The sequence below is a fragment of the Gymnoscopelus braueri genome (genome assembly GCF_963280865.1).
Source record: "Gymnoscopelus braueri genome assembly, chromosome: 19".
NCBI lineage: Eukaryota > Metazoa > Chordata > Actinopteri > Myctophiformes > Myctophidae > Gymnoscopelus > Gymnoscopelus braueri.
In genome coordinates this window covers 44,503,051-44,575,139 of record NC_137621.1, presented here as the reverse complement: position 1 = coordinate 44,575,139, position 72,089 = coordinate 44,503,051, and the positions used below count along the sequence as shown (strand labels likewise).

The 72,089-nt window shown below is 42.5% G+C and overlaps 1 protein-coding gene across 1 annotated transcript; it reads right to left on the bottom strand.

The window, feature by feature from the left end:
* Window positions 1-11,537: 11,537 nt before the first annotated feature.
* On the bottom strand, window positions 11,538-69,066 carry LOC308074358 (actin-histidine N-methyltransferase-like). Its single transcript, XM_080413776.1, has 13 exons — window positions 68,981-69,066; window positions 57,563-57,732; window positions 54,103-54,195; window positions 52,996-53,144; window positions 51,355-51,427; window positions 49,337-49,593; window positions 36,602-36,660; window positions 35,102-35,216; window positions 31,887-31,961; window positions 26,557-26,723; window positions 23,039-23,124; window positions 17,801-17,961; window positions 11,538-16,661 (listed from the first exon to the last, which is right to left on the bottom strand). Exons 2-13 carry the CDS (start codon window positions 57,666-57,668, stop codon window positions 16,029-16,031), a joined length of 1,974 nt encoding a protein of 657 aa, XP_080269902.1. The 5' UTR covers window positions 57,669-57,732; window positions 68,981-69,066; the 3' UTR covers window positions 11,538-16,028.
* Window positions 69,067-72,089: the final 3,023 nt, after the last annotated feature.

Sequence of the window (72,089 nt, the reverse complement as noted above, 5' to 3'; positions counted from 1 at the left end):
GCCAACATCAGTGTTTTGTACTCTGTGCGGGCAGCAACCGGTAGCCAATGGACGGAGCAGAGAAGGGGGGAGCCAAACATTTTGGCTGGTTGAAGACCAAGCGTGCTGCGGCATTCTGGATCATTTGCACACGCAGTAGCTTTGCGAGCGTCTTGCACTGAAGCAGCAGATGGACTATAATATGGTGCAGTACCTAGATAAGGTGGAATAGAATAGCCTATTAAAACGGTAAAGCATCTGTGTCATTTAACATGTCTGCGTTGGCTATTCAAAAATAGCAGATATACAAGCTCAAGAGCTTGCACATCTGCTATTTTTGAACATTTTGGAAAAATCTTAAAATATGTGAGAACTACTGATTGAGAAGGCATTTGTAGAATCAGCCTGGATAGAATAGAACAGTGTCAAAGACACACTCTGCCTCCGTCACATTGACTGGTGTAACGGGGCTATCGGACACCAAACATCCTGGCTTGGTCAAAATGCAAAAAAAAGAGGAAAGAAAAAAAGAAAAAAAAATGCAATCTGAAGATGCAACCCAGGCATGCAGGGTTTGCTGCGCTCCTCCCCAGGGCAACGCTGCTGCTCTCTGGCCCCTGCCTGCCTGCCTGCGCGGTATAAGCGCGGCGGCGCCGCATTTGCATGCGCCACAGTGCAGGGCCTGTCTGAAAGCCTTCTCCATCAACACAAAACAAATGAGCCCTGCTTCTCCTCCTGCATGGGCAGGTGTTTTGCACTCGCTCGCCGTCAACCGGTCGGGGTGGGGAAACCCTCGTACTAATGTCCATGAGACCGTTTCCTTTTTGATTACCATAAAAAAAGAAATTGCGGAAAATAGCCGATCTGCACGCTTAGTAGGCCCTATAGATCGGCTATTTTGACGCGCTCGGTCGTGCGAGACGCTCGAAGCAGGGCGTCGAATTAGGAAAAGAATGTAGAAAAGTTGAAATACGGAGATACCAAGGTTTTGGCCCTCGATAGCAACGACCATCTCCCTCCCTCTCAACCCCCCCCCCCCCCTTTTCTCCTTGGAAGAAGAAACGAGGCCGGAAAGAGTTAACAAACCCCAGCCCCCCCCCCCCCCCCTCTCTCTCTCTCTCCTCTCTCCTCTTCTCCCCCGTCTAGCCCCCTGACTTTGCCCCCCCCCACCTACCGTCCATCCAACGCCCCCACCCCCTCTCTCTCCCCCCTCCCTCCCCTCCCTCTCTCTCTCCTCTTCCCCTCCTCCTCCTCCTCCTCCTCCTCCTCCTCTCTTGTCTCGTATAGCTGCATCCATTTGCAAATGATCTCGCTTGTCTGCATATTGTCACTTGCAGCCTGCCCGGCCATTCTATCACATGTCGCACACCGGGCTCTCCCGGCGCCGGAGGCTTCTCCCTGCCGCCCTCCACACTTAATTGTTCCCTCTCTGACCTGGGAGAATAGAGAATGATGTCCCCCCTCCCCCCCTCACCTCCCCCCCCCCCCCCCCCTCTCTCTCAGAGAAAGAGAGAGGAGAGAGGAGAAAAGAGAGAACAAAGAGGCCGCCAGAGAATTAACAGCTCAGCGCGAGAGTGACTCGTGTGCCACAGTGTTGGTCACTCTTCTTGGGTTTTTCTCCCTCTCTCCTAACTCCCTGTTTCTACCGCTCCCCCCCCAACCCCCCCTCCTCCACCTCTGTCCATCTTTTTTTCTTGTGTTTCTAGGGCAATGTTAGTTGAGGAGAGGAGAGGAAGAGGGGAGGGAGGAGAGGAGAGGAGAGGGGGGAAGAAGGAGAGGAGAGGAGAGTTGAGGAGAGGAGAGGAGAGGAGAGGAGAGGAGAGGAAAGGAAAGGAAAGGAAAGGAAAGGAAAGGAAAGGAAAGGAAAGAAAGGAAAGGAAAGGAGGAGAGGAGAGGAGGAGAGGAAGGGAAGGAAGGAGAAGGAGAGGAGAGGAGGGAAGGGAGGAGAGGAAGGTGTTTTGGTGCATAACTTCAAGCCCTCTGTAGAATATTTCCAGCGTAAGGGCCTTTGTGCTCAAGGGGGAGTGTGTGTGTGTGTGTGTGTGTGTGTTTCAGATAGATGACCTGTGTGTGCCGCTGCAAGGTGTGTGTGTGTGGGGGGGGGGTGCTTAGGGGGGTGCCCAGTGAAGAGAGAGGCATCACACACACACACACAGGATTTATGGGCCCTTATCAGCATGCCATTTGCATCTGCGTTCAGCTGGGCTGCACACGCCCATTTTCTCTCTCTCTCTCTCTCTCTCTCTCTCTCTCTCTCTCTCTCTCTCTCTCTCTCTCTCTCTCTCTCTCTCTCTCTCTCTCTCTCTCTCTCTCTCTCTCTCTCTCTCTCTCTCTCTCTCTCTCTCTCTCTCCCTAATCTGCATGCCTGTCTGTCTGTCTGTCTGTCTGACTCCCCCTGCCTGTCTCTCTCCTGCTCGTCTGTCCTTTGTTCCTTCTTCTGCCTATTTCCCTCCATGTCAGAACCTCTTTCCTTCTACTCCTCTCTCTCTCTGTCTCTCTCTGTCTGTCTGTCTGTCTGTCTCACTCTTTCTCTCTCGTCATCTCTCCATTCTGGTCCCCCCCTCCCTCTCGCGTGGGTTTCACTGGGTTTGAGAATATTTTGACTTCGTCTTGACCAGTGGTTCTCAAAGTGCGGTCCGGGAACCCCCAGGGGTCCTTGAGGGTGGTCCAGGGGGTCCCCAGCAAAATGTGTTAAATAGCTTCAACATTGGTTTAACCACTATAACCCTACATCAGCTATTTTCAAGACATTTCTTTCAGATGGGATTACGTGGCAAAATACATTATTACTTTGGGGGTCCTTGACATGAAAAAGGTTGAGAACCACTGGTCTCTTGACACACATTTGACCCAAATTCTGTTTTCAAAATAATCTCGCTCGATAAACAAAACACCTTCAGTCGCATATTATGAATGATGTGAAACAGCCCCAATGCGTGTACCTTGTAAGCCTTAATAAAGGATTTATATGTAAAAATAGAATAAAAACAAGATTATGATTATGTCAATTATGAGGTAAGATTAACATTATAACCCCCACAGGGTTTTTTAAATGTGCAAAAAAAAAACATGACTTCTTGATGATTCCTCTGATTACAATAGAACGTCAGATTGTGAAAAGGTGTTTAGAATAGTGGTCCTCAAACATTTTCATGTCAAGAGCCTCCCAAATTGATAGGTATTTGGTCGCGGAGCCCCCTCCCCCCAACCCATCTGAAAAGACTTTGTGCCAGGCACCCCATCTTTTGAAATAATGCAGGAAATGAAAATATTTAGTCGTGACCCATAATAATGGTTCCATGACCCAAAAATGGGTACCGACCCACTGTTTGGGAACCAATGGGCTATAGGGTTCATATGGTCATGAGTTATCCTGCCTGCTTGCTTTCTGGTTTTAGTTTGAGGCCTTGAGTTCAGTGTGTACACCATAGACTGTAAAAAAGAATGGAAAAAGCCACACTATGGTTTCCACAGATCGTTAATGAAGCCGATTGTTTAGGAATTTCAAAACCGCCATCTTTCTATCGTGTCATATCCTGCACAATGCAACCAGACCAATATTGGTTGAGTAGCTTGTCAATCAAGAGCGGGGGCATGGAATCAATGCTATTGGTTGTGTAGCTTGTCAATCAAATCATCCCGCCCCTTCTAGAGCATACCCTACTTTATAGTATTTTTTAAATAAATGGGACCATCATTTACCAAAACGCATATCATGATGATTGAAAGAATAGAACAGTGTCAAAGACACACTCTGCCTCCGTCACGTTGACTGGTGTAACGGGGCACCAAACATCTGCTTGGTCAAAAAGAAAAAAAAAGGAAGAAAAAAAACTGCAATCTGAAGCTGCAACCCAGGCATGCAGTATTATATAGTATTTATGACAAAGTTTATTAAGGTAAGAAAATAAAGTCTAAAGTTCGACAAAAACTCACCCACTTGCATTGAGAGAGATTATTTCTGACACCAGCAGGGGTACAACAGCGAAACTACAGGCCATTCATATGAACTGTCACTTGAACTCACTTCCTATATAGACTCAATTTACAACTCTCAAGCTGGCCCCTTGGTGTACACACATGCTATAGCATAATGCTTAATTTATAATCAGTTGTATGGGTCGCGTGCCGGAAATAGCCAAACTAAAAGCTCACACCGTGTCACACGGCATCATGCCACATCGCCGTGTGACCAACAGTAAATCAGGATTGAAATGGGAAGCACGTTAACCCCTTAAACCCCCCAGCATCCGTATTCATAGGAAGAATACCTTGGCAGGAAAATAGCAGATCTACAAGCTCTTGAAGATTACCTATTTTCAGCTAAAATATTTAATGTAGCCATATGGGTTTAAGTGGTTAAATGTAAACGGGGGGAGCTGTTTTTTTGTGTGTATAACTGCACCACATTATTGTACCGCACACATGTTTTTTTTTTCATTGTCAGTTTAATGGCTCTGATAGCAAAAACATTATGTTGGCTTCATTACACCAGTGGTTCCCAAACTTTTGAATGTCAGGGACCCCCAACATTTATTTGGCAGCGGAGCCCCCATCTGAACACATTTGTGCCAGAGAGCCCAAGAAGATTTATTTTTTTGTATTCAAAATTCTTCACGTTTTCGAGACAAAATGTTTAAAAAAAATAGCAGATCTCCATCATGGATTACTTAACACAAACAGGGAAAGCATCTGTGTCGTTTTAGACTTGATCTAAAAAGTAGGGCTGGGACTTGATTAAAAAAATGTATCCAATTAATTAGAGGCTTTGTAATGAATTAATCGAAATTAATCGCATTTTAATCGCATATCAATATTTGACCTGAGAAGCAATTTCTTTTCAGTTAAAACAGATTTTGGTATATGAGTGAATCAATGAGTGATTTTTTTTTTACAGTTTAAGCAACAAAATATAGCTGTTTTTTTTTTATCAAGGTGGTACTAAACAGACCAACAGATCAGTGCAAGTTTTACCATAAAGTGCAGAAATTTTAGGAATATATTCAGAGATTCAGGTCCAAGCTTCCGTCAGAGTTTTTTAAATCTAAATTTCCCATCCACTGGGCCAAGCAAAGCAGTCTGATCGACTTCTTCTCCCATTGCGTGCACTGGGGTTTGTTGTCTGTTGGTTGGTGCACAGGTATGATCGGTATGCCTGAAACTCAGCCAGTGAGAAAGGTTCTGTGGTGCAAAAACTAAGCGCGATTAAAATGCGATACATTTTTTTAATCGCGTTAATTTTCTGTAATTAATTAATAAAAATTAATCAGTTAAAGTCCCAGCCCTACTAAAAAGCAACATACATTTTTCAAAAAACTATTAGGATTTAGTTCTAAAAAATAGCAGATATACAAGCTCACAGTGTGTCACTTCGTGCTGCGCTGCAAGCTTGTACATGTGCTATTTTTGAAAAATCTCAGAAAAAAATCTTCTCTTCTGAGGGACCCTGGCACAAAACAATTACAGATGGGGGGGGGTCCGTGGCCAAATACATATCATTTTGGGGCATGAAAAAGTGTGAGAACTACTGGTTTAGAAGGCATTTGTAGAATCGGCCTCGATGGGTTAAAATGTGTTTTTTGCACAGTAATGTGTCAGCTGGTCACATGTGACATGTTAGGACGCTATATAGCGTGTCAGGTCAATTGACCCCTGCCCCCCCGATGCCATGCCCTCGGGCTTTCCCAGAATGCACCACTCCCCCTCTGCCTCCTCTTCCTTCTGTCACCAAAACATTTCCCAGTGCATTAAGCGACGACGAGCCCAATGCATTATGCATGCAGAGGTTTCACTGTTGCAAAATACTATTTCCAGTTGGCTAAAATAGGATTAAAAATTAAATGTTGCTTGCTAAGGCGGAATAGCAAATGAGCCCTGAACTCGTCCTGCAGGGATGAGTGGTCGCGCTCGGGGCCAGAGTGCAGCGCGAGAGTGTGTCTCGTGTTTGCGTGTGTGTGTGTGTGTGTGTGTGTGTGTGCGTGTGTGCGTGCGTGTATCTGTTTATGTGGTACAGATGATTCTTGACGGCGCATCACGGAAGGAATGCCGTACTACTCGAGTGAACAGTTTCGCCTGCTGGAGAAGGAAATCCCTTCATAAGACTTTCCAGTATCGCGGGGGCTAATGTAATAACATAACGACGCATGGGATGCTTTCCGTCTTTCAGCGCATTTGTGCGGGCGAATCCCGCGGTTCGCTTTTTTAACCCATTAAGACCCGAGGCCGATTCTACAAATGGCGTCTAAATCAGTAGTTCTCTAACTTTTTCATACCAAGGACCCCCCAAAATTATATGTATTTGGCACGAAGTGACGCGCTGTGAGCTTGTATCCTCCTATAATTCGACAAAGCTCTGTGAGGGTGGTGGTGAGGCCAAAATCTCTTCTGCCCGGTTCTCCTCAGTGGCTGGAGCAATTGATATGAATTTGCACAAAGCCAATGACCATTACCATGTTTTCGCTTTCCCCAAATGTCAACTGTTTATTAGCGTTTTTGTGTCCGCTGGCTCCCGGGTTGCCAAATCATGTACGCATATCCCCCCACGGGTATGGTCTAGTATATATCTATGTATATGTATATATGCTATTTTTGAGAACCACTGTTCTAAACTACTGTTCTAAATCCTCAGAGTTTTTTGAAAAAACGTATGTTGCTATAGCTACAATCTAAAATGACACGTATGCTTTCCTGGTTTTAATGGGTTAACCCGCTCTCCTCTTCCTCCCCGCGCTCCCACTCCTCCCCGCGTGGTCCGGGTCGGAACACAGCTCCGTCGAGGTAAACCCACCCGGCCCGATGTTGTACGTATCATTTCCCCCTCTTTAAATCTTAAAGAAGACACCTTGCTTCCTTCGCTCTGCAAAGCCCCCCGCCCACCCTGCTTGAGGAGGTCGGTCGAAGCGGGGAGGAACAAGCTACTTCTTCCTCTCTCTCTCTCTCTCTCTCTCTGGCTCGCGTTTCTCGACCTTCCTCTTCCATTTTTCAGGGCGTTTGCGACGTCCGAGCTGCTGTTGGCTGCTGTCGGCCGTCTCCTCCCATGCGTTATTCAGGCGTTTCCTGACGGCCCACCGCAATCCTGTACTTGCCAATCACTCCCGTTCCGAAACGTCCGTCTCGTCTCCGCGAGGCCTTCCAGACGGAGACCCTGCCTGTAGACAGACAGGACGCTCACGCTGGGGGCCGGAACCTCTCCATCATCACCCCCCCCTACCCCCCACCACCCCAACCCACACACTCACCACCACCGGCCCTGCTCCATCCCTTTACCTCTCCGACCAAACCCTCCCTCCCTCCCACCCACCCAACCCCCCTATTCTTCAATAATAAATGGTTCCTGTTCCATTATGAGCTCCACTGCTGTCCAAGGGGTTGGTTTAATCCATTAAGACCGGGAACGCATCTGTGTAACCACTTTAACCATTATTTTATACCTTGGCTATTCAAAAAATACCAGATCTACAAGCTGCTAGCGCGGCACCGCAAGCTTGTAGATCTGCTATTTTCGACAAATCTGGAAAATTGTTGCAAATATTTGAATCTATAAATTTGTTTAAGCGAACATTTTTAGCTCAAACCTTTGCTTCTGGGGGTCCCTGGAACAACATACATTGAGATGGGGGGTCCGCGGCCAAATATCATTTGACATGAAAAAGTTTGAGAACGACTGATTATAGCAACAAAAGTGTTTTTAAAGAAACTGTTAGGATACATTTGTAGAATCCCCATTTTAGTTACAAATGTTCGCTTTAAAATATATATATATTCAAAGATTTGCACACATTTTTCACGATAAAAAAAAAAAAAGCAGATCTACAAGCTCATAGCGCGGCACTCGGTGCCGCGCTATGAGCTTGTAGATCAGCTATTTTTGAATAGACCAAAGAAATCTAAAAATGACACACAGATGCGGTCTTAATGGGTTAAAGCTCGTTCACGCTACAGGGGAGGACGGAGCGAAAGCCGCGTGACAGACAAATTCGGGGGTGGGCTGTGGGTAGGTGGGGGGGGGGCTGTGGAGGGCCTGTGGCTATAGTGGGAAGCTGTTTAAGCCAGTGGTTCCCCCCCAGGGGTCCTTGAGGGGGTTCCTGGGGGTCCCAGAAAAAAAAATGCAGTTTAACTATACTTTAACCCATTAAGACCCGAGGCCGATTCTAAAAAAAGGTTTTCTGAAAAAAAAACGTATGTTTCTATATCAGTGGTGCTCAAACTTATATGTTTTCAGTCCGCGGCCAAATACCTCCTTACTTCGGGGGTCCTTGACATGAAAAGGTTTGAGAACCACTGGTTTAAGCAATATTACACGAGAGGTTGTGCTTTGCCATCGTTGTTGGCACGACAGTGACGCAGTCGGGAACGAGGCGCATCACCAGTTGAAAAATAGCCGGTCTACAAGCTCACAATGCGTCACATCGCGACGTGTTGTGAGCTTGGAGAGCTGCTATTTACCCCCAAAACAATATTGAAAAAATGTGGAGAAAAAAAAAAAGTTGGACAACACAAAATATTTTCAGATGGGGGTCCGTGGTCAAATACTACTTAATGTGGAGGTCCTTGACATGAACAAGTTTGAGAACCATGGCTGTAGGCTAATGTACTATGTGTGCATTTACAGTTGTCTTGTCATTACATAAGACATGTGATGGACACGAGCTGGCATTGGCTCATAACATAATGACATAAAGCTTAGATACAAAGGGTTCATGTAAGGCCATGGCGATGTTATATAGACCAGTGTGGTTCTCAATTTTTTTTGTGTCAAGGACCCCCAAATTGTTATGTAGTTGGCTGCGGACCACCATCTGAAAAGGTTATGTGCCAGGGACCCCCCCCCCCCTCCAAAAGCACCGGCTTCGAATGCTTTCAATGCATTGAATATCATGTTTTATCAGACCATTGAAGGGGCGAGTAGGCGACATACTGACCTACCCGCGATTTATCAGATCATTCATTGGGCGTAATCAGGAGATACTGACCTACTCGGAGGCAGAGCAGTCCCCACAACATGATTTACGATTCTGTGCCTGTATCGGTACATAACTCGGACGGCGCCGAGTAGGCTCAAGCCAACGTCGCAACGTTCAGCGGCTGCTTTACCACTGCGCCACCAGAGCAGTCAATAGAATAGGCTATATGCACAGCAGCCATATTGGAAGGAAATTGGGCCTTCACAGGTGTTACCAATGATACTAATGAAGGCTCTGTTCCATTTAGTGTAGCACAGACAGTGGTTCTCAAACTTTTTAATTTCAAGGACTCCCATAACTCTGAGTGTACAAATGGAACCAAATGGACCCTTACGGGTCCATTTGGTTCCATTTGTACACTCTCAGAGTTACACAAACGTAAGGGGCCATTTGGAACCCCCTCAAGGAACCATGAGGGTCCCTGGACCACACTTTGAGACCAGAATGGAACAGAGCCTTAATTTGTATTATTGGTAACACCTGTTAAGGAAGTAAGAAGAAGCCGAATTTCTTTCCAATATAGCTGCTGTGCATAGAGCCTATTTGGAGAAAAAAGGAACCCCAAAACAAACCGTGAGAACTACTCAAATGTGTGTCAGTGGTGAGTGTGTGGCGGCGCGCTGACGCGGCTGACAGACGGCGGAGAGCGTGACAGCACTTTGGTATTTTCGAAGCACCTGCCAATTCGAAGCCCATTATGCTAAAAAAGAAAAAACACTAATGGCCTGACTTTATTTTGACCTTTTCCTTCGCTGCCGTCTCCCCAGACACAACAAGCACGCTTCACTTCACTGCAGTGCCCCGCTCTTCACCCTCACCCCCCACATCCATAAACAATAAACACCAGCCTCCCATCCCCTTCAGCGGGCATGACACCGGTCAACATAAGCAGACGACAACCGTCCTCTCCCTTCCCTCGGCTACGGGGCCGTGCGCTGTGTGGAGGAAGCAGCCATTGTGTATTAATAGTGTAGGCGGTGTATAATTCATAACGGTAGGATTACTTTGAGAGTGCAGCTAGGTCCCAGGCCCTGTGTGCTCTCCGTACCGTACCGTCACGCTCGGCGCTCTCTCCCGGCACTGACGCAGCGAGCACTAACAATACCGGACATGTACAGGACTGTGCCTCCCTAGTCGCTGCCCACCCCGACCGGCCCATTATAATAATATATTCAAGGATTAAAGCGGGCTTCTTTTTTTTTTTTATCTCTGAAGTCCCCATGAATTATGAATAGCGAATTTCAAAATTTAATTGCCCCGAATTAAATGATTCAAGATAATGTTTCTTTTATAAATTCGTAATGGGGCCAGAGGGCAGAGAAGGGGGAAAATACATTTTTTTTTCCACTGTCTCTCTCCATATGACAAAAGGAGGAGAGGGAGAAGAATAATAGAGGGGTGGGTGACCTTCTGCCAGTGTTGCCATGTCCGCTTATTTTAAGCCAACTTTGGCTTGTGTCTCTGCAAAGTCACTTGTAAATATTGGTAGCTGCGGGTTGCGTTTTTTTTTTAGCTATAAAAAAAATACATTTGGGCTCGTTTCTAAAGCGTAGTTGCGTATAGGCCTTGCGTTCTCAAACATTTTCATGTCAAGGACCCCACAAATTAATATGCATTTGTCCGCGGACCCCCATCTGAAAAGATTTTGTGCCAGGGACCCCGACACAAGATTTATGTATAGTTAAAATGTTGCAAAATTTAAAAAAAAATGGGGTTCCAGTGGTAAAACCTATTTTGACAAAATGTACTCATTAAGCTGGAGACCCCCTTAGTTTGTGTTCTTTTTGGGCTTGTTTTCGTAGACCTGGCCCTTGTTTCTCTTGCAATATCTGCCTTCTTCCTCTATCCACGAGTTTCCAGTGTGCGCTGCGACACGATGTGAACTTGTAGATCTGCTATTTTCAGAGCACAACACCAGTGCACAACCAAGCATAAAATGACTTGTCTTAGTTCTACTGAACTTCACCACTAGCCCCCCCCAAAACATTTTACTCTAGTTATTATTATTTGTTGACGAAATTATTTAGTCATAGTTTTAGTCATAGCTTAGTTTGTTTCATCTTTTATTTAGCTTTCGTCAGTGAAAAAAGGTAGTCAACGAACATTTTTCGTCATTGTTTTTCAGTGGTGGAAAGTAACTGAGTACATTTACTTAAGTACCGTGTAAGTACGATTTTGAGGTATTTGTACTTTCCAATTTCCAATACTTTTACTTCTGCTCCACTACATCTCGGAGGCAAATGTTGTACTTTTACTCCACTACAATTATTCGAAAGATTTAGTTACTAGTTACTTTTCAGATATAAATGATGACATTATGAAACATACATTAACCACTTCAGCCCTATTTTATAACTAGGCTATTTGAAAATAGCAGATCTACAAACATTTTAGTACTTTTACTTTTGGTACTTTAAGTACATTTTGATGCCAATACTTTTGTACTTGTAATAGAGTATTTCTATATTGCAGTATTGATACTTTTACTTAAGTAAAGAATTTGAGTACTTTTTCCACCACGGTTGTTTTTAGTCAACAAAATGAACCCGGGTGTGAAGCAGGGCAAGAAGACAACAGGACACTGTGAGGTGAGAAATGAGATGGTAAGTTTAATCTCGGGGGGGCTCAGCTGCATTGTTGACAGCTTGGGGGACAAGTCCTCTAGCTTGTTTAGAACTATACTATCTGGTTCCTTTGTATGCAGACGCAAACCCAGGGACTATACTGCATGTAAAGCTGCTGACGGGGTCTGTCGCCCCGCCGGATAACAAAACATAGTCGATGTCAGGCAGAAACCTTGCATCTCCTTAACATTTTTCTGTTCTTTATCGTAAATTAAAGGAATACTTCACCCCCCAAAAAAATCATTTTTTTCTCCTATCAATGACTCACCCCATGAAGCAGAAGAATTCATGGAGCTTATTTTTTTCGTTTTTTGTCGCATTCCAGAGCCAATAATTCAATAAGTGAGGACTTCATTGAGGACTCTGCTGCGGTAGGAGGAATTAAACTAATATATATAACTAATAATATGAACTCCAAAACAACTCTCACAGCGTAATCGCTGAACAATGTTTTGCTCATGAGTTATGTGCTCTGGTTAAGATTGGTCTCCTATTAATTTAACTTAATTAATCAAATATAGGATTATTGGCTCAGGAAAGCGACAAAAGAACTTCAATTCAAGGGTTATGGTGGGGTGAGTAATTGATAGGAGGAAAAAAAAATTGGTTGAAGTATTCCTTTAAGTGACAGTGAAATCGGTTAAGTGTGTACAGTATGTGATATTTATACATATTGAGCAAATGAAAAGTATTAACTGAGCCAATTAAAAGTATTAAGAGCTTGTGACTAAATAACTACACTGGATCTATCAGAACACGGGTTCTTCTTTCCCCAAATTTCCTGAAAAGTGACGGCTTTGGACATGCAAGGTTTCTACCCGACTGCGACCATATCTGGGATTTGTTCCGAGTCTACAGGTTAAAGCTAGGAGCTCGCAGGAAACATAGTACAAATGTCTTTTTAGAAAAGCAGCAAACAGGTTGAAAATATTACCAATAAGGTTTGGTAAAAGTGTATGATTGCATAAAAAATACAGAGGTTTTTGTGATGGGAAAAGTGCTGTAGCCCACAGAACAAAAACGTAAAAAGTGACGTACGGTGATACAAAAACAACAGGCTTAACAAGTCACACAATGTTGTACAAGGTGGTGATACACACATTATCAGGATGTTTGACAGGAAGTTGAAGTCTAGCCCAGCAGGTTTCCAACCGTTTCTGGATCAGGGTCCACTTGAAAATCTTGAAAGTGTTCGCAGCCCACCCATAGGCTGCCGTGTCGAGTGTTCAGATGGGTGGACTGCGTGGTATTTATTATTTATCGGTAGCACAATAAAACGTTTTATTACCATGTCTTTTTTTTAACATGAAAGTTATATTATCAGTAAAATCGTAGTGATTTGCCAATTATTTGGAGGCCCACTTGCACTACCCTCGCGGCCCACCAGTGGGGTTGGGAATCGCCGGTCTAGCCCAATTTGTTTTGTCATCCGAAATGAAGGGTTGATGCTAATATTAAAGAGATCGCTCGCGGAAAATACGACGGGGCTATTAAGACTGCCATTAGTGAACATCAGCCTACCCGATTGGTTAAAACAAACAAAACTAAAACTAAACAAACAAAAAAAGATATTAAACAAAAGTCCAATTCAAAGTATAGCCCAGACTGACGGTGCTTTTTCTGTTTCTCACACACAAAAGGCGCCGTGTTCAAAATGCCTTGTCCTCTACAAGGCTGTCAGTCCAACTTGTAAGACAGATACTGTATGTTTCGTCAGGGTCTGTTTCTTACACCTACATGGCTTTGAGACAAGGGGCCATATTTTCGCCGGTGCCTTACCCATTATCCCTAAACTTCTTTGCCATTTTTTACTATTTTTAAACTAGCCGATCTACATCGACACGTTGTGAGCTTGTAGGCTATTTGAACTATTTGAAAATGTTTTTAAAAATAGTAAAAAAAAAAAAAAAGAAGTTTAGGGATAATGGGTAGCACAGGCGAAAATAGGACCCAAAGTCTACAACCAGTGATCATCACTTCCTTCAGTGAAATCCTCCGATCATTACTTAAACCAGGGGTTCTCAAACTCTATTTCGTCTTTATGCTGTGCCCCCCACCCCTCCATACAAGATTTGTGTTAGGATGTTTAAAAAATATCCAAAAATGTTTTTTTTTTTTTTAAATAGCCAATCTAGATTGGCTATTTTCAAGATCAAGCCCATCTACAAGTTTTGTTTGTAGATATATTACTTAATTTTGCTGGGGACCCCCTGGAACCCCCCCAAGGAACCCCTGGGGATCCCTGGTCCCACTTTGAGAACCAATGACCAATGACTTAAAGTACATTCACGTCATTTTCTAAATTCTAACCCCAAAAAAAAAATCACCTGTGCCATTCTTGTCTCTCCTTATTCACGGCTGCAGTTATACCAACTGAAGAAAAAAATTATGGAGAAGCTATATTTATGACAATAAACTGTAGTGATTCAGCTAACTAACTAAAAATGAAAGATCTGCTATTAGGGCCCTTTTGTTGGACTTCAGCATTTTAAAATCAAATCAAATATATCACTTTAAGCCTTGGCAACTCACAATATTAGAATGTCACAGCGGTGTCGTATCAAACGAACATTTCTGTAGTTTTTTTTTTCTTTTTTAACAATGAAAATAGTCATCAAAGTGCAACCCTAAATCTATAATTACGGCCTTCATAACACATTTTCCATGGAAACGCATTCCCGTTTTGTTTATTTATTTATTTTGTATTTTTCAACCAATCCCTTCATATGAGAAGGAAAAAAAAGGAGTGGGCAGTGATGTATTTTTGACCGGACAGTATAACCGAAACACACGAGGGAAAACGATTGTCAACTCAAAATGCACCCGACATGTTATTGAGACAAACTGCAGTAATAAACTGACCAAATCAAAGGATTAGTGGGATTTTTTGGCTTTCAGGAGATAACATTTCAACTAATTCAATCGTATATTTTCTTCTCCCTCCCCCCGCCAGCTGGACTCAATTTTACAGTGCTTGCCTTCTTGCTTTCTTCCGTTTCCTTTCTCTAAACTAGTGGTTCTCAACCTGTGACATGATTTTTTTTGGGGGGGGGCCTCAGACTTTTAAGACCTTTTTAACACATTCAGTCATTTTCAAATCCAACCGTTGACTGCCATTGACGTAGATCAATGTGATGTCATCCCAAAAAGATTCAGCTCCGTCCACTCCTATGTTATGAGACGTAGAAAAACACCTCTAGCTCGGATTTCTTCTTTTTTTGGTGAAAACGAGCCATATTTTTTAACGGAATGGACGGAATGGACGATCGCGGTAAAAATGCCTTTGTTCCGGTGAATAGACGAGACCCTCCCCCTCCCCGCAGACAGCCTTTGTTTACATACGTGTTCACATCGTGGCTTCCATGGCTCTACGTGGATCGTCAAAATAAGGTAAAAAACGCTGGCAGCAGCGGATGAATTCATTAATTAATTAATACCTGGCAGTGATTGTGTTAATATCTCAAACAAGAAAAAGAAAAGAAAAAAGACCATTAATGCATCAAAAAGTAATCAACTATAAAAACTGGTCAAACATTGGCCAAATTGTCAAATAATGTAAAAGGCAAGAATTGTGAAAATAGCCGATCTACAAGCTCACAACGCCTCGCAACTTGTAGATCTGCTATTTTCAATTTGTTTTGCAAAATAAAATGTAATGCCTCAACTACTACAATTCCAAGTGCTCGTCAGGGTGGGGGGTCCCCAGTATGTTTATTTTGGGGGGTCGCTGCCTGAAAAGGTTGAGAACCACAGCTCTAAACAGTGCACGTAGTGAAATGTGAACCAGTGAATTGCGTTTCGTCGCTGTCGGGCAAAAAACCTTGTATCTCCATAGTTCAACTTTTAATGTCGTCTTCTTAAATGAATGCCTCACGTCGTTGTTCAAGCGCGTCACGCAAAAGAAGCGAAAATAGCCGATGTGAGCTCGTAAGATCGCCCATTTTCGCTCCGTTCGAAATATCTTGAATGTTAAAGTGGTTAAGTGTGTCCAAACCAATGAAAAAGCATTAACAAGAGCTTTGTGACAACATAATAACTACACTGGATCCATTGGAACACGGGTAATTATTTTCTTTTTTTTATCTATTTCTTGAAAGGTAACAGTTTTGGAGATACAAGGGTTTCCACCCGACGGCGATGATTTAAAACTTCCAAAACAAAGCTAGGAAAAAAAAACAACAAGGAGAAAATAAGGAGCTCTACTGCGCAGCCCGGGGCTGAGGGGAACACACCGACAGCGTTGTTAACAAACTGGCATGTTCAGCAGTACGGTGCCACGTCTACTGTATCAAACGCTGGAGGTAAACGCATCAAGTCACACGCTCTTGCAAATTGTTTTAGTTAAAATTTATTTCCGCCTTTTATATCTCCGAGTCACTTTTTAATAAGAAGACAAAAATAAATAAATACGCTTGTGTGTGGGGGGAGGCTGTGTGGCGGTGAAGGGAACACACACACATCTTTATTCACTGTTCTCTTTGGGACCGTCTTCAGTTCGATCGGCACTTAGGGTGGCGACTTCCGTCTGGACGTCGCCGTCGGGACTCGTAATCGCGACGTCCGGCGTCAAGCTAACGTCCTGGCTGACCACCTCCTCCTCCTCGTCCCGGGTGGCCTCGCTATCGGCCAACGGCGTCGGGCAAGTGTCATCGTTAGCATCCGCGCTAGCATCCGTGTTAGCGACCGCGTTAGCATCATTAGCATCTACGGCGGCGGCGGGCCCTGCGCCGGTCCCGTAGACCGCCGGCGCCTTCCCGTCCCCGTTGAGGAGGAGCGGCGTTTTCTCCAGTTCCTCCTCCGCCAGTCGTGCCTCGAGCGCCGCCTCCTCCTCCTCCTCCTCCTCCTCCACCTCCTCCAGCTTGCGCAGGATGATGGGGAGCTTGGCGTCCGCGTCGGCGTTCTCCAGCAGCGCGATGTCACTCTCCTCGTAGCGGGGCAGCGGGGCGCCCTCCTCCAGCCGGCGCTGGAAGTTCAGCCGCCTTCCCCGGCCGCAGGCCGACGCCCGCTCCAGGATCTGCTTCTCGGCCAGGCGGAGCTCGATGGCCACGCGGGAGTGAGGAGAGAGGTCCGGCTTCTCTAATGCCGAGCGGTCTTCCTGAAAGTAGAATAAATAAAAACCCCACTGTGAGCTAAGGAGAAGGATGCATTAATTAGACCACTGTTTCCCAAACAGTGGGTCGGGGACCCATCTTTGTGTCGGACACAGATTTGATGGGATGGAGTAAATATCCGCTTTTTTTGGTTTCCTAATTTTTTTTTTAATATTATTTTAAAAGAAAAAAACCAAATTCACAACTTTTCATCAAATACAAAAATCTGATAATTTCTATAAATAATAATACGTTTAAGAAGTAGTGAAAATAGCAGATCTACAAGCTCGCAGCCGCGTTCTGTTTGGGTCCCAGGCAAACATCAGATTTCTCTTTTGGGTCTTGAGCTAAAAAGTTTGGGAACCACTGGATTAGAGACAATATTTTTTTTTAATAAAATGGTCTTCTACAAGCTCACAACGCAGATGTTCCTAAGTTGAAGATAGACCATGTTCAATTGTTTTTGGACGACACTGTGATGCAACAGAGTATAAAATAGGGCCCCCCCCCCCCCCCACACACACACACACACACACACACACACGATTAATTGAAAAGGTACTCAACAGAATAATCGATAGGAAAATAATCGATTGCAGTCAGTCCTAGGCTGTCTGCAGGGATTCAAGGAAAAACTAATCTCATGACTGAACATGTTTGTTAGGCCCAAGTCCCAATGTGTGATTTGTGAAAGAGTGTGAAAGGAACCCCCCATACACTAGCAATGTGTTACATTAAGTAGAATTATGACGTATTAGTATTATCATTCTAAACCTTTCTACATACAGGCAACCAGTTGAAGAAATTGCAGCTTGATGCTTTACCCATTGCTTTTATGAAATACCCTAACCCCCTTCAGGGTTGGTGTATTTTATTGCTAGTTTAACCACTTGAACCCCTTGCGTCCATATACTGGGGCGGAACATTAGCCTGAAATAGTAGATCTACAAGCTCAGACTGGGTCGCAATTGTGACACATTGTAAGCTTGTAGATCGGCTATTTTTGGTGCAGGTGTAACTCCGGTCCAGTTCTCTAAGACTACAGGGGTTTTAAGTGGTTAAGCAATTCTAATACTCTTAAATCTTATACAAAATGTACTGAAATCAGTCCTAGCGACTGAGCACTTGAATCCACGGGTCTGACCTCTATTGTGGTCTTGTAGGTCTTGAGGAGCAGCGCGGCCCGCGTCTCCAGGAAGGTCCACAGCTTGATCTCGTTGTCCCAGCTGACGGGGAACTCGCTGTTCCCCAGGGTGAAGATCTTATTGATGGCCCGCTCCCCCACCAGGTAGTCCTTCAGCTCCTCTGGAGGAGAGAGAGAGGGGGGTGCAAAACAGAATTTAGGATTTTAAACGATACCGGTTCCTTAGCGATTCCCTCTTAACTCTTTGCCTGCCACTGACGAGAAGATTCTGCTAAGAATGGCAGAGCCCCGAGTTTGACGAGATTTTGTGTTTTCACATATGGCGCTGTCCCCTAACCCCACGGTTCTCAAAGTGGGGTCCGGCACGCATAGCCAAGGGGCTCGCGGAAAAAAATCACAGATTTTGTTTTATTGGGGGGTGCTAGTGAAAGTTACAGGAGTTCTTACTGTATGGAGTGTTAAGTGAAATGTGAGTTTACCATAGTCACAGTAATCCTTAATCATGTTCCATCATATTCAAGGGCTTTCAAATTAGAGCACTGCAGAGGGCAGGTGTGTTTGTCTGTGTCCAGCTGACGCTCGTTGACACTCGTTAATGTTATAGGCATCCAAACAATAAGTGTATTATCTTAAAATTGAAGCACCTACTAAAAGTCACGTTTAGACTGGTCATTTTACATGTCTGTTTTTATTAGGACTAGAAGTGTTCATTTTCTGAAGTCTGAACCATTAAGATCAGTTACTTGAAAAGTGTGCCGTCAGGTTTTGCACACAAGCAATTTGAATAAAATTACTATCAGCACATGATTCATATAGTAGTAGTGGTTTCTGTTTATGACTATGAAATGGGTCTGAATGATTTTGATTGAAACGTTTTTAATACAAATAATTCCAATGGCATCTAAATGTACACATGTGGTTTTAAGTATATGCTTATCGGTGTTGCAAGGATGAGGGGGTACCTGGAAAAATGACTCCCCTCCATGGGGTACCTGGGCCAAAAAAGTTTGAGAACCCCTGATAGCAGACGTGAAGACCAGCTCTAACAGTGTACCGTAGATAAAACCGGTTCCTGAAACGGTTCCAAATGTGATGGAACCGATTCCGGTTCCTCAATCTTGGATCCGGTTCCTCCCGATTCCAGATCCCAACCCTAATACTGCAAGGGTTTAAGTCAGGGGTGTCCAGACTTTTTGACTGCATCTACCGTCATACTGTATCTTTGCATTATAACAAAGTCACATAAATGCATCGCATTATAACCATTTTATATAACTTTTTTTTTAAATTATGTTATTTATTTTAATTCTATTGTGGATGGATGGTAGTCATCACTGCCAGGTCATCGGCTGTTTTTATTCTTCCAAAGAGGATGATACGATCTCCCACCATGCAACAGCACATCCTAAACGTCAGCCCTTTCCCCTTAGGCTCAACCCTCTTCCAGGAGAAGCTCTCTGGACTGAATTTCCACAGATAATTGAGGTCTAGGTCTATGCCTGCACCACCAAATATGTACATCTCTCCTTTGTAGGCAAAGGCAGAATGACCCCAGCGTCTTCCTGGAAGGAGCTCTGCAGAAGGTGTGTTCAGCCAGCTGTTGGTCTCTGTGTCAAACACTCTGATGGTGTTGTCGTGGTCTCCCAAAACAAATTTCTTTTTGATTTTACGAGACCCCCATGCGTGTAATGAGGCGAAAAATATTCCATGCTTTTTCAAAGGTTAGTGGAATTGCTCGGATTCGCTGGTTTTCTGAAAAACTCTGGCAGACACATTGCCTGCCAATATATGCGTCCTTTCAAATCCAACATTTCCCTGCCAAGGACGCATATAGGAGTCCATAAAAAAATTAATCATGTTTTTAGTGATTACGCTGGAGGGCGCTCTTTGCCAACCTATGAATGATGCCTTGACTGCGAGAGAACGATAGAACCGGAAATTACATCATCAAAAAAAAAATTACCCCGTCCACTCCAATGTCGAAAAACAAATCTAGCTTGAATTTCTTCTCCCAGACTGCGTTTTTTGGTGAAAACGAGCCATATTCAACTGCCGATGACAACAGAACGGACGATCGCAGTTACAATGTTTTTTGTTCCGGTGGAAAGGAGAGACTCGTCTCCCCACGGAGACATCGTTTGTTTACATCCGGGTCGAAAAATCATTCCAAAAATAGCAGATATACAAGCTCATAGCGCGGCACCGAGTGCCGCGCTATGAGCTTGTATATCTGCTATTTTTGAACAGCCAAAGTATAACATAATGGTCTAAGTGGTTACACAGATGCGTTCCCGGTTTTAATGGGTTAACTCCTGCACCAGCTCAAGTCATGCCCAGTCCATTTTCATCAAGTCGTTGACATTTCAGACCAATAGGTTTGATAGGATAGTAGGTTGACAGGAAATGGGGAGCGAGATGGGGAGTGACATGCGGCAAAGGCCGTCGGGATCGAGACTCGAACCTGCGACGCGCTGTCAGGCTACTTTGGAGCCTAGGTGCCCGGATCCCTACGCCAGCGGTCCGGGCCAGAGCATGTGCATTTTAATGATCAATTGATCGTGTTGCTGTTTGGATCAACGGAATTAACACAGTATACTTTTAAGTCCCTATTCATCGGTATCACAACAAACTAATTTCTCAAGGTTTTGAAGAAAAAAATACCATGATTATTTTTACATCATTATTTGTTTTATATTAATGTTGATAAAATCCAATTAGACTGAGAATCACTGACTTAAGCCCAGTCCACATATGCAAGTTGCAACTTTCAACCAGTTGCAAGAAATTGCACCAGTCTGAACAATTTGGGGATAATGGTAGGTCTGTACGTGCTACGTTTTATTTTAATCCATTTGCATTAAATTAAACTGCCGTTTGTGTTACTAGTACAGTACATGCACACTGAGCCCGATTACAATGAGGCGATAAAGCAACAGAATATTTTTTTCAAACGTCCACCTGCATGAATGAGGCAGTGGAAATGGATTGGGCATGTAATCTGTAGAGAGCGGGACGACATCACAGACGGACACCAGACGGTAAACGTAAAAGAGGCTGACCACTTGGTGTAGAGGACAGTGGAGGGAGAGCCGAAGACCCTGCATCACACCTGGGGTTCTATGAAGACGCTGGCCCAGAACAGACAGGAGTGGAGATCCTTTGTTGCGGCCCTACATGCCAGCCGGCATAAAGGGCAGTAAGTAAGTAAGTAAGTATGAATAGACTGTTATGGATGTACAGAAGGTTAAGCCTTTTTGGTCGAGATCAAGACATCGATTAATTGTCATTAATGGTCTTTATCGGTGTAAAACACCACGGAAAACCCCCCCCTCCCCATCGGGTCGACGGCTCAAACCCTTTAACCGTTCATCTGCTTGGAACCTTTGTGCCTGCCGGCTTTGATTGCGACGAGTAACGCAAGTCTTGGTTACATGAAACGGGGACCGAGTGAGATAAAAGGGACTTGAGCGACGGTGCCCTGGGTGTGTGTGTGCGTGTGTGCACACTATTCCGTCATGTCACATCTGTTAAGAAATGTAGACAGCCTCGCTCGCTCTTTATGATACCGACCCACCCCCTCCACCCCCCCCCACCGCTCCCTTTCCACCTTCCAGAGGGGTTGAGAGGGGCGGGGGGGGGAGCATTTTAAAAATTAACATGCAGCGGAAAAAAGAAAAAAAAACTTGAATAATATATCACAAGCGCCGGGGTCCTGAGGATGAGTCCTTTCGCCAGGAGGAGGATGTGGCCTTGCTTGCTTGCTCTCGACGCGCAGGCTTGGGGGGATTTTATGACACCGGCGGGCGTTCTGCATACATGCAGATGAATATTGCAGGGCCCCACGGCAGATCGCTTCGCGCACACATCTGGTGGGCTGCCTTGATCAATTAAGCCGTTAAGACCGGGGAACGCATCTGTTCAACGACTCTTAACCATTATTTTATCCTTTGGCTATTCAAAAATAGTTTTGATCTATGAGCTTGTAGATCTGCTATTTTTGAGAAATCGTGAAAATGTGTGCAAGTCTTTGAATATATATATATTTTTAAGTGACATTTTTTTACTCAAATCTTTGCTTCTGGGGGTCCCTGGAACAACAACAATATTTTGAGATGGGGGTCCCTGGCCAAATACATATAATTTTAATTAGGATTTATAGAATCGTTTGTAGAATCCCCAGAAGCAAACATTTGAGTTAAAAATGTTCGCTTTGAAAAATATATTCAAAGATTTGCACAGTTTTTCACACTATGAGCTTGCATATCTGCTATTTTTTGAATAGCCAAAGTATAAGATAATGGTTCAAATCAAAAATGACAGATGCGTTCCCGGTCTTAATGGGTTAAGCGCCTATGGAACGGATAGGCCCTCGCTGTCGCATTCCCTCCCACCCCCGCCCCACGTTGCTTCCCTTCATCCACCTCCACCTCCTTCTCCATCTCATTCACTCCCGTCTCTCCTCTCCTCTCCTGGTGGATGTGGGGAAGGAAGCAGTCACTTGAGGAAGGTCTCTGGAGGTGTGTACTGAGAGGAAGGGGCTGGGAGCATGCCGTGCTTTTGTGCTGGCGTTGAGTGTCTTGCCGGGGTCTGTGGCCGTGATATAGGGGAATGGGAGGGGGGGGGGGGGGATCCTTCGGGAATGTACCCGGTGGCAAGACCTCTGTGTGTGTATTTTCATCTGTCATTTTTAGATTTCTTTGGCTAAACAAAAAATTGCAGATCTACAAGCTCATAGCGCAGCACTGAGTGCCGCACTATGAGCTTGTAGATCTGCTATTTTTTTTTAATCATGAACATTTGTGCAAATCTTTGAAAATATATATATTTTTAAAGCAAGCATTTGTAACTCAAATATTTGCTTCTGGGAATTCTGCAAATGTCTTCTAAATCCTAACGGCTTTTTAAAAAAAAACATAATAACTTTTTCATGTCAAGGGCCCCCAAAATGATATGCATTTGGCTGCACACCCCCATCTCAAAATATGTTGTTCCAGGGACCCCCTGAAGCAAATATTTTAGTAAAAAATATATATATATATTAAAAGATTTTCCCAAATTTTCAAGATTTTTCAAAAATAGCAGATCTACAAGCTCATACAGTAGCTATGAGCTTGTATATCTGCTATTTTTGACAGTATATATACCAACAGCCGACACCATATCACATGTGTGTGTGTGTGTGTGTGTGTGTGTGTGTGTGTGTGTGTGTGTGTGTGTGTGTGTGTGTGTGTGTCTTACCCTCGGTCATGCAGAAAACTCGTAGAAAGGCTAGGAGCTGGGCTGAGATGGGAGGCTCGTTGCAGTGCAGGGCAAATATGCTGGACCTGAGGGGGAGGGTATTGGAAAACAGCACAACTCGGATCAGTCTCAAATCTACCTGAAACTGTTATGTATATGAGCACACATATTACAGGGTCCGATAGGATGCTGTTTTCTTGCCAATTAATAACCTACAACAGTGTTGGGCAAAACTAGATAATCGAGCTGATCAGTTATTTTTTGCTATTTTGGAGAAAATGTTAAAGTGAAAATGTTCAAGTGTGTTTGTTGGTTTTATAAATATTTAACCAATGAATTATTAACAAGAACATGTGACTATTCATGGGAACACAGGTTATTTTTTCCATATCCTGAAAAGTCACAGTTTTGGACATACAAGGTTTCCATTTGACAGCGGCAATACATATATATTTGAAAAACAATAGCCTACAATTGTCAAGGTAACATGTAAGATCAATTGCGAGGCAGCGTTGTGTTGAGCCAACAAAAAGCGTTGTGCCGCGCTAGAGCCTTGTTCATTAACACCATATTGTCCCAGTAAATAGGAATACTATATCAGTCAATTATGTTTTATTTTTTTCCTCCCTTGGTTTATTCCCGCAGCAACAGTGGCCAGTCACTCTGCCCCGTTCCATTTATCGATTTATATATTTATTTGGATTGACGAGGTGAACAGAATGACAGGGAACATGAAGTTGTCGCCCACAGAATGAGCTCAAGACTCAGCAGAATGCGTTCCGGCGTCAAAATGGCATTTCTTCATAACGTTCCGGGCCGAGGTAATTTTTTTTTGGGGGGGGAGGAGGAGGACAATATTTTTCTGTACTTCAGCAAATTGATCGATGTGGCAGTCGCTAGGACAGGGTCGACATTATTACACCACAGAAATGCATTATAGGGGGCCTGTTCCCCCAGTGCTGCTATTGAATTATCCCGCTGTCCATTGCTTCAGTAACAGAGCATCCAGCTGAGCTCAACTTAACTCTTTAAAAGAAAAGGTTGAGCTCAGACAAAATGGCACCGTCTTGTGTATTTACTTCCATTAATCTCAGTATATGGGGTCTGTGAATATGTATCGATATTAATTCACAATACCCGTGTCTGTCTATTTGTTTGTCTGACTGCCCCGGGCATAACTCGGGCGCTGTCCGACCGAACAGCCTCAAACTTGGTGTGTGTGTGTGTGTCACATATAACCTGGAGGTGTGCAGTGCAGAGAGGCAATTTGATCGTTCAAATAGTTTCAGAGAACCGAAAAACCACAAATATCTAGCATTTGTCTGTCCGTGGGTCTGCGGAGGACGCATAGAATCTCTGCGTGTTTGGGAGGGGCTTCCCTGATTGGCCAACCCCGACCCGCCGGCTTAACTGCCTGGCCGAGCTTTGTGCCACGCTTTGCCAATATAAGTGGCGGGCGTGTGAGAAAACGCGAGATAAGGCTGAGTCTCCAACGTGTCAGACAACATGCACATGGGCTACTTCAGGTAAAGGAGTATTGCTTGCCTTGCTTGCCTAGACTACGTGTCTAAGTGCTCCTGAGCATGACACTTAACCACTTCTATATACTTTGTTGACTGGAGTCCGCCAGGGCTCCATACCAGGCCCTCTCATTTTTCCCTCTACACTTTGTGATCTTGTAGATCTGCTATTTTCAGCGAATGTACGCTCCAAAATACGGACACTGGGGCTCATGGGGTACAACCCTAGCAAGCTCCCCCTACATGCGCTGTTTTGCACTTATTTTAAGTACATTTTTAAGTAGGCTACAATACTTTTCATAAAGGGCAGGCCTTTCACTTGTAATAAGAGTATTTATTTATATTGCGGTATCGATACTTTTATTCAAGTAAAAAAAAAGAAAAAGAATCAAGAGTACTTCTTCCCACCACTTGGAGAATGATACATCACCATATATGTCAGGGTATAATGGAGCACCCTGGCAAACAACGCCGATTGTTTTCATTTAATTTCCACTGTTGAGATTTAGACTTGTCATCAATAAGAGATTAAAAGGGCCTTCTGATTAAAAATGCCGGCGAGAGAGAAGAATGCTGCATAATATTAAGGGGGCTAATGATAAAATGATTAAGCTTGCGTGGTGATGAAAGCGTCGGGCGGATGGTAAATTGATACTTGTTGGGGGGAGGGGATGGGGGGGACACACACACAAAAGAGAGAGAGACCTGCTGAAACATTTATATTATGTCTTTCAATTACGCCAAAGGGGGGAGCTAATTGTTTGAAATATTTACTGGGGTAGGGGAAAAACAAGCTGGCGCACATGGACTATAATGAGAAAAAAAGTTTAGAGTACTGATTATCGGCGCACTCGGGTGGCACAGCGGTAAAGTGCCTGGCCTACCGCCGCGAAGGTCGGGGGTTCGAATCCACCACGCTGGGACTATAATGGGGAGAAAAGGGGTTAACCCCGCCCGCCCCCCCCAAAGAACAAGACCGATGGGAGCTTGCACAAAAAAACTAATTTTTCCAAGATTTAGACTCCAATCCACTTCCTGGTTAACTTATGACTTCAAAAACCTGTATCTCGGCTCATGTGTACTTTTTTTTTTTACAATGTATTTTTAACTATTTTCAACTGGCTGCAACTATGGAACGGATTACCGAATGTTTTAAATTTTTTTCCCCCAATTGTACGAGACCTCTATGTGTGTAAAGAGGGGATCACCGTGAGGACGGTGATCACTGAAAATATTTTGTGACTACTTGAAAAAGGTTCAAAAATGGTTAAAAATCCTGGCACTCAACGTATAATATTTTAATAAACCTCTGGCACCCAATGTGTTAAGACCTGATGTGAACAGTAAAAAAAAAAAAAAAAAAAAAAAATCTACAAGCTCACAAGCTCAACAAGCACGAGCTCTACAAGCTCATAGCGCGGCACTCGGTGCCGCGCTATGAGCTTGTATATCTGCTATTTTTTAATAGCCAAAGAAATCTAAAGTGACACAGATGCGTTCCAGGTCTTAATGGGTTAAGGTAGAGCTCCACCGCACCGACGTCGGTAAGCGTTGGAAAGCGTCCGTTGCCGAAAATCTGTTGTTGAACGGCCGGTGGGTACACTGTCACGTTGGGTTGGAAGTTGTAGGGAAGCGTCCAAAGCCGATTGAGCAAGCTCGGTCTTATGCGGTCGGCTTTCTTCGACCACCGGGTAGCAGCGGGCTGGTGGAGAAGAGATTAGAGCTCTCTGGTTGGCTGATATAGGGAACCTGTCTAAAATGCGGTACATTTATTTTGCCTGAATACGGCGCGTATGGTATATAAATATTACTACAGCTCAAAATGTTTGTTATTGAAAAAGACATCAAGCCATAGGCGATTTTTAGTACTTTTTTTCCCCACACCTTCCAACCGACTGATCTCCCAACTTCATCCGACTGCCTGTCTGTAGTAACCTGTAGTCTGTTTGGTGGAGAGCTACCTTTAAAGTCGACGATTCTGATTCTGTGTTAACTTACGCGGCGATGCCGGCGCGCGCCAGCACCTCGGCCTTCATGGCGTAGAGCCGCTCGCTCTTGCTGACGCCCAGCTTGATCTTCACCCTGTCGTGGGCGTTGTCCTGGAAGAAGAAGCCGTTGTGGATGACGAACTCGGCGTTGGAGCGTGTGCCGTAGAAGATGTAGATCTGAGAGGGAGGAGCCGCGACACACACACACACACACACACACACACACCCCCACACACACACACACACACACACACACACACAGGTTTGTTTTAGATATACATGTTAGGACATTTTATTTAGTTTATGAGTGCCATTTTTATTTGTATTGCCATTTTTAACCGTAAGCTTAAAGCCAAAAAATAGCAGATATACAAGCCCACAACGTCTCACTCTGTGACGCGTTGTGAGCTTGTAAATAGGCAATTTTTTGGCGCACGGCACCATATAGCGTAAATAGGCATGACTATCTCTAATCCCTGAACCCAACTTCTAAATGTCTGATCCTAAACCTAACCTGAATCTTTTTCTAACTGTAAACCTATCTCTAAAAATCTTTTTTTTATCACATTCTACTATACTGGTGGGGACATTTGGTCCTCACAAGGACAAGTAGAAACACAAACACACACACACACGTCACCATTACTGGCGCCGTCACCATGGAGATGTTTTTGTTTGTTTTGTTTGTCGCATTCCTGATGCAATATTCCAATATTTCATGAATTGAAGTAAAGAGGAAGCTGTGAATTCAAGGCTTCATAGGGTGAGTAATTTTGATAGAAAAAAATGTCATTTTGTGGGTGAACTAACTTTTTTTTAAATATCTGGCACACCCAATCTACTCTGTGAAAAATCATCAGGGTTTATATAACTCTGAGAGTGTACAAATGGAACCAAATGGACCCCGTAACTGAAAGGGTCTGTGTTTCTGCAACCACTCCATTGCAAACAGTCTTTAAGCATCATAATGTGTTATTTTAAGATTTCTTTGGCTATTCAAAAATAGCAGATATACAAGCTCATAGTGCGGCACCGAGTGCCACGCTATGAGCTTGTAGATCTTCTATTTTAGGAAAATCGTGAAAATGTGTGCAAATCTTGGAATATATATTTTTTAAAGTGAACATTTGTAAAATATTTAGTTCTAGGGCCCCCCAGAAGCAAAGATTTGAGTTACAAATGTACGCTTAAAAAAAAGAAAAATTGTAATATTTTCACAAATGTTTCAAAAATAGCAGATCTACAAGCTCATAGCGCGGCACTATGAGCTTGTATATCTGCTATTTTTGAACAGCCAAAGAAATCTAAAATGTCAGAGATGCGTTCCTGGATTGAATGGGTTAATTTATACTAATTTATACGGATATAGCAGATCTACAAGGTCACAACGTGTCGTGGCGAGAAGTGTTGTGAACTTGTACGTCTGCCATTTTCAGCGCATGGCGCCGTTGAGCGATGATGCGTAAATCGAGCATTCCTCATCAGATAGCATCACAGAGGCCGTTTTATTGAGGGTGGGAAAAATCGTATTAAAATCTTGTATGTTTTTGGGGGCCCCGCATTATCAATCTGCTATGGAAGGATGTGTCAGATCTCAGTCTTGGTATGTGTATATAACCTCACACTACTCCCAATACTCATCGTCTCTGTCGGGTGGAAACCTCATATGTCCAAAACTCTTACTTTCAGAATAAAAATAGCAAAAGTAGCAGATCTACAAGCTCAAATGATCTGCTACTTTTGATACTTTTGTGTGACGCAGTATCAAGTAGGGCGTTAATTTACCAAAAAAAAAGAAAAGGTTAGAATATGGAGATAAGAGGTTTCTGCCCGACAGCAGGTTGCTCGCAAATCTAGACTTTTAAATTTTTTTGAGTGGTTACGTAAAATGTCTGGGCACCTCAATGTGAAATTGGCAATTTATTGCCAAAATGTGAAAAAGTTTAATAATAAAAGTATGCTTTGGAAAATGGTCTGAAATTATGTAAAATAGACATGATTTGAACGTGCAACGGTACATCAGAATCAGACCTAAATCTAACATTAAACCTGTTTATGCCCATAATGACTGGCTATCCACGGGTTTGTATCAATTTGCAGCAATTGTTGAAATAATAGGCCGTAAAGGTCAAATGCTCAAGCATGTTCAAATAATGTATATTTTACCATATTTCAGACACATTTCCAATGAATACATTCATTCTTTTTTTGTTTTACATTTTGAAAAAGAAACAAACACATTTTTAACGTTAAAGAAGTAAAAGTACAGAACATTGGAAATACTCCAGTAAAGTACAGTTCTTGAGTAAATGTACTTAATTACTTTACACCACTGCATCTGAGTGTGCACTCAAACATCATATGAATGTGGACACACAGAGGACTTGCATTTGATTGTGAGTGACAAAGTGACGAGTGGAAGAGGGTATCCCCCACATCAGTGGATCCACACGCCGCTCACGTAATCCCTCTCTGACACATTATTATTACCGTTTCTTTACAGATAGCGGAGGATGACGAGAAGAGACAGAGAGAAGGAGGGAAAAATACGGAGCCAGGATGAGAGGCAAACAGACGGAGTGATAAAAGTATACCTTTGATGCAGTGGTGGAATCGGTACCACCAATACTCTGCTACAAGTAAAAAAGGCCTGTCTTTAAAATGATACATGAGTAAAGGTACTTAAGTATTGGCATCAGAATATACTTACAGTACAAAAGTAAAACTACTCAAATGCATGTATATATATAATATATTTCTTTTTTTAAATAGAGTACATGAGTGCATGTACTTTACGCCACTGCTTCGAAGGTTGTATGCAGAATGCCATTGGCCAGGCAGGCAGGGGGGGGGGGGGAATGCACCCATAGGTGGGGCGGGGAGGGGAGGGGAGCGCTGGGGTTGGGTCTCTCCCTATACCAATGTTCCATCCACCCTCCTGGTCTCATATACACCGTAAACCACCTCCACCCCAGCCCCTTCAAGCGCTCTCTCGCCTGCACCTCTCTGTCCTTCTGAATCTTATCAAATAATTCCTATTCTAAAGAAAGGACATGGAAGGGGGAGGAGGGGGGCTCGGGGGGGGGGGGGGCATGGAAACGGAGAGTGAAGGAGTGAGAGGTGCTGCGGGCGGACAGAGAACACTCCCCCTCACACACTCACACACACACACACACGCACACGCACACACACGCGCGTGTGTTTGAATTGCTATACGTGTGAGGACATGAAAGTTTCAGGATGCAGAATTTTGCAGAGTATTTTGTTTAGTTTTTTTTTTTTATGTTTGTGTCATTTCTGTGTTATTTTAGATTTGAGCTATAACCATTATTTTAGACTTAACTATACTTTTAAAAATTTGAATATAACTTTGAATATATATTTTTTAAAGCGAACATTTGTACCTCAAATATTTGCTTCTCGAGGGTCCCTGGAACAAAATATTTAGCAAATGTTCACTTAAAAAATATATACATTCAAAGATTTGCACACCTTTTCAAGATGTTTCAAAAATAGCAAGCTTGTAGATCTGCTATTTTTGAATAGCCAAAGAAATCTAAAATTACACAGATGCGTTGCCGGATAGAATGGATTAACACCAACTCTGAAGCTGAAGATAGCCGTAACTAAAGTATAAAAACAGGCATAATAGTGCAGCAGACTAGTGACACCATCGTCCACTTTGTGATACATAACAAGTATGCGACGTGTTGTGAGCTTGTAGATCGGCAATTTTTCGGTGCATGACTGGGACTCGGCGACGTTTAAATCGTGTTTAACTCTAAACCTAACCCATAAACCTAACCTCTAAATGTCTAATACGATCTTAAAACTCAACCCGAATCGTTTTCTAATTGTAAACGTATCTCTGTAAATATTTTTTCAACCATGAAACAACAAGTTTTCTTGCGAGGACCAGGAAAATGATCCTCGCAATGTCTCACATTCTACTACACTTGTGGAGACGTTTGGCCCTTACAAATATTAGTCACACACACACACACACACACACACACACACACACACATCCACTCTCTCTAACACATTTTCTGTTTCCTTTTCTCCCGGCTGACCACATCTCCGTGGCTCCCTCCACAATGTGAAGCGCTCAGCTGGCGATATCAAAACGAACGCAGGGCCGATAAGAGCTCTGTGTGCCACGTGCACAGAGAGATATGGAAACCCCGACAAGTACGGAGAGGAAGCCGAGCAGTGGTGGAAAAAGAACTCAAATGTTATGAAGTAAAATTATCAATACTGCAATGTAGAAGTACTCTGTTACAAGTAAATTTACTTGAGTAAAAGTACAAAAGTATTGGTATCAAAATGTACTTAAAGTACAAACAGTAAAAGTACTAAAATGTTTGAAAATAGCAGATCTACAAGCTCACAACGCGTCGCATCACGACGCGTTGTGAGCTTGTAGATCGGCTATTTTCAAATAGCCCAGTGTGTGGGGGGGGGGGGGGGAAGAGAGAGAGAGAGAGAGAGAGAGAGAGAGAGAGAGAGAGAGAGAGAGAGAGAGAGAGAGAGAGAGAGAGAGAGAGAGAGAGAGAGAGAGAGAGAGAGAGAGAATATATATTGTTTAATGTTTTTAAAATAATAATAAAAAAGGAATGTTTTGGAGGGGGGAGGCATGGTGGGTAGGGCCGTTCCACAATTTTGGTAGAAAGAATGGTAGATGGTAGGAATGGTAGGTGGTGGGGGGGGGGTACAAGATCAGTGGAGCTCCTCTGCTGTAGTGCCCATGAGCGTTTCTCACTCTAGTGAAGTAGTTTGACAAGATACATGGGCACTGAGCCCATTGCAACGTGCTGTACTCTGTCCTCTTGAGCCATCCCAGCCTAGGGGAGCCAAGTGTGCTGGGGTTAAGGTGAGGAGTGGGAGTGAGGTCTAGTAGGAGACTGATTAGTTTGTTTTGAGAGATCTGTAGTTCAAATCTTTAGAGACATTGAGGTGCTTGAGTACCATGAGGTGCAATGCATAATTACACCTCAGTGCGTTCGTATTGATAAACGAGGAGCTCCTGCCCCAAAAATCTTGTTCTTGATTTGACTTTCTTGATTAGTTTTGTTGCTATTTTTTCCATTATTTTCATATTTTTTGCTGCTTAGCAGAAATGGAAATTCAAAAATAAGATGTAAAGATATTTCAAAATATATTTTAGTTTACGGAAATTACGGAACAGGCTTTTGGTATGTGTAGTTCCAGACTCTATGTAGCATTTGGAGATTGTGGAACAGTTGTCTGGCTACGCGACTCTCCAAAATACAACCCAGATAGGCAGCCTCATTTTTCATAATCAATTAAATCGATCAGTTCGATTAACCCTTGCCTCACCTGATCGTTCTCCTTGTAGTCCTGCAGGGCTACGCATTCACACCGGTCGTCCTCCAAGTTGTAGCCTGTGGTGATCTGAGGGACACAAGAGAGTGAGACAGGTTAGCCTGTGGTGATCTGAGGGACACAAGAGAGTGAGACAGGTTAGCCTGTGGTGATCTGAGGGACACGGATTATCACACTGCCAGAGCTGCTATACAATTACAATAGCTCTACAACTACAATAATATGTATGCAATACTGTATGTATGATTGAATTTGTGTTTATAAAAAATGTAAATAAAGGCAAAAATCATGTAGATTTTCTTAGCTATAGGAAGCGTTAACACATTCAATGCCAGGTACTATGCATCCGTTTTTTTTTTAGCTTCTGCCAGTTTTTTTCCCCGATTCTTCTAACTTTTTAAAGTAGTCACAGAATATTTATCTCCAGTATGACCGATCCCCTGATGGTTGCTAATCACTGAGGGTTTCACTGTGCTTCCGTGAAAGAAAAAACTAAATGTCATCGCAAACCTCTTGTTCGCTTGTTATATGCCGTTGAAAATGACATGTCTCGCCAAAAATAGTAAAACACAGGAGCCGAGATACAGAATATTTCCAAAATACTTTAACCAGGAAGTGAATGGAGCAGTAAATCTTTGGATCGCGTTATCGCCTGGTTCTGTGTGAAAAACGGAAATTTGAAAAACGTAGATTGTATTTGCATTGACGTAGATCTACGTGATTGGTAGGGAATGTCTTAAAGGTTTCATGACGTTCAGTTTTACCACACAATAAAAGTCTTGGTCATGGTCCTTCAAACGTGAATAAAAAGTTTTAACAAAAAATTCCACTCTCCATGGAAGGGATTTCGCCTGTCAATCATCGCCTCGGCTGTGACTTCACTGCCGAAGGGCCAAGCTCAGATTACTTTTCAGCCTAATTATTCAGAAAACCCCAGACCACAGAAAATCCACTGAATGTTCAAAGTTCAGATTTTTTGGGTGTAATTGAGGTCATAAAACCCCAAAAAAAACATTTTTAAAAAAAAATGAAAATGAATGTCATAGAACCTTTAACACATTGAATGCCAATCGCGTAGATCTACGCGAACCTATTTAAAGCCGCAGCGTGCCAGTCGCGTAGATCTACGCGAACCGCCGATTCCCATTGTAATCGCCCAAGGTGCACTTTCCGAATTTTTTTGATCCATTTCCGTTTCCGGTCGGAAACGGAATTATTCGGGTTCCGTTTTTTTCGATCGTATCCGCTTCCTGTCTGGGATCCTGTTTAAAACTCGATTTTCTCGGTTTGTTGTTTTTCTCCTCGCTGATCACTGTTTAGCGTGTATCGGCTGTAGCTTCAAGATGGCGGCTCGCATTTGGAAACTGTTTTCGCTGGACGTTTCTCACGGATCCGCTGTGTGTTTAGAACCAAATGAACGCGCACTTTTAACTTATTTAGCGAGGTCTGTGGCGACATGATAAAAACAAAAAAACAACAATAAAACGCTGGCACTGGTGAGTACATTATGAGATTAAACTCTGGCATGGAATGTGTTAAGGAATCGGACCGTTAGCCTATGGCGCAATGGACCTTGAAGTTAGAAACCCCAACATCAGAACAGCATTTTGATGAAGTGTGATACGTTTTGTGCGATGCTCTGAGAGGCATCAGACTTCAATAACCCATCACTAATAGGCCCTATATCTCAGTAACGAAATAAATATATATAGAAAATAATAATGGTTTTGAGGAATGAAATCTTATCAAAGTGAGAATGACAAAGGACACACACACGTCAAAAACCATACTCTGCTCCTCTAAACGTGTTATGGTACCGTAATGATTGTTGTTAACAGCTTTCAATCCAATAGCATGGAGAGCTTGTACGTTTTTCAACAACTGAATTTGACCCTTTTGTCAATACCCTTCAGAATAGTGTTGCTGTCGGGCAGAAGCCTCATATCTCCATATTTCAACTTTTTATGTTTTCTTTTTCTTTTCTAATTCATCATACTGCAGTGTCACTCAAAAGCATCAAAAATAGCTGTCAAGCTCACAACGCAACGCAACGCATATGCAAGCTTGTAGATCGGATACTATTGCCATCTAAATTATTACATTTTGTGTGAAAGTGGTCAAGTCTGTCTGTGGGTTTTATAAATATTGAGCCAATGAAAAGTATCATAGAGCTATGACTAAATAATAACTACATTGGATCCATTGGAACACAGGTTCTTGTTCCCCCTATTTTATGAAAAGTAAAGGTTTTGGACATACAAGGTTTCCAACCGACAGCGTCAATATAATCCATCGGTCACGTAGAGATAAAAATAAATAAAGATACAAATAATAACGATACATCCAGGGGTTTGAAAAGGCCTTTTTCATTTATAGTCACGCCAAAGGGACTACGTAACAAAACAAAACCATTTCAATTGAGGTGTCTTAATGACTCTTTCATAGTCGCCGGCTTTCCACAAACACCAATCTCATTTGCGTGGCTAAATGCGCTTTACGACGAACAGCCGTAATATTGCTCTGTTGCAATCAGTCACTGAACACAATCAAAGCAATAAAAACATAAAAAACAAACACTATCTCTGGAGAATCCGTCCAAAGAGACTTATATTCTGAAATCTATTAGTTGGATCATGCATTGTTTTCAATTACTGTGTGCGTGTGCGCGTGTGTGTGTGTGTGTGTGTGTGTGTGTGTGTGTGTGTCCACATGCAAACTATCCCACTGGTGTTAGTTTGGGGGGGGGGGGTCCTTGAGTGGATTCCAGGGGGTCCCCAGCAAAATCATTGATACGTTAGGAACCAAATGGACCCGTACAGGTTTGTACCTCCGAGAGTGACCTCCGAGAGTGACACAAATTGAGTGTTAATTTGGGTCCATTTGAACATTCTCAAGAGTTAAATTAACTGTAGATTAAATTTACATTACATTTAATGTAAAATTAAAATATATGTCAAATTCAAACATTGAATAAGTAAAATAAATGTACATTGTAGATTAATCTGAGGGTCCTTGATATAAAACATTTTGAGAAATCACTTGACTAACGTCCGTTAGTGCGGTTAGTTGTATGTGTGTGTGTGTACTAACCAGTCCATCATTGTGGTAACACGTGTGTGTGTGTGTGTTTGTGTCTAACCAGTCCATTTGTGTGTGCATGTGTGCATGCGTGCACGCGTGTGCATGTGTGTGCACGTGTGTGTACACACCAGTCCATTAGTGTGGTTGCACATGTCCCACAGTGGGATGAGGGCCAGGGTGACTCTGCTGCCATCTTCAGTTGGGATCTGGTTCTGTCGGGTCATCACAGAGGACACAGCCCACCTGGGTTGACACACACGCGCACACACACACACACACACACACACACAGGAGGGGGATTACATTTGACACCAAAACCTCACAACGCGAGGCGTTGTGAGCAATATTTGGCACTTGCTTGGTAATATTTGACAATTTAGCCAATGTTAAAAAAAGATTAATAGTATAGTTTGTTGATTACTTTTGACGCAGTAATGGTCTTATTAGTATTTTATTTTAGAGACATTAAAAAGGTCTTAGAAGTCCTTAAAATTTGCAGATACCCAAAATACACTTAATATTGTAGGTTGGCTTGTTTGCTGTTGAGTGAGAAAACAAATCATCTGGAGACCCCCCCAAAACAATCATTTGGGGACCCCCGCTGGGGGTCTTGAACCACAGTCCAAATGATGGAACTAAGTCGTGGCGACTGAGAACTTTAATCCATGCGAGCGGTTCGAAAGAGGCGGACGGGCCGACGCAAACTAAGCGTTCCGTCGCCTCGCCGTCTCCGCTCCAGTTGGAAAACGACGTTCGACTGCCGTTTACCGACGCTGACCAAGCGCAACCAAAGTGAGCGACTAGAAAGATACTTTATCTTGTGGTGGTGGGAGGAACGCAACTTAAGAAGTGGGGGCTCCAAGTAAAAAAAAAGGTTCTGCCTTACAGGACCGAGAGTCAATTTAGCACACTTAAATAATTAAATTACCACTGATGACACACACACACAGACACACACACTCTCCAGTTCCTCATGACAACGTTGCCCACCAGGAGCGGAGACTTGCATCAGATGGGGGGGGGGGGGAGGTTGGAGGTGTGTGTGTGTGTGTGTGTGTGTGTGTGTGTGTGTGTGTGTGTGTGTGTGTGTGTGTGTGTGCGCACGTGTGTGGAGATAAAAGGAGGCCCTGGCGATAAATTATTCTCTCAAAGATAATTTGGCTCCTAATGAAATAACAATGAGAACAAAAACGTCCCATTTTTTTTAGGGACGGGGGGGGGGGGGGCTTGTTCCAGATTCCAGGGCGATTTCACGCACACAGTAAAAGCATCAGTGTTAATTTATCCATTTGTAACTCTGACAAGGGGACAAACGTAACCGTTCCGGTACAGTTGACAGTTAAAAGAAGAGTGAAAAGTGTTAATCAGTCATCAGTGACTGATTAACACAAATGGAACCAAATGGACCCTTACGGGTCCATTTGGTTCCATTTGTCCTCCTCTCAGAGTTAAATGAACACTGAGGATTTTTACTGCGTCTGAGGAAGACGTGGCCAATTTGCAAAACAGGCCAAGACACAGGTAACACACACTGTCACACAGGCAACCCCCGCCTCTCTCTCTCTCTCTCTCTCTCTCACACACACACACACACACACACTCACTCACACACACACACACACACTGACCTGTAGTCGTCGAACGTGAAGGCGTCCTTCAAGGACAGTTTGCTGGCAGTGGGATGAGTCTGGAGGGATTGACAGCGAGGTGGAAGAGAGGGAGAGAGAGAGAGGGAGAGAGAGAAAGAGAAAGAGGAAGAAATGGAGAAGAAGTATAAGTGACACAGTGAGAGAAGAAAGAAAGGTAGAGGACATGGAGATAGAGAGAGAAGAAAAAACACAAATCAGTATGTGGAATTTCATTATGCCGGACGGTCTGTCTAACGGGGATATGCCTAACAAGAAGGCGTGGGAGTAAGGGGCTAGTGTCAGAGAGTGTGTGTGTGTGTGTGTGTGTGTGTGTGTGTGTGTGTGTGTGTGTGTGTGTGTGTGTGTGTGTGTGTGTACATGTATTACTATACTTGTGAGGACCAAATGTCCCCACCAAGCATAGTAGAATTTGAGAAATAGACAGTGTGAGGACAAATTTCCTGTCCCTCACAAGATCATTTTTGAGTAAGAGGAATCTCAGGTTGGGGTTAGGATTAGGATTAGGCATTTGGGTCACAGACACACGCACAAGTAATAGCTGATTTGTACTCAGTTGTGCGCCAGCGTCAATGCACCGAAGTGAGCTTGTAAATCAGCTATGTTCAGCTTTAGTGCTAGGGTTAAAAATGACAAAAACAAACGTTTAAATTGCATTCATAAAATTGCCGTCCTAAATCGTTGATGTCCTCACAAGTACAGTAATACAAACGTGTGTGTGACAACTGAGAGAGAGAGAGCAGGAGCGTCCGTCGGTGCAGGGAGGGTACGGGTAAGGGGGGGGGGGGGGGGGGGGGGGGCGTTCGGGGGGCTGGGGGGAGATCAGGGTGACGCTAGCCCCCCATACATCACTGTCAACTTAATTTGTTGTGCCCAGCAGCCGTCATAAATCTGCCTCATCAATTTGGGCCTGACATGGCCAGTGTGAGTGTGTGTGAGTGTGTGAGTGTGTGAGTGTGTGAGTGTGTGAGTGTGTGTGTGCGCGTGTGTGCGTGTCTGTCCGTCGATGCCAGTGGAATCTCCATTTAAAGCCACCGCCAACCTCCAAGGGCTCATTTGCAAACTGGCCTAAGCTTAGTTTGCAAGGAGAGAGAGAGAGAGAGAGAGAGAGAGAGAGAGAGAGAGAGAGAGAGAGAGAGAGAGAGAGCGGTGGTGATGGAGACATAGCAGAGTGTTAGAGGCGGGGTGGAGCGAGCACGGGGAGTTTAGCGCGTATATACGAGATGGAAAATGAGGGAGGTACCAATGAGGGGGGGGGGAAGAGAAAAAGTAAAGAATAGAAATAGAGGAGATGGGGGGGCACGGAGGTTGAGCAGCAGGGATGGAGTAAAGGTGGTGGAGGTTTAGAGAGAGAGAGAGAGAGAGAGAGAGAGAGAGAATCAGAATAGAGACAAAACCCAGACTATGGGAGTTAAGTCAGAACAGTCAGTAGGACTGCGTTCACAATCCTACTGTAAAGGTGCGGAATCTCAGCGCATAGGAGTGTGTGCGTGCGTGCAAGTGTGGCTGTTCTTTCCGCGTCTTGAGAACCGGCCAACTGATAAGACTTCAGACTCGCCGTGCATGTTGGCGAGGACCCGAGGGAGTTAGGTGCCTGGTGTCAAGTCGGTCGGATAGGCGGTTGTCCGGAACCGCCATTCCGACCGATATGCCCATATACATTATGGAGATCCAGTTGTGAATGTTCCTAAATTTGTGGTAATGTGTAAGAAACACTCGGTCACTCACTTTGATCATTATGGCAGTGGCTCTCACTTGAGGGGGTTCCAAGAGGTCCCCAGCTAAATGAGTTAATACAGCAGCAAAAGCAGTTTAACCACTTTAGGCCTAAATAAATTGGCTATAAAAAATTATAATAATAAATATAAGAATACAATCTTTTTGAATGATTTTGAAGGAGTAGTTCACCCAAGAAATACCTTTATTTCTTTACCTACCCGGTGGTGTCGGTGACTCACAGACAATTTTAGTTTGTAAAACATTCCTTAACGGGGAATGAAGAATCCAAAAATTAAGAAAAAAACTTGATGAATGTAATTAATCAGAGACCTGATTTAACAACAGCAAAACCGTAACAAAAATATGTCCATAAACGCCAAAACACAGCTCATGTAGAGCTTCAAAGTGTTTTCTGCCGTAATCCGCATTCCCAAAATATAAAGTAAATACACTTTTTAAACTCTAACGGGTGCTCGCGTGCATGTGAATGAGCTCTGGTTTAACCCCACGGGCACGCCCATGCGCCTTCTTCGTTTGAACGGTTTGAACTGGAAGTGTTATTTTTTATCCTCTGTGGTGACATTTTGAACGTTTTTCAGCCAACTTCGGCAGAAGTGAATATGAGCTCGTGTTCTCTGAGACACAGGCTGAGTAGCCAGAAATGGTGCCATCTTATAATGAACATTAGTGAGGACCAGTTACATGAACATAGTTTAAAAAATGGATGAAGTGGGTCTTTTAAGTACAGTAACCGAGTAAATATACTTTCGTTACTGTCCATCAGTGCCCTCCCCTCCCCCCTACCCTCCTCTCTCTCTCTCCTCCCCGACATGTTTGTTGGTAGGCGAGGGGCCCAGAGGATCAGCACCCAAACGCCTCTCACCTTAACCAGCACTCGGCTAACCCTAGCTTATCTTTTAATGGCTGTCGACATAGCAGAGGGCTCAACACCCTCTCTCTCTCTCTCACTCCATAACCTAGACCCCTTTACACCCCCCCTTCTCTAAGCGACACTTACAACACACAACGGCGCACGCACACGCACACAGGCAGTGTATACATTTGTACACACACACACACACACACACACACACACACACACACACACACACACACACACACACACAGACTGTGATAGGTGAGAGGAGCTGAGGAGAGAGGGGTCAGGCAATCTGCACTACAGGCTATTATCCGTCTTCAACCCAAAAATCCCTTTACTCAATTTTTTGGGGTCCCTCCTCCTCCTCCTCCTCCTCCTCCACCCTTCTCCTCGGCTCAACCGGCGTCTATCTCCCGTTCCGATCGGTCCCGTAGCTTTTTCTAAGGGAAACCAATTTTTAGTGCAGGGTATCAGGAAGGTTAGTCAGTCTTCACTGAAATTGTATGTATTGCAGCCGCGCGTGTGAGCGCACACACATACACACAAACACATATGCGCATTCAGCACGCTCACGACCATGGTCAGCTCTGTGCTGTGCGATCTTCATTTAACCTGTTTGTTGGTTAGAATCAGTATCGCTGATGGACGAACGGACTCTATTACACACACCAGCCTAGCCTTGGATCGAGACTTACCATAGATGCATTTTTATCGAGTATGACATTTGCTTACGTATCTATGATAGTCTTGGTCTCCATCTCCTCACTGGAAATCCGCACGCAAACTCCCATACAGATCTCCCTGGTATAAGAGATGGGGGTCCACGACCCAAATGCATGTTGATTTGGGAGACCTTGCCATGAAAACGTTTGGGAACCACTGCATTATGGTGGTTCTCAAACAAAAATATTAAGTGAATATAGTATAATATAGCTTGGATCAGTGGCCCCGATTCACTAAGAAATGTACGACCATATTTTGATCTTACCGGCATTTAAAGGATCTACACCATGAATTTAAAAAATAATAATAATATTTAATATCATATTGCTTATGTCCCTCAAACGTTTTTCAAAAGGTTTGAGCCTAAATCAAGCCTCAGATATACTCATTCCAACTAACTTCTCTCTGGCTTAAAAAGCACTTTCACCTGCAATACCACATTGTCCTGTTTGGCACGGGGCGCTATTGAGCCAGTTTGTATGCATGTTATCTCCTGGTTCTGTGTGGAAAAATTGGCATAACGACTCAATTTGGGAGAAAATTTGGGAAAAAGCATCAAAGAAAACATACAGAAAAAGTTACATTATACTAGACCATACCCGTGGGGGGATATGCGCACATGATCTGGCAACCCGGGAGCCAGCTAACACAAAAGCGCTAATAAACAGCTGAGATTTCGTGTAATCGGAAAACGGGCTTCGCTGTTAGGTGCACATGGTAATGGTCAATCAACTGCTCCAGCCACTGAGGAGAAACGGGCAGAACCAATTTTGGCCTCACCACTACACCACGCACTACAGAGGTTTGTCAAATTATAAGAGGATTATTGTATTATTATACAATCTTAGTGTTTGGCCCACTTGCAAAATCCTCCCGGTCCACCAGTGGGACCGCGGTCTACAGGTTGGGAATCAGAGACAGGAGCAGGGTTGGGGTCCTTTAGGATTTTAGCGTGCGATTCCTTAACTGTTCCCTTTAACAATGCCTATAATAGGGGGTTCCAAAGCAAGCCCTACAGAAGTCCCCGGACGGGTGCTACACCAGAATGTTACGTGTGGTACCGAACATCAACCAGGACATTACGTACGCGTCTGTACGGGGGCACTACCAAGTGTATCAGAAAAGATGGCAGTCAGGAGGATGAGACTAGCCGGCCACTGCCACCGGCACCGAGAATTCCCGGTCAAAAAACTCGTACTGTGGGAACCAACACACGGGCATCGATCAAGAGGACGTCCCACACCTACCTACGTGGATGCACTAAGGAAAGATGCTGGTGCAGAAAGCACAAAGGAGCTGGCCAGATGTACGGAGAACCGAGATGACTGGAGACTCCGATGGAGGGCTCGTCTGAGGACGACGTAGAGAGAGAAATGGACCCTTGCAGGTCTGTAACTCTGAGAGTGTACAAATGGAACCAAATGGACCGGGTCCATTTGGTTCCATTTGTACACTCTCAGAACCAATGGAATGGTTCTGAGAACAGAGAATGGAATAGAACCACGGGTGTTCCATTTGTACACTCTCAAGGGTTATGGTGGTCCTTGACATTTTTAAAGTTTGAGAACCACAGTATTGTAATTGTATCGCAGATGTTACGTCCACACACCAGCTCTGATAGTGTGATTAAAAACCCAGTTCCAGATACGGTTCCAAATGTGATGGAACCGATTCCGGTTAATCAATGTTGGATCCGGTTCCTCCGGTTCCGGATACCAACCCTAGACAGGAGCAGCCAGAGGAGCTTGAGTGAAGCACAAAGAAAAGAAAAAGTTCTACAGGACTTCTTCTTCACTCTTTGACAGGGAGACGTTATTCAGGTGCAGTTTTACTGCAAACACTCTTTAAAAAGGACCTAGACCAAAAGCACGGCAAAAGTGAGTAGGTGGCAAACGCGCGCACGCGCACGCACACACACACACACAAACACACACACACACACACACACACACACACACACACCTGCAGCTTGAGCTCTTGATGCATTAGCATCACCAGACAAGGGTCATCCATCATGTGCCACTGTGGAGTGTGTGTGTGTGTGTGTGCGTGTGTGTGTGTGTGTGTGTGTGTGTGTGTGTGTGTGTGGTGGGTGCCACGTGGCTGCATTAGAGAGAGAGCGTGGCGAAGGCATGGATAGCCTAAGTGGTGGAAGTGTGTGTGTGTGCGTGTTTGAGAGAGGGGACAGCGTGAGCGAAGTGGCGACACTAAAAAAGGTACAGTGAGGGTCCCGTAAATCAATTAGCCGACAGAGCCCTGACACGGTGCAAATGCTCGTGGGTATTATGCATCAGCGAGGCCCGCTAATTGGCTGAGCGCAGGTGGCCGGTGTGCCGGGCCAATCGGAGAGGAGGAAGAGAAGGAATCTGCACGGAGGACACGTTAGGTTCAAGTCTGTGTCTGCGTGTCTGTCGTGTAGTGCAGTAAGTAATAAAGTAGTAGCCTAGAGCTCAAAGTTCTCAAACATATTCATGTCAAGGACCCCTAAATCATTGGTTCTCAAAGTGGAGTTCCAGGGGGTCCCCAAACTGAACCAAATTCACTAACTATCAATTACTGACTGTAACTCAGAGAGTGTACAAATGTGTTAAAAATGTAATTAACATTGATTTTACAATAGAAATTGGGGTCCCTACCAGGGATAGAAATGCCATTAAATGAGGGTCCGTAGCTTAATGCATGTCAAACTGGAGGTCCTTGAAATTAAAATGGTTGAGAATCGCTGCTACCGTAAAAATATTCTTTTATGGGAGTCCTTGGCATATCTTTTCAAATGGGGGTCCGCGGACTGATAAGTGTCAATTTGGGGGTCCTTGACATGAAAACGTTTGAGAACCACTGCCCTAAATTGACATGTATTGTGACGGTTCACTATGAAATGATTATCAACAGCCACTCCCAATTGTAGGAGTTGAGGCATAACATTTAGTTTGACCACAGATAAATATTGTGAAAATAGCCGATCTACAAGCTCACAACGCCTCGCAAGATGGGCTATATATTGTCCAAATGTTTTCCTCTTTCTTAGGTAATATTTGCCAATTTGGCCAATGTTTGACCGTTTTTATAGTATAGTTTGTTTGTTACTTTTGGCGTAGTAATGGTCTTATTATTAGTTTTGTTTTTTTAAAGGTCTTAAAAGTTATCAAACTGTCACTTTAGAAATGTGCAGATACCCTATACATCTATACTGTATGTTGTTTGTTTACTGATGAGTGAGAAGCTAATGGCTAATGGGGACCCCTAATGGGGACCCCCCAAAATAATTTGGGGACCCCCCTGGGGGTCCTGACCCCCACTTTGGGAACCATTGCTCTACTGTACTGTACTGTACTCCGTCTGTATGTACAGCATTACTGGCGGTCACCTTATAGAGGTCCTTGTATAGATACATCAACCCATACACTTCCATTCTGACAGTCAAATCCCACCTCGGGGTGCGGTGCGTGTGTGTGTGTGTGTGTATGTTTGCAGAAAGGTGGCTGAATACCGTTGCTGGTGGCATTCATTTACGAGAATAAAAATACGAATATTAATAAAACAAGAGAAGTTGAAATATGGAGATGTTTCTGCCCGACAGTGACGCTATGGGAAGGCCTACATAGAGAGTCCCATTTATATTTATACCTGGGTGCGCGCCGTGTCTTGCCGTGCACCGAAAACGAGACGATCTACAAGCTCACAGAGCTTATGTCTCCATTGCATCTCGTCTATCTGCATGCAACATACTGTACATCAACATGTGCGTGTGTGTGTGTGTGTGTGTGTGTGTGTGTGTGTGTGTGTGTGTGTGTGTGTGTGTGTGTGTGCGTGCGTGCGTCCCCGCTCATACATTGAACAAAGAGAGGAGTGGACAGAGAGGGAGATTGGGAGGGGTGGGGGTGGGTTGAAGGGGGGCAGAAGAGAGAGAGAGAGAGTTTTTTTTTTTGCGTCTGTCTCTCTACTCTACATGTGCGGAGGAGGAGAGGAAGGTACAATCAGGTCAATTCAATTCAAAGCCAATGCGACAAGCTAATTTTCCTGCCCGGTCATCTGAGGCCCGCCTCCGAGGAGAGGGGGAGGGAGGGAGGGAGGGGGGGAGGGAGCGAGAGAGAGAGAGAGAGAGAGAGAGAGAGAGGGGTTGACATTGACAGTAGTCATTACACTGACACTCCACCCACCCCCCAAAAAAAAATAAAAACGAGAACGGAGGAGGAGGGTAGTGTGTGGTGGGGAGGGGGTAAGGGTCGGAGATAAGAAAATGAAAAGGGAAGGCGGAAGGGATGAAGGGATGGGAGGGGTGGAAAAAATGCAAAGGTGAGGAGGAGAAGAAGAGGAGGCAGAGAGGGAGGAGGAGGGAGCCACGGACGGCAGAGGAAGGACAGAACGGAGAGAGGGAGGAGAGGGAGATGTAGCGAAGACAAGGGGACAGGACACTGACACACACACGTGCACGCACGCACACACACACACACACACACGCACGTCTCAAGTCAAGCGCAGAGGAGAGCTCAAAGGAATGAGGGGGGGGGGTCTAACATGTCACACGTTTTGCCGTTCAACCCGGTGCCACTTGGTCATGAAGAGGTTTCATCTGGGTACCTGCGTTGTGTTACGCAGTGAATCTTGAACTTTTTTCATGTCAAGGACCTCCACATTAAAATGCATTTGGCCACGGACCCCCCCCCCCCAACGAAAATATGTTGTACCAGGGACCCCCCATACAAGATTTGGTGTGAATGTTGCTTGTAGTTGTAGTATCGGTAAATGTTCTACATTTCAACACAGCAATGCATTGATATAACAATAAATACTTTGCAATTTGTATACTTTTGGATACTTGAGTATTTACTTTGTCAAAACGCTGTATCTCACCAATATGAAATCACTGTTGGCTTCATAGAACACACCACTGCCACCTTGTGGACGTTCATTGACAATGGCCGCCAGTGTACTAAAATGAGATTTCAGAAATTCTAAGAGACACTGATCCTTGACTTGAGACAAACATAACATAAACAGAGCTTCCGTTTGTCCACATCTTTGGCTGAGGCTGTTGCAATGCTCCAACTGATTAACGGCATGTGACATGAATGGGAGGTAACAAATTAATATTCACATACTACCGGTACCATCTAATGCAGTGGTTCACAACCTTTTCAGGCTGCATCCCGCCAAAATAATCATATTTGAACTGGGAACTGGGGACTCTGTTCCCCACCCCCTGAGGGGGGGGGGGGGGGGGGGGCGGAGTAAAGGGGGTGGGGCAGGAGGAAGAGACGAAGGGATGAGAGGGGTGAAAAACCTGAATGGAATTGTAGGAGTTGAGGCATTTCATTTAGTTTGACTCAGTTCCACAGATAAATATTGTGATCGCTAAAGGCGGCGCGATAGATATTATTACTATTACTATTTTATTACTATACTACTATACTATTACTATTTTATTACTATACTACTATACTATTTTATAAATGTTTGCCTCATTCTTATATTATTTCATTTGGCCAATGTTTGACCAGTTTTTTTTGTATAGTTTATTGATAACCTTTGATGCAGTAATGGTCTTAAGTCCTTAAATTGTCCCTTTACTGTCATCTGAGGACCACCCTGGGGGGTGAGAACCACTGATCTAGAGCATTTTGTTCTCAAAGAGGTCCCCAGCTAAATTTGTATCACAATCAGTTTGCACTTTAACCCTATTTTATATGAAAGCCGTTAAAAAAATCTTGAAGAATTGTGGGGAAACGATTAACAATTCATCTTTTATGGAGGTTCCTGTACATATTTGGCTCCATCAGAACATATTTTTTGCCAACGACCCCATACTACATTTTTGTTTAAAAAATATTCCACATTTCTCAGATTTGTTTTTTTGAAAATAGCAAATGTAAATCTGCTGAGCAGTAAATCTTGGGATCACGTTATCTCCTGGTTCTGGGGAAAAAGAAAAAAAAAATCACAAATAGTCTGTCGGGTAAAAACCTAATTTGTCCAAAACTGTTACTTTTCCGGATTCAAATTTAAAAGTAGCAAAAAGTAGCAGATCTACTAGAAGCTCGAGCTTGTAGATCTGCTACTTTTGATGCTTTTGTGTGACGCTGCTAGTATGATCAAGTAGTGCTTTAATTTACGGGGAAAACACACAAAGTTAAAGTATGGACGTACAGGGTAAGCGCTTTCTGCCCAACAGCAACAAAATGGTCCTTGTAAGCTAAAAGTGTTAGTTTTTTGTACTGCAACACATTTCTGCCTTTCCAACCCCTCGGATCAAATCTGCATAACGATGAGTAGATCACTGGCTCCATGTATCAACTGTTTATGTTTCTTTGGGTAAATTGAAGCCCTAATTTGCCATAAAACAAGTACAAAAACAGCCAATGTCTAAGCTCTAAGTTGTGAGCTCGTAGAGCAGCCATTTGATTTTAATTACTGAAAGTGAAAGTAGGCTACACGTGATTAACCCATTAAGACCTGGAACGCATCTGTGTCACTTTAGATTTCTTTGGCTATTCAAAAATAGCAGATCTACAAGCTCATAGCGCGGCACCGAGTGCCGCGCTATGAGCTTGTAGATCTGCTATTTTTGAATAATCTTGAAACTTTTTTTTTTTTTTTTTTTACTCTTAGGATTTAGATTTTTTTTAAAGAATCGCCTCAGGTCTTAATGGGTTAATTGTGCATGTGGGTTTTATAAATATTGACCCAATGCAAGTACTAACAAGAGCTTGTGACTAAACAATAACTACATTAGATCCACTGGAACACAGGTTATTTTTGTTCCCACTACCTGAAGAGTAATGGTTTTTGGACATACCTGCAGTGGTGGGAAAAGTGCTCAATTTGTTTACTTAAGTAAAAGTCTCAATACTGCAATGTAAAAAATACTCAAGTCAAGTAAATGACCGTAATTAAAAATGGACTTGAGTAAAAGTACAAAAGTATTGCTATCAAAATGTACTTGAAGTACCAAAAGTAGAAAGTACTCATTGTGCAGAATGTCCCATTTTCCCATTTGAAAATAGCAGATCTACATACTCACAATGTGTCGCATTGCGACGCATTGTGAGCTTGTATATTGACTATTTTCAAATGGCCGAAATGTATATAGGGCTGAAGTGAGTAATGTATGTTTTGTAATAATAATACAAATCTACAAAGTAACTAAAGTTTTCAAATAATTGTAGTGGAGTAAAAGTACAATATTTGCCTCTGAGATGTAGTGGAGTAGAAGTAAAAGTACTGAAAATTGGAAATACTCCAGTAAAGTAAAAATACCACAAAATTGTACTTAAGCCCATACTTGAGTAAATGTACTTAGTTACTTTACACCACTGCATACCTGTACAAGGTTTCCACCCAAAAGCAGGGAGATTTGCAAGAAATCAAGTGACATGCGTTGCGCTGCACAGTGCAACACTAGTTCAATGTCTCCCCCTGCCGGTCAGGTTGTGGTACTGCACACGCACCGGTTTCTCTGCCCCCTCTGTGTGTCATTGCTGGCTTATCAGGAGGAAAAGTGTGAAATTGAGTTCAAGAGGCCACTTTGCTCGTTCTCTCCCTCTCTCTCCACTCCTTTCATCACCTCCCCTGTTCTCTCCCTCTCTCCACTCCCTTCATCACCTCCACTGTTCTCTCTCTCTCTCTTTACACCTCTGCAAACGTCTTAACTTGATTCCTCTGGCCGGACATGACACCACGGCTGACAGGTAGGGGCGAGAGGCAAGACACAGAGACAAGACAATAGAGAGAGAGAGGGGCAAGTCACAGACACCACAGAGAGAGAGAGAGAGAGAGAGAGTGAGAGCGAGCGAGCGAGCGAGAGAAAGAGAGACTCGGTATGGTAAATGTTACAGCTGTAGCTCTAGAACAGGGGTCTTCAACGTTTTTCAGGCCAAGGACCCCTTAGCTGAGAGAGCGATGAAGCAGGGACCCCCCTGTATACAATTATTTTTTTCACTTACTTCGTAGAAGGCTTCATAGAAATGTATTTTCAGACATTTATCCACTTAAACCCTCAGTACACAGTAAACTTGACCCTTTTTACCCTGTAGCCTACACCAATCTCTTTGCCCACAAGCTCATAACGCCTTGCGCGATCTGCTATATTTTCGGCAAATGTTCCTCCAGAATAGGGTAATGTAAATAAAATAAAATAAATAAAGTTCCTATCGCACAAAGATTTGGCAGCCCGCCTGTAGTAACTCTGAGGACCCGCCAAATTCCTTCCGGTAAAACCAGCCAAGAGTGGCTTCAACTGACCTCTACCCTGATCTGAGCTGTACGGTTGCCAAGTCTGAGCCTTGAGACGAACGGGGACAGATGATGGTGGAAGTAGGCCTGTCACAATTATTACATAATCGTCTAATCGCATTTATTTGGGATAATCACAATATTATTTTATATTATATATTATATATATTTTTGCATAATCGTTTCCATGTTGACAAATGGTCATATACATTTTCAAATCTACAAGCTTACAACGCGTCACAAAGCTATTTTTACATATAATTATTTGAACGACATTTAATCGTCCACTGAAATTTGTAATGGTGACAGCCCGAGGTGGAAGCACTAAAAAGTCAGCTCAAACGTGTGGTGAGACGTGGTGACACCGTCAAACTAGGAGCACTTGCATGAACCCACGCCACGCACAATGTGCATCTCTTTTGAGGAACTTCCTGGTGTCCCAATGTCCTGTGAGAGCAATGCTCTTTCACTGTGTAGGTGTAGCTGTGTGTGTGTGTGTGTGTGTGTGTGTGTGTGTGTGTGTGTGTGTGTGTGTGTGTGTGTGTGTGTGTGTGTGTGTGTGTGTGTGTGTGTGTGTGTGTGTGTGTGTGTGTGTGCGTGTGTGCGCGCGTGCGTGCGTGCGTGCGTGCGTGCGTGCGTGCGTGCGTGCGTGCGTGCGTGCGTGCCACAGCTTTTTTTGTGTGAATACAGAGTGACTCATGGCTGCATGTGTGAGCGTCTGTAACCTGCCCTTCTACCAGAGGCGTATGCTCATTGGGGCCAACGAGGCCATGGCCCGGTCTGTAAAACCCTGCTCCCCCAGGGGACAAAATAAAAAAATCAACATAACAACATTAGCAGCTCTCACCCTATTCTGTTGTAGCCAACCACAGAAAGTCGCCTTTGTTTTCAAATCTGTCTTATTTGCATTCGGCCGAATTGTTAATGAGTGGCCATTAAAAACCGGTTTCCCCGTCAAACCGGTTCTCTTGCCAGGTAAACAGTATAAAGAGGGGCCAGAAATAGCTCCACATTTCATTATTGTTGTGACTTAAGAATCTGGCCCGGTCAACGTTAGAACCCACCATACGCTACTGCCTTCTACCTTCAAACTGGCTGACGGCGCGCTGGATGTTCTCTTTGTAAATATATATTACGCGTGCGTTGCTGCGTGTGACACCCACCTGCACCACCTTGTAGAAGTAGGCGTACTGCCGCGCCGTGTTCTTGTACTGGCTCAGCACGTCCTGCAGCACCTGCGTGCCCAGCAGGTGGCGCACCTCGTCCTCGTGGTAGTACAGGGGCGTGCTGTAGTGGAGCGGCAGGCTCCTGATGTAGGGCAGCCAGTGGGAGGCGGGGTCGGCCCGCTCGCACAGCAGGTGCAGGGCCAGCGTCACGTTGCCCATGGCCTGCAGGATCCTGTCCTGGCTGTACAGGGGACCTGGGGTGGGGGTGGGCAAGGTTAGTGTTGTCTTGATTTTTAACTAAGAGACTTTTTTCCTAACAATTAACCCATTAAGACCTGAGGCCGATTCTACAAAATGTCTTCTAAATACTAACAGTTTTCTGGAAAACTATTGTTTCTACATCAGTGGTGCTCAAACTTTTTCATGTCAAGGACCACCCAAAATGATATGTATTTGGCCACGGACCCCCATCACAAAATGTTTTGTTCCAGGGACCCCCCAGAAGCAGAATTAGACTTAAAAATGTTCGCTTTAAACAATGTATATTCAAAGATTTGCGCACAGTTTCACGATTTTTCAAAAATAGCAGATCTACAAGCTCGTAGCGCGGCACTCGGTGCCGCGCTATGAGCTTGTAGATCTGCTATTTTTTAATAGCGAAAAGTGTAAAATAATGCTTTTTTAGCTCAAATCAAAAAGTGTCACAGATGCGTTCCAGGTCTTAATGGATTAATAATGATACTGTCTATATAACCGTTAAAGGGTAAGACCACTTTGGTAGAGGTTTGGGTTGTGTAGTTACCTTGTCATGATGTAACTCCAAAGGTGGACAAGAAATGAAAAATAATTGCTCCATTGATTAGAAATTGATAATTCAAAATATGCTCCTCATTGACTTACATTGTACGGTAAAACAGCTCTCAAAGTCACTCTTTTAGCACGTAAACGAACACAAACAAAGCTGATTCAGACAATATAGAACATCATAAAACCCAGTACTGTTTGTTTTTTTGATAAAAATGTGAACTTCCTGTTGATTTTACTATTTGAAGATCCGAATCCGGATCCGCGGATCCAGTCCGGGTTTTCTTCTTAATAAAAATGGTAAAATCAACAGGAAGTTGACATTTTTGTTAAAAAAATAAACAGTACTGGGTTTGGTGATGTTCTATATTGTCTGAATCAACTTTGTTTGCATTCGTTTATGGGGTAAAAGAGTGACTTTGAGAGCTGTTTTACCTTACAATGTAAGTCAATGAAGAGCATATTTTGAATTATCAATTTCTAATCAATGGAGCAATTATTTTCGATTTCTTGTCCACCTTTGGAGTTACATCATGGCAAGGTAACTACACAACCCAAACCTCTACCAAAGTGGTCTTGCCCTTTAAGACCAGGTAAGAATCTGTGTAATCTTTAGATTTCTTTGGGCTATTAAAAAATAGCAGATGTACAAGCTCATAGCGCGGCACCGAGTGCCGCGCTATGAGCTTGTACATCTGCTATTTTTGAAAAAAAAAGTCGTGAAAATGTGTGCAAATCTTTGAATACATATATACATTTTTAACGAAGATCTTTGCTTCTGGGGGTCCCTGGAACATCATATTTTGAGATGGGGGTCCACGGCCAAATACATATAATTGTGGGGGTCCTTAACATGAAAAAAGTTTGAGAACTACTGATATTATAGCAACATAAGGTTTTTCAAAAAACTGTTAGGATTTAGAAGACATTTGTAGAATCCCCAGAAGCAAAGATTTGAGTTACAAATGTTTGCTTTAAAAAATATATAGCCTATTCAAAGATTTGCACAAATGTTCACAAAAAAAAAAAAATAGCAGATCTACAAGCACTATGAGCTTGTATATCTGCGATTTTTGAATAGCCAAAGAAATCTAAAATGACAGAGACAATGACAGTTCCCGGATTGAATGGGTTAATGAGCTAAATTCAGCAAACGTGAAAGGATAGAACACAAGGCTAACCCTGTGCTTCAGTCAGTTAGCAATGCTCACCCAGGACAGAGTTCTTGGCCGACTCCACGGTCATCAGCATCTTCCTGGGGATCCACAGGAACAGCTCCTCTGCCTGTGCACGCACACGCGCACACACACACACACACACACACACACACACACACACACACACACACGTATTACTATACTTGTGATGACATTAACATTATAGGACAGTGAATTTATGAATACCATTTTTTTTTTTGCCATTTACCATAAGCCGAAAAATAGCAGATCTACAAGCTCACATCACGTCGCAGCGGCTATTTCCCAGTGCACGACACAAGCGCACAACTAAGTATAAATCAGGCATAATCTCTAATCCCTAAACCTAACTTCTAAATGCCTAATCCTAACACTAACCCCAACCTGAATCTTTTTTTTTGGTCCTAATTGTAAACCTCATCTATATCTATATATTTTTTTAACCACAAAACATAAAAAAGTATAGTAATGCAAACACACAGGCAAAGTGTCACCGTATCAATCCATTGAGACGGATCTTGCTGCCCGCACAGAGCACAAAACACTGATGTTGGCCTACAAATCAACCAAAGGTATGGCACCCCCATTTGTTGACCTGGCATCCTATAGTTTGTATAGTTTCAATGTACAGATTATTGTTTATATTATGTTTAGACTGATGCTAGGTTCTTGGTTTGTCTATGATCCTAGATTACTGAGCCACTGTCTCTATGCATTTGATGTATGTGTTTACCTTGCTTACTGTAAGTCTGCTAAATGCCTAAATTGTAAATTGTACTTAACTCATTGAGTGCCAGAATTGCCAGAATTATTTCAGAATGATGTTGTCCCAGTGCCAGAGTTTTTTGCCAAGTAAAAAAAAAGTGCTTAGGAAGCGAGATACAGCCTTTTTCAGTTCTAAGTTAAACAAGGAGTGGATGGAGCTGCAAATCTTCAGATGATGATATCTTGGGTTCTACAAATCGTCTCTGTCGGGTGGAAACCTCATATGTCCAAAACTGTACTTTTTCGGGATTCAAATTCAAAAACAGCAAAAGTAGCAGATCTACAAGCTCGAGGTGGATCTGCTAGATGCTTTTGTGTGACGCTGTAGTATAATCAGGTATAATTTACGATGCAGCCACCGTGGTGCGTCCAGCTTTGTCGAGCGTCAACGCGAACACAAAAGGCCCCTGTTCGGGGGAGGGAAGCCGGGCGGGGGGAGCGTGATAATGGTCATTGCGCGTACTCCTACGGGCTGGGGGCGCGGCACCTGTCAGCGGGGAGTGTTGGGCGGGAGGAGTAGGAATGAAGGCTCTACGTCCTCCTGGTGGGGGCTCCTCACTGACAGGGGAGTCAGTAGGGTATGACAGCAGTGACAACACAGAAATATGTGTGGGGAGGAATCAATTGGCATAACGACTAAATTGGGGAGAAAAAGGGGTAAAAAATAATTAGCTAATCTAAATTGGAAAAAAAAAGAAAAGAAAAAAAAAGTTTGAATATGGAGATAAGAGGTTTCTTCCCAACAGCAACGAAATGTCTTCTAAATCCAAAGGGTTTTCTGAAAAACATATGTTGCTGTACAGTATACTGTATATTTAGCTAAAATCACAGAAGCTTTCCCGGTCTCAAGGGTTAACGGCCCAGCAAGCCTTTTTTCATGGTTTGTCTCACCTTGATGTCCTTGGTGGCGCGGAGGCCGTGGCCCTCGTCTCCGAAGCAGGCGATCTGGAAGCCCTCACAGGAGGCCCCGCACTCCTGAGCCCAGGTCATCAGCTCTGGGAAGGAGTCCTCCCTGCTGCCCTCAAACTGCACCGAGATGCCTGACACACACACACACACACACACACACACACACACACACACACACACACACACACACACACACGAAAAGTAACATTTACTCAAGTACTGTACTTCAGTACAACTTTGAGGTATTTCTACTTTTCTGGAGTATTTCCCATTTTCAGCACTTTTACTTCTACTCACCTACATCTCAGAGGCAAATATTGTTGCTTTTGCTTTTACTCCACTACAATTATTTGAAAGCTTTAGTTACTCTGTAGATTTTGATTATTATAAGAAAACATACATTAACCACCAGCTTGTAGATCGGCTATTTTCAAAAGATTTTTACACATTTCATACATTTGAAAACTTGTGAAATGGGACATTCTGCATAATGAGAACTTTTACTTGTGGTACTTTAAGTACATTTTGATACCAATACTTTTGCACTTTTACTCAAGTAAATTTTGAATTATTTTACCGTACTTGTAACAGAGCATTTCTACATTGCCGTATTGATACCTTTACTTAAGTAAAAAAAAATACATACTTTTTCCACCACTGCCACGAGGACATCGACATTCTATGATGGCGATTTTATGAATGCCATTTTTGAAAATAGTTTTGGCATTGTTATCCCTAAGCCTAAAGCCAAAAATAGCAGATCTACAAGCTCCCAACGCGTCGCAGCTTCTAGATCGTCTCTTTTCACTACTTTTGTACTTTACCATTGTACTATGAAGAATAACACAGGGTTAAGTGGTTCATCAGACTAATTGATTTAGTCGATTATAACGAATATTCAGAAATAAGTCGGTCATTGGTTCTAAATATCCATTTTGATATATTGCTAATTGCCCTACTCCTCAGTTTGATCCAACCTCACCTGTGTGTGTGTGTGTGTGTGTGTGTGTGTGTGTGTGTGTGTGTGTGTGTGTGTGTGTGTGTGTGTGTGTGTGTGTGTGTGTGAGTGAGTGAGAGAGATCTGCTCACCTTTCTGTTTTTTCCGGATCTTCTCGACCAGAGCTCGTATCTGGATGTACTCCTCCCACTCTTTGCCTGCAGAGGGCGCTGCGCTGCTGCATTCTACCAGGACACACATGAGGCAGAGAGATGAGCTGTGTGGTATTGAATGAAACGTCATGCTGTCATTTGTCACATGGGTGCAACGCAAATACTCAGCTGTACCGCTCTTCCCACAAATGCATGTTCCTTACCGAGTGTATAGGCACTGAGTGCCGTGCTATGAGCTTGAAGATCTGCTATTTTTGAAAAATCGTGAGAATGTGAGCAAGTCTTTATGAATATATATATATATATTTTAAAGTGAACATTTGTAACTCAAATCTTTGCTTCTGGGGGGTTCTACACATGTCTTCTAAATCCTAACAGGTTTTTTTTTGGGGGGGGGGGAACTTATGTTGCTACTGTATAATATCTCTGGTTCTCTCACTTTTTCCATGTCAAGGACCGCCCAAAATGATATGTATTTGGCCGTGAACCCCCATCTCAAAACATTTTGTTCCAGAAGCAAAGATTTTAGTTAAAAATGATATTGCACACATTTTCTTTTTTTTTCTTCAAAATAGCAGATCTAGAAGCAGATCTAGAAGCTCATGCCACGCTATGAGCTTGTATATCTGCTATTTTCGAATAGCCAAAGAAATCTAAAGTGACACAGTTGCGTTCCCGGATTGAATGGGTTAACCAATCAACACCTGAGGCCGATTTCTTTTTAAAAGTCTTCTAAATCAGTTTTGACTGATGGACCCCAAGGACCCCAAAAATGTATTTGGCTGGACCCCCATCTCAAAATATATATTTTTTTCCCAGGGACTTCCAGAAGCAAAGATTTGAAAATATATGTATATATATATATATATATATATATATATATATATATATATATATATATATATATATATATATATATATATATATATATATATTCAAAGACTAAGCACAAATAAAAAATATTCCAACTCAGGTTTTTTCTAAAATTTTCGATAACCTTTCCAAAGTATTTGACCCCATTTTAGGGCCTATCGCAATCATACAGTGCAGCAATGAGGCTCTTACACCAGTCTGCTATCAATGCCACAATGTATCAAGGTTAGCTTGTAGATCTATTGTATTTGTCACTCGACATCCTGTATGCATTAGACCAGTGGTTCCCAAACTGGGTGACGGGACTCACTCAACAGTAAACAAACCAACATACAGTATAACTGTATACTATACAGGGTATATGCACATTTCTAAAACTACAATTTAATGACCTTTTTAACACATTGAATGCCAAAAACGGTCCGGACCGTTTTTGAGGGTCCAAACGAGAAGTGCCGAAAACGGTCCGGACCGTTTTTGACCCAATTCTATTTTTATACATGTGGGCCACGTGGGGCGCTAAAACGAAACTTTGACATCACCCAAGCAGTTTCTGAGAAGAAGAGGCTGGATGTGGCTCCATGTCAAAAATCCTTCCGGTCGGCGTTTTCAATGTTATCTCCTTGATTAAAAGCTTAATATCTCCATTTCTTTTTAATCTGGTGGAAACGAGCCGTTTTCGATCGGCGATCACGCTGCAATGGAGGGTCGCGTTGGAAATATTATTGTTCCAGGCGTTAGTCGGGACCCTCCGCCGTCTCGCACGCACGCTTTGTTTACATGCACTTCCTCGTCAGGGCTTCTCACAGCACGAAATGTATAACGCAAGTGGATGGAAGAAATGCTGGCACTCAACGTATAATATTTTAATAAACCTCTGGCACCCAATGTGTTAATACCAAATTGGCCAAATTGTCAAATTATTACGTAAGAAAGAGGCAAACATTGTAAAAAATTGCTGATCTACAAGTTCACACTATGCACAAAAACAAATTTCACCCACTTTTTTACTTCTGTAAACCTGTGATGTGACAATAACGCTTCTGACAATAGCGCTTCTCACAACGCCTCACAGTGCGAGGCGTTGTGAGCTTGTAGATCGGCTATTTTCACAATATTGAGGTTTTTCAATGATGAGGTTCATCATCTCATGGTTTAACCCAGAGGTCTTCAACAGGGGGTCCGCGACCCCTAGGTGGTCTGCGGAGGTACTGCAGGGGGTCCGCGAAATTGTTGTTTGATAAAAATAAAAATAAATTTTAAAAACTATAATTTTTTTTTCAAAAATGTCAATATGTCTTTAAACATAACATGACATATTTTAATAGCTTAGTATTGAATGCACAATAACATGGTATGTTTATACATATTTTGTAGAGGAAGAAAAGTTATTTTGCACACCTACTGGGACAACCTGTGGGTAGGAGCAGGCTCCAGGCAACAATTTGTTCATGTTTACTGTATACATATAAAACACAATTTTATACATACATATACGATATATGTGGTGGCCTCAGGGCCGGACTGGGACCAAAATTCAGCCCTGGCATTTTGGTCCGGACCGGCCCACCACCCCCCGGACCGTTTTGTCAACGGGCGGGGGGGGGGGGGGGGGGGGTGCTGTTTCAGCCCAGCCCTGCACATGAACTCTGCAGCCGCACTGAGGCCCCTGCTGGAAAGCATCCCAGCCCAAACATTAACGTAACTAATAATTGGGCCACACGACCCTGAAATGACCGTAATAATCCTAAAACGGGAGCAAAAATATTTGATTTAAAAAAAAAAAAAAAAAAAAAAAAAAAGTTTTTTTTTTTTTGGGTGGCCCAGCGGCCCACTTGCCCGGTACGCCAAATGGCCAGTCCACCCCTGGGTGGCCTACCCCCTACCCTACGAGGTAGGGGGTCCCTGCTCCATCACCCCATCAGGTTGGGGGTCCCTGGCCTGAAAAGGTTGAAGACTCCTGGTTTAACCCATGAAGACCGGCGAACACATCTCTGTAACCACTTTAACCATTATTTTATTAAAAAAAAGCAGATATACAAGCTCATAGCATGGCACCGAGAACCGCACTATGAGCTTGTAGATCTGCAACAAAACACATTTTGAGATGGGGGTCCGCGGCCAAATAAATATCATTTTGTGGTCCTTGACATGAAAAAGTTTGAAAACCACTGATATTATAGCAACAAAAGTTATTTCTTAGGATTTTTGTTAGGATTTAGAAGAACTTTGTAGAAATCCCAGAAGCAAAGATTTGAGTTTTGAGATTAGATTTTCCATCATTTCCAAAAAATAGCAGATATACAAGCTCATAGCGCGGCACTCGCTATGAGCTTGTATATCTGCTATTTTTGAAAAGCCAAAGAAATCTAAAATGACAGAGATGCGTCCCTGGATTAAATGGGTTAAAATAACTAATGACCGAGAACAGCCAATCTACAAGCTCACAACGGGTTGTGACTTATAGATCGGCTATTTTCGGCGCACACGATTCCAAATGACTGAAATCAGTCGACGGCGTACTGAGGACTTGGAAACCCATGTGGTCTCTTTGTGCTCGACCTACTCTGTAGGAGCTCAGAGATGAGGTTCATCATCTCTTTGGGGGAGACGGCGGCCGCCGCGCCCGTCCCCGACGACCTCTGAGTCTTTACCCGACTCTTCTTTCCCATGGCGAAGGCTGGCGCTGGTGTGTGGATGGATGGATGGATGGACGCAGCTGCAACACGACAGGCCCTGTGTGGACGCAAGACACAGGAACATCAGCACACGCACAACATGGATAGATTGTCACGATTACACATTTAAGTTGAGTAGTTGACGATTAATTGTCACTCAAAATAATTTGCGATCAACTATTCAATTGTGTTTTTGGCAATGAACATTGGAACATATGAAGCCTTTTAGGCTTCGTAATAAAAAATTGCACTGAGCAGATGACAAATAAAAGAAAATATTGACATATTTTTTCAAATATTAAAAAAAGCAGAAATAGCAATAGAAGCTTTTTTTCCCCAGCTTTTTTATACATGTAAAAAAAGCAGAAATTGCTTATCTACAAGCTTCTATTGCTATTTCTGCTTTTTTAAATATTTGAGAATGTGTGAGAATCTTTCAAGATGGAAACGATTATGACCATTATGCAAAAATAATTGTGATTATCTCAAATAATTGCGATTAGACGATTATGTAATGATTGTGACGGGCCTGAATAGGGATGGGACGATAATCGTTATTATCGTGATAAAACAAACGCTCACAGTAATCGCATCACAGGGATTTATATGTATCGTGAATTTGTCCTCCGTCATGCACTAGGATGAATTAGCTTTTGTTGAGCTGCAAATTCAGTACCACTTAAACCCCTCTATACTTGATGAAATGGACCTGTAAAGAGTGTGTTTGGTGCACTCTTATTTCACTCTACATAAATGGGCCTAATTAATAAGTACAGGGCAACGTGTTTCACTTTTGTTCATTTCTGCATTTTTCACTTCTGCAGTCCAAAGGTTTATGCAGTATACGTACATCGCCACTAGAGGGGGCAAGAGACCATGAGACATCAAAGTCAATGAATAATACCATTAGTTAGTCCATTGAATCTTAAAATATTGAGGCTCCAGTCTATGGACATTCTACAGCCATACTACATAGCTACATATATTATGTCACTGGACACATTTTCTATTCTCATTCTTTTTGACTTGGTGTAACTTTCTGGCCAAAATAGTGCATCACTTTGCCACCAACCTCCATATTATCTTGGCAGTTAAGTTCATTCAACCCGGGAAAGCGTCTGTGTATTTTTAGATTTGACCTAAAGTTCAAAGTTGGGTCAGGGGACGATTAAAAAATAGCAGAAGTACAAGTGCATAGCGTGTCACTTCGTGCCGAACTATGAGCTTGTAGATGTGCTATTTTCTAAAATTCGCGAACATTTTTGCAAATTTGAATATATATTTTTAAGCAAACATTTTTAACTCAAATATTTGCTTCTTTGCTTCTCAAATATGTTTGAGATGGGGTCGGCCAAATACATAATAATTTTGGGGGTCCTTGACATTTGAGAACCACTGACATAGCCAACATCAGATTTTCAGAAAACTGATGTAGAAGACGGTTTCAGAATCGGCCTCAGGTGGTTATAGGGCGTAGGCTTAGAAACAAAGAGAAACACTCAGACTGAGGCTCTTTTAGCCATGTCAGGAAATGAATTGAGGATCAAGTGGGGAGTGAACAGTTATCATCATACTGTATCAATCATTTGGCCGGGACATAAACAGAGGACGCATTCCATCTCTCTTTTCTTCGTTGCTTCCTGAACAGAAACAGTGTGAGAGGAAAGCCTGATTTGTAATTTGTTGCCTGCTGGGACAAAAAGCTGTACCTAAAAAATAAAAAAAAATGAAGTGCCAAGGGTACTGACAAACACAGTGGTGGAAAAAGTACTAACATTTTTTTACTTGAGTATATTTGCAATATATAAATAAGTAAAAGTCCTGGATTCAAAATGTGCTTGAGTAAAAGTACAAAAGTATTGGCATCAGAATGTACTTGAAGTACCAAAAGTACATAATGTACTCATTATGCAGAATATCCCAATTCACGTTTTCAAATGCATAAAAATCTTTTGAAAATAGCCGATCTACATTGTGAGCTTGTAGATCGGCTATTTTCAAATGGCCAAAATGTATATAGGACTGAAGTGGTTAATGTATGTTTTGTAATAATAATCTAAATCTACAAAGTAACTAAAGTTTTCAAATAATTGTAGTGGAGTAAAAGTACAATATTTGCCTCCGAGATGTAGTGGAGTAGAAGTAAAAGCACTGAAAACTGGAAATACTCCAGTAAAGTTAAAAAAAAACTCAAAATTGTACTTACTGTAAGTACAGTACTTGAGTACACATACTTAAGTTACTTTACACCACTGGCTACAGGATATTTCCCTTTGAAATCTAACAGACAGACAGATCCATCCATCTGGGGCAGGGGGGGGGGCTCCAAATGATCCCTTACAGGTCTGTTAACTCTGAGATTTATGGAGCTCCTTGAAATTAAACAGATTTTAGAATCATAACTGTCTGGACTAGAGGTATAATGTTGCCCGTTTTGCCATCGGCAAGTCCATATTATCTAATAGGATAACAGCCTAGTTCCTGTTTCATTTCCAAGCCAACGTTCAGATAGTTCTTTGGCCTGTGGCTCTGAGCAGTAATGCACACAATCAACCATCATCATCAACTAATGATACAAAATGAAAGGGAGTGATAGAAGTAGACCTAAATGCAACATATGCCTTACACATCTTTTAACAATCTCATGTTCTTTTAATATGTATATAATATATTTGTTTTTTCGTCATCCAGAGCAGTGTTTCCCAAACAGTGGGTCGAGACCCATTGTCGGGTCACGGGACCATTTTAATGGGTCGTTGATTATATATCATTTCTTTCCAGTTTTTTTTATAAAAAGATTTTCACATATAAAAAATTAAAATAAAAATAAGTCATTAAAAAATTAAAATAAAATATTAATAAGAAAAAGAAAAATCTAATAATTCCTATAAATAAAATGTCAAACATCTACAAGCTGAAAAAGCGGCACGTTGTGAACTTTTAGATCATTATTTTCACTAGTTTGGGTCCCGGGGAGATTTCTGGGGCCTCGAGCTAAAAGGTTTGGGAACCTACTGATCCAGAGGGACAGAGAGAGGCTAATCCCTGTCTCTTTTGCACTGTCATAATGATGGCTCGAAATAGACACGAGTGTCAAAGTCTAGTTTACATGGACCTTAGACCAGGGGCCAATTGAATGTATCCCCCTCTCTTAGCAGGAGGCCTAATGGTGATCTCTCCCTTCTCCCTCCGCAGCTGCTGCTCTCCCTTGTTCCCCTGCTTGTGTGACCAGATCTCCAATTATACTATACTTGTGGGGACATTTGACCCTCACACACACGTATAGTAGTAATACAAGTACACACACACACGTTAGTATTACTATACTTGTGAGGACATCAACGTTTTAAGAAAGCAGTTTTATGAATGACATTTTTGTTTTTAAATGCCTTCTTTTACCGTAACCTATAGCCAAAAAATAGACGATCTACAACTTCCATTTCTCATATTCTGTGACACGCTGTGAGCTTGTAGATCTGATTCTCTCTCTCACAACAAGTAAACCAATAAGAAAAAAGCATAACACTATAGTGGTCTTTTTGCGTGTCTTCTGCAATGTGCTGACCCTTTGCTGGGTGAGCTAACCTCGGGACATTTTATTCTAGTGCTTGAAGAGGGCTGGAGGAGTAGACACTAGACAGCTGCACGCCGTGACATTCGGTGGCAGCATTTGTCACTTTCAGTCCCACTCAGTCACTTTACGAGGGGAAGCCAAGTGCTTCAGGCTGCTAGACGGACAGCTGGCCATCGCGCTGGCCCCGATATCTTACTTTTAACCACATGAACCCTAGAAACCCTTTTCGGCAAAGATATTTAGTGCAGAGAGAGGCAAGGGCTGTCACGAATATGACATAAGTTGACGATTGATTGTCATGCAAATAATTGCAATTGACGGTTTAATCGTGTTTTTGGCATTAAACATTGGAACGCACGGATCCAAAATGTATTTCTGTTTGCTTTTTAGGCTCCGTAGTCAGAAATTGCACAAGGCAGATATGACAAATAACTTATTAACATTATTAACATTTATACAAATAAATTACGGACATAATTTACAGGAGTTGACACTGAGGTCTCAGAGGCACTTGCCCGTCGGGAAAGTACAGGTCATGTTCTACTTGCCCAAAGGTCATAGCCACTTGCCCGAAAAGTAAATCATCCATTACAAAATGATAGGTATTTTCTTTACTTTCTGGGGCTGTACGATGAAAAATTTCACCCCTCAATTTTGTAGATCTGCTATTTTCAAAGAATCTTGATAAAAATTGTTATATATATATATATTTTTTTTTTACATTTAACAACACAAATCTTGCATGGGGGTCCTGGGCACAAACTATTTTCAGATCCAGGGTCCGCAGCCAAATACATACACACTATTTGGGAGTCCCTTGACCTGAGAAAGTTTGAGAACCACTGACTGCACTAAGTGAATACTAGGGTTTAAGTGGTTAAAGTCAGCAGGGTCATTGGCTGTCAAGATGTCACAAACTGCCGAATTTCAACAAGCCACGTTTTTAACCAATATCCACATTTTGTCACACCTTTTGTAACGGCAGGGATTGCAGCTGCCGATTTCACACTTTTAAAGTTGCGAATGTGACAATTACCTCCACCCACCAAGTGGGACTTGAACCGAATAAAAACGACTTCGATTTTATACCTGTGCCTGAACGTAAAGCAACTTTGCGCTTCCGCTTATGGCTTCCTTAGCTGCGGGTACTCGGCTACAGTCAATAAGTAATACGTAAGCCTTGCCCATCTCCTGTTTCTGTAGCTTGAGGCGGCATTACAAGTACATCCCCCAGCCATGATGTACAAGTAAGTACACTCCCAAGCAGGGTGGCATTGGGTCCCATTTTTTGTATTTGGAATGACCCGGCCAAGGGATTGAACCCTGACCTCCCAGTTTCAGGGCGGCACTCTCACCACAAGGCCACTGACCAACAGTGGAGTCAATATTTACACAACAAATAAAATAATAACACCAAAACCGGCGTGGAAATGGTGGAGTCTTACAAGGTCAGATAAAGGCTCGATGCCGAAACACATTAGCAGCCTGATATAGCAACAATTGAAATGTGTGAATCGGAGCTTAAAAGGGATAGTACAGCCACAAAATTACATATTTTCTATCGATTACTCACCCCATGGAGATTTGAATTCATGGATATTTAGTTTTTTTTGTCGCATTCCTAAGCTAATAATTTGATGACGAGCAGTGGGTTCCGGTAGGAGACACAAAGAGTCTCCCTTTGTATCTCCTAACGGAACCCACTGCTCGTCATCAATGCATCTGTGTAACCACTTTAACCATTATTTTATACTTTGGCTATTCAAAAGAGCTTGTAGATCTGCTATTTTTGCAAAATCGTGATATTTTTTGCAAATCTTTGAATATATATATATATTTAAAGCGAAAATGTTTAACTCAAATCTTTGCTTCTGGGGGGTCCCTGGAACAACTCATGTTGAAATGTCATTATATCAATTTGGGGGCCCTTGACATGGAAAAGTTTGAGAACCACCGGTTATAGCAACACAAGTTTTAGAAGACATTTTGCACAATCCCCAGAGGCAATGATTTGAGTTACAAATGATCGCTTGAAAAATATATATATTCCAAGATTTGCAGACATATTCACGATTTAAAAACAAATAGCAGATCTGCAAGCTCATAGCGCGGCACCAAGCTTGCATATCTGCTATGTTTGAATCACCAAAGTATAAGATAATGGTTATGGTCTAAAAATGGCGGATGCTTTCCCAGTCTTAATGGGTTGAACATTGGCTTTTCTTTTTCTAAAGTTCTAAACATCATGTACCTGCTACTACACACGCCATCTGTCCATATATCTTAATTATCATCATTATTATTATTTTTTACACGTTTCTAACCTGCTAAATAATCTCACCCACTTTTTTACACGTGATAATGAAGCTGATTCTGAATATGGTTTATTTGTACCAGGTTACACCTGTGTGTCTATAATGTGACTTTATGAGCAGTAATCCTCAGCCTCTTATGACCAAAACTGTTACTTTTCAAGAAATGGAAACAAATGTAGTTATTATTTAGTCACAAGCTTGTGTTAATACTTTTCATCTGTTCAATCTTCATAAAAACCTACAGACACGCTTAAGCACTTTCACTTAACCCATTAAGACCTGGGACGCATCTGTGTCACTTTTTCATTTGAGCTAAAAAGCATTATTTTACACTTTGGCTATTCAAAAATATAAATATACATAAATATACAAGCTCATAGCGCGGCACCGAATGCCGCGAGTGCCGCACTACGGCACTCCAAATACATGTAATGTCGGGGGTCCTTCACATTAATACGTTTGAGCACCACTGATATAGCAACATACGTTTTTTTCAGAAAACTGTTAAGAATTTAGGAGACATTTGTAGAATCGGCCTCAGGTCTTAATGGGTTAAAAACAAATTCAAAAGTAGCAACAATTTTAGATTGGCTGTTTTTGCTACTTTTGTGCTGCACTGTAGTTTAACACATTGACTGCCAATCACGTAGATCTACGCGAACCGCTTTAAAGCCGCCACGTGCCAATCACGTAGATCTACGTGAAGTGAAAAAAATTCACTCACCCAATTCACCCAAAGACCAAGGAGATATGATTAGTTGAAGATCTAGACTCCTATCCACCTCCTTGTTAACTTAAAACTTAAAAATGCTGTATTTCGGCTCCTGAGTACTTTTTTTTTTCCAATGAAAAACTCTGGCACTGGCTAAAAAAATATGCAATAATTCTGGCAGTCAATGTGTTAATGAAGTATGGCATTAATTTATTCAAAAAATATATATTCACCTGTTTCCTAGGCTGTGTGTTTTCCACTTCCTGTCGATTTCATTGGATATCATTGGTCATCTGACCAGTTTCATTGGATTTCATTGGATCAAATCGACAGGAAGTGGAAAACACACAGCCTAGGAAACAGGTGAATATATTTTTTTAAAGAGTGAGATAAAAGGTTTCTGCCCGACAGCAACACTATGCAGTAAGATTGGTCAATCAATGCTTTGGTGTAAATACACTCCTAATGTGTGCTATGTACGTGTCGTGAATACATCTATGCTATGATGTGACAATAAAGTAGATTCTGATCTGAATTTGAAAAAGCCTTATTTTGCCAGTTGAATATGACTCATTTTCAGATGGTGGAATGTTTCAGATAGCAAATGTTGGTTCAGTCAATGTATCAAACACAAGTCAGTAGGTGATTGGCAACTAACTGACTGTACTTGAGTACAACACTTTGAGTAAATGTTAGTTACTTCCCAACACTGGTTATCAGTATACTATGCACTTCCCTTATTCAATGTAGGCAATGCCAATATATTCTGCAGCAAGATCTCCGTAGCAAGCTCATGCACAGCTAGTAGTTGACTTAATCCCAAATCCTGATACTATGAAAAAACCACATGCACACAAACCCCTGAGTCGTTTTCGACCAAGGAAATATCCATAAATGATAAAGCACTTGCCTAACTGTAGACACACCGACTGTGCAATATGTGCACAGTGACAAAAGTACAGCTACAACATTACAAGATTTCAAACCAAGCCAATCCGTTAACTGGAAAGTAGGTAATTAACAGAGTGTATTGAAACCGACATGTAGGACCAATAAACAACTTCAAAAATAGCAGATCTACAAGCTCATAGTGCGGCACTCGGTGCCGCACTATGAGCTTGTATATCTGCTATTTTTGAATAGCCAAAGAAATCTAAAAATGACACACAGATGCGTTGCCGGTCTTACTGGGTTATACTGCAAGTGAACTTCTACAGTGACTTGTCAGTAACTGCTCCACTAACTGCAGCTATCACAACCGCATATCCCCCATGGGTCTGTCTGCCTATTTATCTAATATACACTTCCTAACTGACCATATGACACAATTAGCACCTCTAATAGTCGCCCTTTCCTTTACTTCGGCTCTGGTTACTCTAGTACAGTGGTTCACAAAGGAGTCCTTGAGGGGGTTCCAGGGGGTCCCCAGAAAAGTTGTTTTGATATAGCACCAATATCAGTTTAACCACTTTGGAATGCCAAATCTTTGTGTGATAGTAACGTTCCCTTTTAAATATAATAATCACTTGAACCCTAGCATCCCTATTCTGGTGGGAACAATCGCCGAAAATAGCTGATCTGCAAGCTGACAACGCGTCATCATACTGTAACCTCGCATCACCAGTCTTTCCACCTCGGAGGAAAGCCTGGTGTCTGTTACTAAAGACCCATATGATCCGGTCTAGGCCACGCCTACTGAAAAAGAAAAAAGAAAAAGGAATCCTCTTTCCGGATTGTCGCGATCCGGTTTTGCGGTGCCGCTTTGTTTTGGTTCCCCAATCCCTATTTAAATGGAATAGAATTTCCCCGTGGGATAATACGGATAATACAGACGCTAAATAGTCTCCGGAAAGTACACTCACATTTATATTTAAAAAATAAGCTAAACTACGCCGCATCAAGGATTTTATAGGACGGACCTATTTTGGGGTGAGACGTAGGGCTGCACGATTCTTGCTAAAATGAGAATCACGATTTTCCTCCATAAGAATTGAGATCACGATTCTCACACAATTCTCTTGTAAATATAAAAATATATGGCAAAAAAAAAATTTTAATTGAAAAAAAAATCGTCATAATTTAAAATCGAGATCGCATAGGTGTCTGAATCGAGATCACGATCTTTTTTCGATTAATCGTGCAGCACGTCTTTCCGGTTTGTCGCGATCCGGTCGCTGATGACGCGGATGACGTAGAGCTCCCGACCGGATCATATACCCGAAAAGGAATGGTGCCCAGGCTATCATACTGTGATACGATTACGTTGTCAGCTTGCAGGTTGGCCGGACTGCTCACCTCCGAGGTAGAATCCAAACTTTGGCCAGGGGAGATACAGTGCGCTTATGGGCTTGTGGCAGTGCTACGTATTAGTAGTAATATAGATATGTACATACAGATGTACTAGTTATATTGTATTAACATACTGTACAATACAGATGTACTGGTTATAACATAATCTACCATACACATGAATTAGTTATTTTGTATTAACATACTCTACCATACAGATGTACTCGTTATATTGTAATAACATACTCTACCATACAGATGTACTAGTTATATTGTATTGATTGTATATGCATTTTAATTTGTCTTTGATTGATTGATTGATTGAATATTTTATTAGGCAAAAAAATTTTAAAACAGCACAGTTACATTTAAAATACTTTGTCTAACAGGTCCCTTCATGAAAGTCCTTGCGGACTTGTTTCCAATGAGGGCCTTGGGATCCATTTTATGAAGTCTAATATGTCTTCATAAATGGTTATTTATGTACATGGGCATACAGTTTAATGTGAAGTTCCTTTTTTCAAATGCATGTTTTTAAATGTATGTATTGTGTTTATATGTGGACCCCAGGAAGGCTAGCGGTGCTTTAGGGCACCGTTAATGGGGATCCTAACAAAATTACACAAATAAACAAATAGACGTACTACTCTACCATACACATTAATTAGTTATAGTATCATACTGATGTGCTAGTCATATTGTATTAGCATACTCTACCATACAGATTGGTTGAAATAAGTCCTGGATTGAAGCTTTATTATTATTTAACACTCAGGGGTTTGGCATCCATCACGGTCCGGTGAACTCCATTAGACTAAAAAAAGGCTTTTCCTTTCTACAAGCCAGTATAGTTTGCCATGCACTACTCCTGGGGTTCTGGTTCAAGTTATTTGTGTCTCTCTGTAGAACTATCATCTTTCTCCCCCCCCAGTAGGCCATACATGCATGCATGCAAGTAGGCCTGTCGACAATTATTACATCATTGAGATAATCACAATTTCTTTGGCATAATCGTTTCCATGTTGAAAGATGTTTCAATATTTTCAAACATTTTCAAAATAGTGGAAATTGCAGATCAACAAGCTCACAACGAGTGAGCTTGTAGATTTCCACTATTAATGTTTTTTTGAAAGTAGAAAGTTATTAAAAGTAATTTCATTGTATATTTAGGTTATTTGCCCTGTGCAACTTACTTCACAGCCTAAAAGCCAAACAGAAATGCAATTTCAATTCCTATGTTCCAGTGTTCAAGGCAGAAACACAATTAAATCATTAATCACAATTATTTGTGTGACAATTAATCGTCATGTAAAAAAATCATAATCGTGACAGCCCTATGCATGCTAACGTTAGCATTAGCAGAGTGGTCACGCCCATCCAGCATCTACAATCTAATTGGACCAGAAGCAAAGCAGCAGCAAAAAAGCAAGGCTTTGATTATGTTGTGCTAACATTAATAAGTAGAGAGGCTAGAGTCCGGGAGTCCCATCGCCCGGAGGGACGCTCAAGGATTGGTTGGCTTACTGCCGCCCCCAGGGTTGCCGGAGCAACCGTTATTCATCTATTATTAAAGGGATATTTCACTTTCAAATAAAATAAACCTGACACAAATATATACAAAAATGTAAAAAGTAATGGAAAAATCACGGCCCCCTCACGCATCAGAAGGACATTCAACTGTGTGAGTGTGAGTGTACAAATGGGACCAAATGGACCCTTATAATGGTCCATTTGATTTCACTTGTACACTCCCACAGTTAAGACACCTGTAACCCCCCTCAAGGACCCCCGGGCGGGGGGGGGGGTTCCTTGTTGAGAGTGTACAAGTGGAACCAAATGGACCAGTAAGAGACCTGTAACTCCCCTCAAGGACCCCAAGTGGGGGTTCCCGGACCCCACACTGAGAATCACTGATCTAAACAGTGGGTCTGACAGCAGCAGACCTTTTATCTGTTTGTTTGTTTGTTTGTTTCATTGTTTTAAAAAAAATTAGACCGCAAAACAATAAGAGAATGTTTTTATTTAATGATTTTATGCCAACATTACCTTCCTAGTTTAAATTACGTGAGCACAAATCAGAACAGTTATTCTAATAATAATAAAATGATAATAATAATAATAAATTCATAATCTCATGTCCAAAAAAAACCCCCCAAAAATGACACTGTCAGCTGCTGCGTTCGTTTTGACAACCAGCTGCGGGCCAATCACAGCGCGGAAGTCCACCCGGGCTATGGGGTCGTACCATTTAAAGGCTTTTTCTTTAAGGTGGCTAGGCTAACCAGGCTAACAACTCTCCAAAGCTCAACCTGTGATATCACGTGTCTGTGCGCTAGCATTGAGTCACGCGGCGCGGTCGCTACTAATTACTATATTCGTACGTCATGTTGCTGTGAAACAAACGAGTGTTTATTACCTTTTATTTAGTGTTGTTGTGTGTTGTGTGTTTGTAGCGGTTCCTCTGTCCACTCTCTCTCTGCTCTATATCCACTTGTCTCTCCCTCTTTCTCTCTCTCTTCTGACGTGCACGTGAAACCCAGTGTTGCCAGATTGTGCGAGAGAAATAAGCAACTAAATATAGGAAAGCAAGCCCAAAATAAGCAACTATGGGCGTTGTGAGCTTGTAGATCTGCTATTATTATTTTTTTATATTGAAAGAAAATATTAATTATTTGGAACATTATTTGAAAAACATTCTAACACAAATCTGATATGGGGCTCCCTGGCACAGTCCATGTCATGATATGAAAATATTTGAGAACCACTGGTTTAAACAGCATTAGAAACAAGCCCAAATAAGCAAAGTACACTTTAGAAACAAGCCCAAAAAAAACACAACCTTAGAATTACAAAATGACTGCACCCCGCAAATACCAATATTTACAAGCAACTTTACAGAAAAAAGAAGCCCCAAGTCGCTTATAATAAGCGGACATGGCAACACTGCTCTCTTCTGACGTGCACGTGAAACCTATCTTGACAAAGACCACGCCCTTTTTGCCTCAAGTGACTGTCACTGACGGAGCGCTCCGCTTCTGCCATTGGTCGAGGCCGGGATGTTGCGTGTTTGGTTATGTTGCGCTGCTGCTGCCCCGCCCCCTCCGAAAAGTAAAAATATCAATACTGCAATGTAGAAATACTCTGTTACAAGTGAAAGTCCGGGATTCTAAATGTACTTGAGTAAAAGTACAAATGTATTGGTATCAAAATGTACTTAAAGTACCAAAAATAGAAAGTGCTCATTATGCAGAAGGTCCCATTTCACAAGTTTTCAAATGTAGCCTATAAAATGAATACAAGTCTTTTGAAAATGTCAGATCTACAAGCTCACAATGCATCAAATCGTGACACATTGTGAGCTTGTAGATCGGCTATTTTCAAGGGCTGCCAACACTCCTGGATCCTGCAGGAGTCTCCTGGATTTCTCCTGACAATCTCGGTGAAACAGCTCTCAAAGTCACTCTACGTAAACAAAGTTGATGCAGACTATTGAGCATCACCAAACCCAGTAGGCCTACTGTTTTTTTTTTTTAATGAAAATGTTCTTGTCTTCTTGTTGATTTCGCTATTTTTATTAGGAAGAAAACCCGGACTTGATCCGCGGATCCTGAACCGGATCTTCAAATGAATAAAATAAACAGGAAGTTGACATTTTTATTAAAAAAACAAACAGTACTGGGTTTGGTGATGTTCTATATTGTCTGAATCAGCTTTGTTTGTGTTCGTTTATGTGCTAAAAGAGTGACTCAATGTAAGTCAATGAGGAGCAGCAGGACCCTAAGGTCAGCTGTCCAGAGTCTATTGGTCATTCCTTGTACCAGGTTGGTTGGCCATAGTTGAATGATTAGAGAGCTCGCCTGGGAAGCCTAAGGTTCGAAGTGTCCCTGAGCAAGACACTTAACCCCTAACTGCTCCCCCCTCCGCGTTCCCCCACAAGATGAAGAAAGGTCAAAAAACAAAAAGGTATGGAATACCCTTCCACAGGTCTTGAGTGCTGGAATGAAAAAAGGTCAGCCTCTGTGGAATTGTTTAAGAACCACTTACAAACATTACTGTTTAAACAACTATTTGTGGAATGTCTTTGATTTTTTTTTCTGTTTCTGTTGTATTTAAGCTGGAGGAGGCAGAACATTTCCACAGGTCTTGAGAGCTGCAGCCGCAGCTTTGGACATTTTTAAGAACCACTTGTGGAATGTCTTAGATTTGTTTGTGTGTTTTTGTTGTTTTTAATCATTTGAATGTTTCATGCTGTGTTTTTATTTCTGTTGTAATTATGTAAAGCACTTTGTGAATTATCTCTGTGAGAAGTGTTATATACTGTACAAATGTAATGTACATACTTACCTACTTCACCACATCACACCACACGTTCATAAGAGTTGTTGAACATGTTTCACCAGGCAAGTCATGTCAGTTGTTAATGAGGTAATCGCACTGCACTGGCTATGACGACATTAGAGACTATTATGGATGATGATGGTGCCGTTGTTCCCCAAATGGAGAGAACGTTTTAAGCCTAGCCTGCTCTTAAACTAACAGTGTCTGCCTCCTGGACTGAACCTCGAAGATGGTTCCAACAGGAGAGGAGCCTGATAGTTGAAAGTTCTCTCTAGGTCGAGATTCTAGGAGCCACAAAGTAAACCTTCATAGCCTACTGGGAATGCATGGGACACGCACGTGTGTACTCACACTCAAACTCACTCACGCACACGCAATCTTTAAAAACACACTCCAAGGATTATGAGACTAGACTAACAGAGATATTAACTTTTAAGTAATGAATGGTTATTATTAAAGATGGGTCTTTTTTTTAGTAATCCTGGGCGCACACTCAATTCAATTCAATTCAATTCAAAGGGCTTTATTGGCATGAGAAAACATACGTTTACATTGCCAAAGCATAATACAACAATACAGCAATACAATCAAAACGAAAAATATGTACATTTGAAAGTCAGAATCTTCAATAGATCAATTTCTATGTACCAAGATCACTGGGTGCAGTTATAGTGCCGGAATATACCCAATGATTAGTCTTTAGGGTGGTTGTGTTCCGTTTGATATCCTTTTCCTATCACAGCAACTCACGAATCTTGCTGCTGTGTTTGCACATTGTTGTACTTCGCCCAGCAGATATGGGAGTTTTTTGTCATTGGTCATGTTTTCAAAATCTCTGTGTGTGGTTGTAATCTGTGGGAAGTATGTGTCTCTGATGTCTTGGTACAATGGACAGACGGTTAGGAAGTGTAGCTCGGTTTCCACTTCATTTTGTGTGCAGTGGGTGCATAGTCTGTCTTCTCTCGGGATACAGGTCTGCCTGTGACGACCTTTCTCGATCGCAAGACTGTGCTCACTGAGTCTGTACCTAGTTAAGATTTTTCTTTGTTTTGGGTCAGTCACGGTGCTCAGGTATTCTGCCACGGCGTATTCTTTGTTTAGGGCCAGATAGCATTCTAGTTTACTCTGCTTTTGTGTTGCTTCTTTCCAGTGTGTCAGGTAGTTTTCCTTTTGCTGTTTTATAATTT

Coding starts and splice junctions, on each gene's coding strand:
- LOC308074358 (XM_080413776.1), bottom strand. CDS start 57,668: ATGGGAAAGAAGAGTCGGGTAAAGACTCAGAGGTCGTCGGGGACGGGC. Junction 49,594..51,354: donor GGCCAAGAACTCTGTCCTGG/GTGAGCATTGCT, acceptor CCCCCACCCCAG/GTCCCCTGTACAGCCAGGAC. Junction 16,662..17,800: donor CCTACAAGACCACAATAGAG/GTCAGACCCGTG, acceptor TTCTACTTTCAG/GAAGACCGCTCGGCATTAGA.